At 39.5% G+C, this 66,847-nt stretch overlaps 2 protein-coding genes across 3 annotated transcripts; one reads left to right on the forward strand and one right to left on the reverse strand.

The window, feature by feature from the left end:
- The first annotated feature begins 26,166 nt into the window (after positions 1 to 26,166).
- Positions 26,167 to 30,051, forward strand: SCOC (short coiled-coil protein). Of its 2 annotated transcripts, none has more exons than XM_082482706.1 (4): positions 26,167 to 26,226; positions 26,806 to 26,877; positions 26,976 to 27,059; positions 27,668 to 30,051. In XM_082482706.1, exons 2-4 carry the CDS (start codon positions 26,856 to 26,858, stop codon positions 27,808 to 27,810), a joined length of 249 nt encoding a protein of 82 aa, XP_082338832.1. In that variant the 5' UTR covers positions 26,167 to 26,226; positions 26,806 to 26,855; the 3' UTR covers positions 27,811 to 30,051. The 2 variants fall into 2 exon arrangements, with proteins under 2 accessions (XP_082338832.1, XP_082338833.1); XM_082482707.1 differs by having other exon boundaries at positions 26,201 to 26,226; positions 26,803 to 26,877.
- A 2,564-nt stretch (positions 30,052 to 32,615) lies between these two features.
- Positions 32,616 to 60,393, reverse strand: CLGN (calmegin; the record flags this gene model as incomplete). The annotated part of the gene is made up of 15 exons (XM_082482225.1): positions 32,616 to 32,938; positions 34,643 to 34,752; positions 37,966 to 38,043; positions 39,285 to 39,429; positions 39,611 to 39,730; positions 42,047 to 42,262; positions 43,231 to 43,387; positions 44,031 to 44,144; positions 44,810 to 44,999; positions 46,872 to 47,064; positions 49,813 to 49,894; positions 50,691 to 50,832; positions 53,898 to 53,956; positions 59,267 to 59,337; positions 60,232 to 60,393. The coding sequence occupies 15 exons, from the start codon at positions 60,391 to 60,393 to the stop codon at positions 32,858 to 32,860; spliced, it is 1,920 nt and encodes a 639-aa protein (XP_082338351.1). The 3' UTR covers positions 32,616 to 32,857.
- Positions 60,394 to 66,847: the final 6,454 nt, after the last annotated feature.

The following is a 66,847-nucleotide window of genomic DNA, read 5'->3' on the forward strand; positions in this document are numbered from 1 at the left end:
TTTTAAAACATTTTTTCTTTTTTTTTTTTTTTTAAATCACAAGTCACTATTGACCATGAAAAAGAAGTCCTTTTCAATGGGCTAAACGTCGTTCAGTGCAAGAGATTGTTCATCTCTGTAAACAGATTTTGAGCTGGCCTGTCATCTCAGAAAGGGGAAAGGAGTTATTTTGTAATCAAACTGTACCTTTAGAGCACTGACCAGGCAGTGGAAGGGAGACTTCTGAACCTGTTTTGACACTTCCTGGCAAAAGAAACAAATACTATAGACATGAGAAAGAATAATTAAGTTCAGACTGGATTTTCTCAAGTGCTCAACATCGGTCCAACCTATATTTTCACTCACCAACCTTACTATATAGTCAGTAGCTACAACCACGCTTGTACTATATTTCTGCAGGCAAATAATTGTGCTGCAGCAATATACATGAAGCATTTTAACTGGCAATAAACCAGTACATATTTACAAGATACGTGTGGTAAAGTTTTGAATTTCTTTAGGTAAAAGAAGAACAGCTCTCTGGTAATGAATAACAAACGGCAAATCCTTGTTCCTGAGGTAGACGCCTGTTGCAGTAACTTCACAAAGGGGAAGCTGTAATTCAAGTACATTTGTAACGGCTATTCCTATTGAAATTTTTATTGAAATATTAGACCCAGGTATAAAATGACCAAGATAACATAAGAGTTAAATGTTATTCAAGTCTCTCAAGGAGTGTTGGAACTATGGGTGAAATTAATGTGCCACTCAAGAAGCAATGCATTATATTAACCAAACAAACATTATTTCACCTGATAAATGTTTAATTTTTTTTTCCTTCCATAAGCTACCTAGGCAAAGTATAGGATCCTGAGATTCTGGAAGATAATTCAGAATAGCACATTCTTCTGCTGTAAAATAATTGACAGGAAAGGAATTCTAATTTCTGTAATGATTGCAGAAGACCTTGTCTGCCTCCTTGGATTGTGAAATCTTAACCAGATAGCGTTAACAGAAAAGAGGTATTATGTCATCTATAACCTTGCACGGCAGGTTAGATGATTTTTGAGCATGCTATAGAGAGGAAGAGTTAAAAACCTTTAAGCAGGACACCACGTTATTTCAGCACATATGAATTTTAAAAGCCAAGAAGTGTTCTGCAGACAGTGACTGAGTAGGCCTTCCAGGGCAGAGTCTTTCCTCGCATGAAATCACATGAGTTATGGCTTTCCCTGACTGCCATGAACAACAGAAAACTTAACATGATGCAAAAGACCATTTGTCCCTACTGCTCTGGGAACAAGAGAATCAAAAACACCATTACTTTTACTCCATTTAGTCAGCCTGGATGACTTGCGTCTATCTCCTTCGAGAATTATCCATCCAAATTTGGGGAGCAATGTGTATATACAGGACTCCTCATAAAGGCAGCACAACAGTGAGAAAATGTCTTTAACTTTCATGAAGCATTCATGGGCATTTATTAGAGTTAGTTTTCAAGACGTGTGCTCTTTAGTTCCTTAAGCTAATTTGTGTTAGCAGCAGATGCTGGAAATTATAACAGCCAGAAAAAATGAACATGTCCTGGAAAAAATTGAAAATTTCCTATAAAAGGACACAGGACTACTAGTCTCCGTGATATGCCCAGTTGTCAAACTGTTTCCTGGAAAAAGGATTGTAAGATGCTAGGTGTAATACCAGCATTCCAAAGAAGTTAGAAACAACAGCGGGTATCTCACTGTTCGGAAAACATCACAGCTGAAAGACTGTGCTGAAGTAAATAACCCAGACAGAAATAGCTCACAGCAGAACACAACTGACATCACTGTTTTCCACCCCTAACTCCTTTATGTCTCCCCATGCAGCTCTCTGTGTACTCCTTCCTCTCCTTACATCACCTAGTGCTCTTCAAAAACAGAAGGAGCCACACATTTATTCAGAACCGTAAGTCTTGCTTTCCTGTGCACAACATTTGCCACTTTCTTCTTTTTTTTTTTTTTTTTTTTAAAGTAGCTAAGTCACTCTGCCCAAAAGGTTCCCATGTCTTGGCATTGTTTTCTTGTATTTCTAAAACCTCACTACATGCAACTGCAACTTTTGTGAATTAAGGACTTATTTTCAGCACTCCACCAAATAAAAGGAGTCGCTATCAAAACATTGTCTTGTTTGGAGCAGCAAGCATCCTTCCCTCACATTAACTCTCAGCAAGATTTCATGGGGGAAGTAGTCCAAGAAAGTTCTCTTGAGCTATAAGCTAGCCTTCACATGAACTAACATTTTATTCCATAGGAAAGATTCTTTGGGGAACATATGAGAGAGATCCCTAATAACAGAACATGGTAATGACTCAGCTAGGGTTTAATTTTTTTATCTGTGAATAATACTGAGACAGAATTATGTATCTTTTTAACCATATAACTTAATTTACAATAAAGCTTTATTCCAGGGATGGAATATCAGAAGAAGAAAAGGTCCAATTGTTACCCCTTAGAATTTTCAGAGAGTAGCCAAGTCTGTGGTCACTTGTTTGCCAGATTCTGTCCGTAGTCTTAACTCTAATGAACAAACTGGTTTACTGGCACACGAATTGGGAGAAAACTATGAACTTGTTACTCCAATGGCATCTTTCAGCATGTAACACTTAAAGACCCAAACATCGTTATCAAGTAAGGAAGAAGAATCCAGCCAAACTAGACTAGTAAGCAGTTACTATCTGTGCAACATAGGGCTGGCGAAAACCCATAAATCAGTAAACAGGGCTTGGTTAATAATTTAAGCCCAGTCAGCTGCTCTGCTGGTGTTTGAGATAGCGGTGTGTTTATTGAGTGTGTTTCAGTTTAGCTTATGAAAATCATCACCTGTAAGGGTGGGGACACAGTACTTATGCAAGGTTACAATACCAAGGCTGCTGATTTGAGAAGCATTGAAACTGTGAAGAAAAAGACCAACTTTGACCTTATAATCAGATTTCTTGCAGACAGACTCTGGCTACAGTATGATGCCATATGAAAGCAGTACTTTGAAAAACCTTATTACAGTTTACTTCTTTCCCCTGTCTTTTCACCCTTCCTCCCACTTCCTCTCAAATGAACAGTTTGATAAGTGTTTTAATAAACACCTGGTTGAGACATATGACCTGTACTTTCCATTAGAAGTTAACGGAAGCACAGACTACCTGTGTATCTTGTACATTCTTGCTGTACAACATAACTAAGCCATGACTTTTCTTATCCATCCACACAGCTGAAACTCTGATTCTCATCTTGATTACCACAACATCCTTCTCTTTGGCCTTGACAGATGCAATCTTGTCTGTCTTATTTCATTCAAAACACTACTGCAAAGATGATTTCTCTTATTTCATTCTTTTGACCGGGCCACCTCTCTCCTTGCAGTTTTCAAATAGCAGCTGCTTCTCTACTACGAACTCAACTCACTCATTTTGATTTCTAAGGCTTCTCAGTTCTCTTCCTCCCTCATCTTCTTGTGCCGTACGGAGATGCACCATTGTGATCACACTGCAATGCAAGCTTGCATGCCTAATCATTACATGCCCGAGCTTTCTGCCATGCTTCCCCTGGTGATTAGGAGATCCCTGAAGATAGTTGCAACATATTGGCAATATTGCCCTATTATCTTTCTCCACAATTCCCTTCAGACCCCTCTTTTACCTTGATGCCCTAGAGAAAAGCTTTGACAATAGTCAGACTGTCAGTCTGGTGAAGATACTGCCTGGCATATTGCCAACATTATCCCACTGTTTCCTCCTCTTTCTAGCTTGTCTTAATTGTAACCTTTTTGGAGAAGTGATCTTTTTGTTCCATATTTGTACAGCATCAAACACAATGAAATCCCCATCTGTAGCTAAGGATCAGGTACACAACATAAATACAAACAATAATGAAACTAAAGAGGTTCACAGTTTCTTTGAGAAAATAACTGCAGGGTAGAGCCTGAGGAGCTGCCAGTAAGCTCAAGTTATGTAAACTATGCTGGTACACTTTCTCATATCTAAAGGACGTCATCATAGTTCTATGTAGCATTTCTGGCAAAATGTTCTTTAAAATTATATTTTGGCAGAGTTAAAAATTAGGAAAAAGCCTTTTTTCAGGGCTGTTGGCACAGTTGTAAGCAAGAACCTCACAAATTACTGCACCCTAGATTAAATCCAGGGGTAAGTTTTATTATGAAGGCAACTATGGTACAGGGCATTACAAACCTTTTTTTCTCCTCTGTGTCTCATGAGTTCAGGTATCTGAGGTAAGCATCTCACCTGTCTATCTGCAGAGCTTTTCTTTACTCTTTGTTCCACATGAATGAATTTAATACAGCCAGTTACACAACCCGGTCCAGCTCTCCTCAAAAGCACATTTCCAATTATTTTATCCAGCCCGGTTCTCAGAATTTCTGGTGACTGAGCAGGTTTGCAAACTTATTATAACCTGACTACAGTTGTTCTGTAGTCAAAACAGCCTGATCTGGATGAAATTTTACCCCTTTAAATTTCATCCCTTTACTTCTAGCATACCACTCCATATAGCTGTCCTCCATCCTTGCTACTTACCTAGTCCAAATATCCAGAGGCTTTGCTAAGGTAAAGACATAAAATTCCTTTAATCTCTCCTCATAAATAGTATTTCTTCTGAGGATGTGTTTCATAATGGCTCTAGTACTGACTATAACATGGGAAACTAATGGTAAGTTCCCAGTTCTGCTGCCAGACTTCAACTTAAGGAGACATTCTCTATATCCCTTTCTGTTAAACAGGGATCACAGTATCACCTTGTTTTGTAAAGCATCTCATACAAAATGATTAAATCTGAATAAAACCAGTAGAGTTGGAGGTATGGGAGATCATCAGTGATATTGATACAGCTTCTCTTTTTTGTGATTTTTAACTACCTAGTTTGGGCACATTTAGAAAAACATCAAAATAAAGGCTATAGATAAAATGTCCAAAGTTGTTTTTAAACTTTCATTTGCTTCTTATAATAATAATAATTATATTAATAATTAATAATAATAATTTCCACAATTCTATTCAAAAGCCCACTCTGGAAAGAGCTCTTTTGTACAAAGAGAATTGACGATTGTCTCTTGACTATTTATGCTTGACATGCTCAAAAGAAGGCATGCTGAATGACTACACCTTCTTGCATGTTTCCAATGTTCTTTAAAGTTTATGCAAATTTTAAATATCATCAGTGTTCTTTATTAATCAGTTTTATCTTTGGCTACAAGAAGAAACCAGCCAGCTACTAAGCGTATCCCTTTGTCCATGACTTCACATCTTATCTACTAAATTTTATCTACTAAGGTGTATTAGTTCAGGAATCCATTCAAAAGCAACTGAAACATTTCTCAATAAGCTTTGGAAGACCTACAAATCAAATGTCTCCCATCACAGAAATTGTTGCAAAGTTCTATAAATCCATGAGTTCTTTTCAAATCCCTTGATAACTTCAGAATTCTTCTTTCTTTTCTCATATGAAATGCTGCGTGGCTTTCCAAAACATATCGTGACTGTTCTCCCTAGCTCTCACTAGTCTTCCCTTGCCATGGCCTATTCTCATATGATAGAGAACAAGCAGAAGTGTCCGGTGTTCTTCAGCCTGCCTTTCTCTTACTGAGCTACTGTGCCAAGTTTGAAAGGGTGACTCTCTAACATAATCAGTCAGGTTACTGAGGTTCTAAACACACTCTTACCAGATATAATATTAACTTTATCATACTACTGCTTTTCCAGAAAAGGAAGAAAACTGTAAGAAGCACCCTTTTAACTATACTGTCCAAAATTACTTAAGACTCCGAATATCACTTAAACTATTTCTAAAAGAGAAGTGCTATTGCCATATTACATGTAATAGCTAGTTAGTGAATCTCCATACAGTATAACTGTCAGCATATAGAGAGGTCACAGGAAAACTATGTTAACATCATGGCATTTAAGAGATTTGTACTTTATTTATCCCTACATTTAACAAATGGCCACATGCTTGAGCTACTGGAAAATAACTGGAAGATTGCCTCAAGCCTGCACCACAGCGAGAGTCCTATACGTAGTGATCTGGTACAACCAAACAGTGATGACCTATGTGCAACTGTAACAGTCTTACAATGAGCATGGATATAAAGACAAAGAGTTGTTGGATGTTCAATGCTTTGCCTCAGTATACACGTTGAGACAGAAAGAGGGAGAAAGTGTGTGCATCTCCACTAAATTACCTCTTGTGAGTAATCCATGCTCTCGATGTGACTCAGTGACCCTAGTGCACTACAGCAAGTAAATGACCAGGGCGTTACACACAAACTTGGCTTTTTGTGTCCTACCATCATAAGAGTAACACCTTCTTAGTTGCTATACTTATTGCTTAGCCACCAGAATAGCTTGAATTCCTATTATTTAGTCATCTATCCCAAGGCCTAACTTCTCAAAGATGTGTGCACAGATGACAATTGCATTGTTTACTTGAGCCTCATCACACAAAAATGATTTAAATTAGGGATGTGTCGATATTAGACTCTCAGCATAAGAGTGCTAAAATTAGGGGTGAACAACAAACAAAAGCAGAAGTAGAAATGCTGGCACTCCGAGAATCGAGCAAACATTCCCTCCAAACCCAGGAGCTTTTATAGATTTGTTTAGTTCCACTTTCTATTCTACTCAGAAATGTGTTTTGTAAAAATAAAAATAAAAAATTAATAGTACTTTCCAAACTAGTCTGTAGTAACTGATCATAGATGCATTCCTAGTATGCCACAACTACGTTGCAGAACATGTTAGCTTAACTCACCTTTGTGAACTGCTCTGTGAGCATATGAAAATACTCATTGCCTCATCCATAATTTAAAAGCAGTGACACTATATCAGGGCAATGATTTAGTAAAATTAATTTCTCCATTAGCTGCTGGTAATTGGAAGTTGACCGTGCTCTCTGCTGACCCACGCAACAACTGTCACAGCAACTTCAATTAAAAAAATAAGTTGAAAAGTCTCAGACTTCTTTTTCAAACAAACTGAAAGAAATGCTTCCCTTCAAAAAGAAGAAAACAGTGCCCTCCTTTGGATCAGACATCAACATTCTTCAGTTCAGCATATAGCAGAAAAAGAGTGAAGTCTGGTATCACATCCTTTGGCCTATTCCTCTGTAAGGTCCATCGTGGAATAGACCTTGCAAATCACAGGCCACATTTGGTTCTAAAATACCAGAGTACAATTGTACTGTAGTTTAAAGCAAAAGGTGAGAGAGCCTGCTGGATTGCTTGTGTAAGAGACATAACCATTTTAATAATTTTTACAAAGTTGTAGACATACCTGAAAAGTAAGTGGCACAGAAAAACAGAATTTTTGCCTGCTATTTCTAGGTAGAAGTAAATACAGCTTATGTAAGATCATTAAAAATCAGGTGAAAGATAGAAGCTAGATAATCCACAATTAACCAAATTAGAAATCAGAGCAAATATCAGCAATCAAATTATAGCAGAAAAAAAAACCAATCTTTGTTTAAAATCTTGTCTAAAAGATAGCACCCTCAAAACCCACACATCTCATGCAATGTTTGCTGTGGACCAGGAGATGGGAATATCTATGAAATTTAACACTTTATGCAGTAGTCCCTGGAACCAGCTCCAATCTGAATGACAATGGGCACACTTCTAGACACTTATTTAGGGACATTACAAAATGGCTTGGCAATGTCTTCCTACTTTGCATACAAAGCAACAGATTTTAGGAAACATAGGTAGCACTCTCACCTAATAGAACAAAATAGCTGTAGAGATCTGGTTTCCATACACATGCACAGTATATAACACACAGAGCATGAATAATCAGCATTAATGAATGTCAAACTCATCACTGAAAACTGGCTGTTGATTCAGAACACTGTGGAGTGTGGAACTACCGCTAATACAAGGCAAGGAACTAAAGTCAAAGATGAAGGGGACGTTCTGTGCAGAGAACACATTTCTTTTTCCCTTTCTAAGGCAAATACACCCTCTGACAGTTTGATCTGATTAATGAGAAAAGTACTGTTGAGAGTCCCATTCTGAGAGGTTGCTTAGGTGTTTTTTTGGTTGGTTTTTTAACCACCGTTCTTCCTCAGAGTTTGTCAAAAGGAAAAATTGAGTAGGCATCTTAGGATCTGGCTCTTCGTACACTAGCTGGATGTGGAGAACTAATAAGTCTTTTTTTTACAGAGAATCCATGGAGCTTCGGAGAGTTGTTTATCTATTAATTTCTTGTGCATGCAGACTCAATCTTCGCTTTCTGTCTGAAATTGTTCCACTGGATGCCAACTCTGAAGTTCCTGCACTTCATTCCCAAAGGACAAAACTCATGATAATATAATTAATAAAGCAATTCCTCATTTTCTACTATGAAGGCATCATTCCATGCTAAGTTGTTCGTTATAATTTTCCTAAAAGTAAGGCCAGATTTTCCCCCCATTCTCCCTCCCCCCCAAACAGGTTCTAGAATTTTGCCTTCTCTTTATGATCAAAGAGTAGGGAGCTGTGAACCACAGCCCAGAGGTGAGCTACCGCCCATCAAATAGTAATAATTTGCCCCTGTGAGAGGCAGCCTACTGTACTGGGCCTGCCAGAACTCAGCAGGAATCAGGACTTGCACTAAGTGACTTATGATAGAAACAAGGTCAAGTAAAGAGTGCTGAGAAGGCAAGAAAAGGTCAAGGGACACAGGGATGGAGCAGGAGCAGCGCTGGGGAGGAAGCATGAAGCTGGGATACTGAGGAGAAAAGTGTGCAGTAGAATGAGGCAAGGAGGGGAAAAACAGATGTCACAGCTTTGCTTTAGTCTGCTCTTCCCTAAGACACATAAAACTAGGAGCATTCAGGGCTGCCTTGTATTTGGGTAGGTACAAAGCTCTTCTGTGATTAATCCTGCAAAACTGCATTAAAGATCAGATTCCCCTCAGTGCCTAAAACTGCATCTCCTGCAGTGAAACGGAGGAGACTCAACACCACGGGGAGCTACCAGATGTGTTACTGCCATTGTCCCTGGCTTTTCGCTATGAGAGAACAGCTTTCAGGTCCATCCCACGTTATACAGAAACTTCAACTGGGGCACAGATGGAGGAAGACTTCTTGCTGCTGGTTCACCTGGTCCATTTTTGGCCCACACCAGATAATTCCATCATTAGACTTGCCATGTTTGAGAGCAACTTTTCTGTTTCTTGGCTTTGGGTCAATTTTTTTGATAACAGGCATTCACATACAGTATGTACTGTTACTATCGCATGGGCCTTGCAGCTGGTTCTCACTAAATGAGATATCATTACAATTCTTGCAATTTTATCCTAGACTGTGTTAACATAATGGTGTATTTTTTCCAGCCTCAGCTCTTGAGCTGTTATACTTTCATAACATCTTAGTTTTGATGCTCTCTGAAAAAAAAAAAAAATTGCTTGGGCCTGAAGAGTTGTTAGAAGCATTAATGCTCATGGCTAAAGAATGCAAAGGCTAATAAAAGAATTCCAATATTTATTATTTTTTAAGGCTGAACCATTTACAGAGTAGCAGTTTTGAATCTTTGGGTTTGGCATTACTGTCACAGCTTCATTCTTTCCTTCTTAAATAGTTTACTTGGCTTGGAAATTGTGTTTGTTCACTACACACTTACTGTTTTCTCTTTTCCCCTTCTACTTTCAGCTTTCCCAAATCAAAACTGGAAACCTTCACTCCAATGTGACACGATTCCCACCCAGGAAAGTTGGCAAGGGAAGCCACTCAAACACAAATGTAAGAGATAATACCTTGTAACAACCACTTCCACAGTCTAAAAAACAATTTTAAGCTCCTAAATAAAAAAAAAAACACCTTGATAAAATATTTTTATAAAGTGAGATATGGGAATAAAGTAAGTCCTCCACCATTTAAGTGTTGTGATTCGAGGAATAAGATTTAAAGTAATAGAATTTTTCCTTAATACATTCAGATACTTCTCATTTGTGTTCAGCTTCTGCCAGGGCTCACAGGTATTGTTCTTTTAAACTTTCATTCCTTATCTCAAGTCTTGCATTTAAAAAACAATAATAAAAAAAAAAAGATTCTCACATAATTTCAGATTTTTTTTTAAGGAAACACCAACTATGGTAAGACACATGATAAAACTAAGATCTGGGCACAATTCTATTATAGTCAGTGGGAAATAGCCCACTTTAGATGGACAAAAATGTGCCCTTCCTCCTCCAGAAACTATTTTTTCATACATGAGGTCTCTCTCAACTGAGATTTCTCTGCTATTATATTATTAGTATAAGCATTATTGATCATCAAGTCCTTTAAAAGCATTAGTCACCTTAAATAATTCATTTCTCCAGACTAGCTTTGGCCACAGATGCCATCAGCAACAACCGTCCAGACTTGTACTAAAGAAAAGCCAGCATAGCTGCAGCTTAAATAGACAATGTCCAAGAATAAGCAAGACAAAAATGATTGAGCAAACACATCACATGTTTACATTCCATTGGGGATTTCTGTGAGTAGCATATAATAATCTCAGAGTTCTAGAAACCAGGTATGTGACCACAGGAAATGTGCAATTTTCAAATGGGGCATCCATATGCAAATGTCAATAATTTTTTTTTCAAAGTCCCATACTTTAACAAACAAAACCAAAACCATGTATAGACTTTGTCTTTCTCATTGTCAGCCTTTTAGTATGTGACCACTGACTGACTGACACCTTATTCTGCAGAGCACTCCACCGGCAGCTCAGCAGGCGAAGTGCAGCAGCCTGTTTAGGTGCTTTGGGGAGCGTTTCAGATAAGTTACAGACCATGAGGCAGGCAGCAGCAGAGAAACTGACTAATGCCAAATTTGTTTTAGCGAATACATCACTGAGGTTCTGGAATTCTGCCTGGTACTGTAGACCCAGTCCTCTTCACCAGTTGCATATTACAGAGCCATGAACAAGCCAAAATACCCTGTGAAAGAAAAACTCTCTTGGTGCACAAAGTACACAAGACCAGCATATGCAGTTACGCATGATGTTCTTTCAGAGCCTACAGCAACAGCAGGCATCCCAGTCAGAGTACCTGCAATAAAGCTGATCAACCCCAAGGCAGGCAGAACTCGGGCCATGAAGAGATCACACCTGATTTTTCAAAAAAGGTTTGAAATGGCAAAATACTTTAAAATATCTTCTCCATTTTTTTTCCCCGTTAAGTGCTAAGAGAGAGGATACAGAAGAGCCGGTGGGCTGACACACTGTTGGACTGCGTACCAGTGCCTGCCTTGCCGCTGCAGCACAGGGCTCATGAAAGCCAACTTACTCCGCTCCTGAAGCGAGCAATAATTCTGAAGCCAGCACTGAAATCTGTGTTGCTAGAGCTAGACCACTTAAGTACTCAAACTAGCTATCTCAGCACCTGAACGGCCATGCAGGAAGTTTCTATGGCTGCACTGACATCCACCCATTTTTGCAATCCTCTTGCAAAATAAAATCTATTAGTATTGCATGAATTTAATTGTTGGCTGATCAACAAACTTTGATTGGATTAAATCTCCCCCATCCACTTAACAATGACAATTTTAATGACTACACATTTAAAATCTGAAGTGTTTTGCATTTAACTGCACTGTGGAACAGAAGAAACACCCAGGTTAGCTGGTTACACACCTGGGGGGCTCTAGGAAGGACCAAGAAAGAGAAGTTCCTATGTTCTGACTGGTCACACTCACTTTAGAAGGATGCTAGTGGTCAGACACATTAGAGAACACTGTCAAAAGCATAAGGAACTCATACCCCGTGACAGCGTACGCACTGCCCAACTCCCTGCATCTCTGTATTACAATGAGCTGGAGGAAATATTTAGTATGACCAGAGGGTAATGAAAGAAAAAACAGTGTCTTGCCAATTTCTACACTGGTACTGTCCAGTGAGCTAACCAATAATTTCCTAGTATCGTTAATGAACACAATGAAAAATTATTAGAGATGTAGAAGTGACTTGAGCCAACGCTGTTCCTGAATTACTGCCATCTCTAGAATTATAGATCAATGGAGTGAAGCAGAATGGGCTTTCATTCAAAGGGAAAGAGCAGATTGATCATTCCGAAGTCCAGTGAAGAGTCCTGTTCTGCTGCATGCTGCACATGCCGAGTCACCTCGTTAAGAATTATGAGAGGATGTATCAGGTAAAGAAAAAGGAGCAAGAAATGGAAGAGGACACACTAGTAAAATACAGATAGGCTCACCCATTGCCCAGTCACTGTCTGGTTTTACAGGAATCTTAATAGAATTAAACTTTAAAGAGTATTTGAAGTAATCTGAAGCAGTAGATTTTATTTTTTTTAATTTAGCGGGCAAATGTGCTCCAAGTCTAGACAGATGCATGACAGGAAATCTGAGAGTAGAACGGACAAGTGTGAAGGAAAGTAGGTCTATTTTAAGACATACATACCAGATGTTATGAACAAGTCACTCATTTTCAGACAGCAGATCCAAATAAAAAAAAAAAAAAACACTCATGCAGAAAAGAACAACATGTATGCACTTATCAAAATTAAATGTAATAAGTGAGTGGCTATGAATACAAGTGGGCAGTTGTTGTGGATGGTTTCCAGGTGGTTGATTTTGCATGCGGCTTTAGAAGCAGCATTTGCAAATAATGATGCTCATTTGCATAACATGCCCTCAAAGCGTACCTCAAAATTTGCAAGACTATCTCAGCCACAACATGGTTTGTAAGTATCTTAAACTGGTAAGTGGTGAGTGAGGAAGCAGGAGGAGTGGAGAGGGAATATACACCTAGGAGACTTACTGACAAGTATAAATATACCTCAGTTTACAGGTTAAATCTGCGAATGACACATTTAATACACTTCTGTCACCACCTTAGTAAACTGTTGTTCTGCAAGTAGGTTACTGTCATACAATGTCAGTCAGAGTAGCTTTGAACATCCTGTGAATTTACCATTACGCTTACTGCTTTATTACCATGCCCTAAACACGCGCCTCAGTTCCTTTCTGACAAAGTTCATTAAAACAGAAATGCACTGGCAGCTATCATTTCCTAACATGGCACATATCTTTAAAATACTGTGTTTTATATACATTGTGAAACTGACACATTGGATGCATTTTTATAATGTTTTGTGTAAGAAATAATTCCAAACACTTTGTCGTGTGCTAGAAAGTACTGACAAATTTAGACAAATGTATATTACCCAATTGTACAGTCAGAGATGGATTCTACTCTTTACTCAGAGCTTATTGTCTTACTTGGAAAAAATACAAATAAAAAGGAATATTTTTGTTTTTTTTGTTAAATACGCTGACTAAAAGTAGGATACAATATCTTCTAAGAACACAAAACAGTTTCCCTATTTCAGAATCCTTTAGTGGCTTACTTAATATACTGCTTTGCTTACATCATATACATCTACATTTGCAAAACCTGTCTTCAAATTGGACTCTTCATCAAACCGCTGTATAACAAAAGCAGATTAATGCATTAAGATTGTACAATGCAACCTGATGGAAGATCAGCCATTACACCTGTGTTACAACACGGATCTAACCTACCTAGAGCACTCTGACTCTGTCCCAGTATTCTCTGAGATCAAAAGAAACCTTTTACTTCAGTATCTTTCTGACTTTTAAAAAAATCTTTTCTATTATCGATACTCGGAAAGTATCAGAGCAACAGCAAGTATCTCTATACAATTACACCTTTTGAACAAGGGGTCAGTGAGGTTTTGCCAGGTGGTACAGACAGCAAAAATGTCTCTCAACTGACTAACCTCCTGTCTCCAACCCCACTCTTCCCCCTTGCCTTTCCAAATTAGAAAAATATTTGAAATTGAGCCACTGAAAAGTGTTTCCAAAAGGTACCGCAGCTGTGGGCTCCCAGAGATAACAAATTAGCACTGTAACAGGAAACAAGGGAAGCAGGTGAAAAGGGCTGTTGAATGTTTTGATGTTGTAGCTCAGTTCATAAGTGCAAGGCTGAACCCTGCAAAAATTAAATGGTATTGAAGTCTGCCTCAACCCTGCTGTAAGCACTGTTACACTGTTAGTATAAATAGGAGTCACAGCACACGCTGTGGTTTAGCTAAAACGTTCCATACATCTGTACTTAACTCTGAGCCAACTTCCTTTTCAGATCACCATTAAATCATTTTAATTAGGAAATAGTTACGTGGTACTTACAGTAATAAAAATGTGAACTTACTACCAGGCAGGTTTAGCTACGGTGTTTTAAATCTAAAGACTTAAACCTTCCTGTAATTGTGTACTTGACACAAAGTTGCCCAACAAACTACAAAATCCTGAGCTTGGAGAATCATTTCAGCACCAAAACTGAAGACATTCTTGGGTATTTATCTACTGGTTTCATGACCATCATATCCAGGCAGTGATCTGCTAATATGCTTGTTATCAAAACTGGGCTAGCACACGGCTACATCAACTGATGCTATTGCTATAACATCAAACAAGAGGCTAAGAGGAGTGGCTGTGTAGGAGAGACTGTCCCCACACTTCCCCTACCCTCAGCCTCCTCTGACAGTTTATGCCACCTATTTTAAAAGGCAGCCAGGTACTCCACAACCTCCAGTCAACTTAGCAATGAAACCCTTAGAAAGATGAACTGATATTTTATAACCAAATTAACTTTTACATTAATGTCCATTACCCCAGTGAAAATAATTCACACATGGAAACAGCTAAACTCATTGTGCTCTGACAGTTAATTCCATTACACAGCTTTCTTTTAAGCTGGTCAGACTTCCTCTGTCTGCTGCTGCTCCTTTATGTTCTTCCTTATAAATGACACATGGTAACAGCAAGAAATGGGTATTTCTGCTTTATATTTAAATGGAATCTCCTATTTCATATATCAAGCCACCACCAAAGAAAATGTTTCTCACCATAGCACTCACAAAAACAAGCAAGCTACAGATATAATGCTACAGTGCCTTTAAAATTATAGAACACAGATGTACGTTTAAATATGAAAAATCTTTTGGGCAAGAAAGAAGCAAGATGATGTCTGTAAAGTCCTCTGAGCTAAACCCCCTCACTCTCTGTTGGTAAATGAGTCTCTATTTCCATGAACAAGCTGTGTAGGTCTCCCACAAACTTAATTGATTCCCAGGTCCTTATGAAAGGCAAAGGCCTTCTGTAACACAGTGCAGCTCCAGAGTCCCACTTTGGTCTTTGTTTATATACACATGCATACAACTAGATACGTGCACCGGAACACATGTATCTATACTTTGTGCTCTCTCCTTCAGAGGTAGAGGCACTGATTGAGAAAACAAAGCAAGCAATCTGTCCAAAAGCCTTTCTTTCAAAGGGAGCTTTAACGAGCTTTGAAACACTTGCAGAGCAGCCTTATTTTTGAGACTTGAAGCCTTGGCTCTGTAGGGCAGGAAGAATAGCTCCTCGGGTAACCTGCTTCTTAGTGCCACACAGAGCGGAATGCACTTGGCACAAAGGCAAGAGCCTGACTCCAGAAGTTGCAGAGATCAGTACATCTCACATGAGGCAGCCAAACTCCTCCCTGAATCATATTCTCCTTCACCCTGAGGAGTCTTTCTTACTGGCTCTTATTAAAATACAGCTTTTACTCTGCATCACTTTCACTAATGGCTTTGATCTAGACATGAATAACAACTGCACAACATCCATATTCACTAGGCTACTGTGAGAGTCTGTCTAAAACCAGCTAATACTTTACATGGAAATCATATCTACCAGAGGGAGCCCGTATGGCCACTATAAGAGAACAATATTGACACAGGCAAGAAAAGTTAATTAAAGCTTTTAAATGAGTGCTACACAGTTCAGAAAGATAAAACCCTTCGTTCCACAGGCATACGATTTTACAAAATTCAGATTATATAATTGCATATGTTTTAGGATCTGCCCTTCCAAACTGTTGTTGAAATGGTTCTATTGTACATAACATGTCTGAGAACAACAAAAGACATAATAAGGACAAAAGATGAAAATGTTTTCTAACTTTCTCTCAACATGAGAGCGATGAAGCATGCTGCTGCATCACTGAAAGAAGAAAGAAAACCCAACTGATCCAGACTCCCCCTTGTGATACTCGAGGATTTGGAATGAAACCAGTAGGTCTCTTTGCACAGACTACTCAAGACCGTAAGGTAAATTTTGAACTGGTTCTGATCAATGTGAAGCAAAAATGAGTAACCCTCAACACAACTCCGAAAACACAGGATGTGTTTGGTTTTCAGTAATCTCTGAAGGCAGCTGTCAGTAACTTCACTGAAAACAGAAAAGCTCAAATAAAAACTAAGCAGTTAAAGGATCAGAAGAAAAAAATAGATAGCAGCATTACATTTATCATTTCTGTAAGCTGCACCAATTCCAATGCTTAGTGTCTTAGGCCCTTTGTCCTGCAAAGTTATATACATTTACCTTTGCACACAGACGCCATCTCAGGAGTCCAAATCAAGATTATGTCCAAAAGGGTGAAAGGCAAACTGTACATTCTGAGAACTATCTCATTCCACAGTCAGACAGTGCTTCGCAAAACTGATTCAATTTTTAGTGAGACTTCAGAGAGGTTCTTAATTACAATTAAGAAAAAAAATATTTGTTAACATCCCAAACTTACAGCCTTTTTCTGAATACAAATTAAAAAATTAAAAGATGGGTAGATTCTGAACTTGCAACCCCCTGAAAACTAAGTGGTTCCACTACTCCCTCTCTTTAATCAAAACCAGGGCCATTTACACTTTTAAATTATTGCAAGAAAACATTCTATTCCAGGAGTACAAAAGAAAGCTGTTTCTAAAAAGGTAGGTAGTTTGATGTGAATTTCTAGTTTATACATTCAAACTATGTCCAATTTTCTTTAAGAAGCAAAACAAGAAGACTAAACTGGGGTTTTCTTTGAACTCAATTTCTCTTCCTTCCGCCTGTCTGCTATCACAGAATGTCACACACTGAAGTATATAGCTTCACTTGTTCACGTTACCTGATTGGTTTTGATGCAACTGTTCATGTAAGTAAAATTACTCACATTCCTAAATATTTGAAGATTACATGTTAAGTTTGCTGCTCCCAAATCTGTCCATTTCATTTGCTTGGACTGTAAGTAACATTTTTTAAACACTTCAAGTTACTTTCCCTCTTTATCAAAAAAATCCTCCAACAGAAAAACATACACAGCCCTAGAGAAAATCAAGAACAACAACAATTACAAAACAACTAGGGTGAATACACAGTTCTTCTACAGAAAGAGCCTGCAATAACAGTATTTGCTCAGCACGCATTTGACAAAGCAGTTAGAACTCAGAAACCTTTTTGCTTAACAACTTCCGGAAAAGAGCTCAAGGTTCAGATGAGATACCACACAGAGTAAGACGCGTGTAGTTGCCAACAGTATCCGATAACACCTGTGTGTTGGATTCATTAAAGATTTAACCAGAGAAGTCACGTGCACACTGAAAAATGGCTGACGACTGCCATGCTTAATGCATGTCTCAAAATCTTTGAAAAAAGGAAGCAAAATGGAGTTACCTCTGGATGAGGAGGATGGCACTTTCACCAACATTTCTTTGGCAGATGATTCAGGTAAGAAACTACAGTAATCTACTGATACAATACTAATTCCGTGGGCTGAATAATAGTACCGGGTGAGCACACAAATCTGTAGAACCTAATTACCAGGTATAATGTATTTTTAGCGAATGCCCTCGAGTAAACTTTTCTAGTGGTGTAGTTGAATAAGCCTTGTGATTAGTTACAAATCCAGGTTTTGGAGGTATGGAGGCTACCACAGTTTTCACATAACAGCATATGGTAATATACATTTGTCATCTGAGCACACATAGCCTTTCACTGTTTAGAAAGAAAAAGTTACAGAAATGTTAACTCAGTAGTTACTACGAGCAACAAAAATACAGATAGCACTGGCCTTTCCTCCTGAATATGGAACAATAATCTCTTTGACATATTCTAGTGAGAGCTCACAAGAAGTGATGCAAATTAGTTGCTAATGGAAATAAGCTGATCCATTTAAATCCCCACTATTAAGCATTTAATTGTTTTAAAAGAAACTACAAAAGCAAAAACTGCCTTGCCTCCCGTCCCCCCCCCGGCTGTTCTAGCTTATGGAATAAATATCATTTGGAGTGGGAAGTAGGATAGTTCTACGTACTGGAAAAATGAAGTGAGTTAACATGAATTGATACTAAATTATTTAGAAAGGCATGGCCAGAGTACCAACTGGATCATGGCAGCATGGCTGCCATAGAGCTGTGCTAATTTACAGTAGCTAGGAATCTGGATTGCTTATTAATGAGTAATACAAGTCCTATTCTCCCCACACCCCCCCTTTTTTTTTTTTTTAGCATCAGGAGTGTTACTGTACGTGCTATCTTTACCTCCTATATAATAAAAAAAACACTTGGAGTTGATCTTATTTTTAGAACACAATTTTCTAGCAATTTCATAGTAGTGTGATGGTGCTGAACTGGAAGTTTGAATGCATTTTGTTTATAGAGTGTACAGCCCAATGACATCTAGATGTGGTTGACCTGAACTACTTACAACAAGATAAATTGGCAGACCTTGGTCCAAGTTGTACAGTAACAGGGGGTTCTCCTGACCGTGAATCTCACTCTTTCCCTGTAGCAAGGTGCAGAACAGTACAGAAAAGGTATCCTATGACCCTGTTTCATGCCTTGCTGCACAGCTGATAACATGGCAAGAACAGATGAGGTGAAGCATACAGTGAATAGAACACAGCATACATTGGCTATTCTTTGCAATGCATCCAGAAGTATCTGATTTAGGGATGACTCCACAATACTGGATAGGTCGTTTTGCCATATTACACAGAATCACAGAATCACAGAATTATCAGAGTTAGAAGGGACCTCTAGAGATCATCTAGTCCAACTCCCCTGCTAGAGCAGGATTGCCCAGAGCACATTACTCAGGACTGCATCCAGGCGGGTCTTGAAAATCTCCAGAGAAGGGGACTCCACAACCTCCCTGGGCAGCCTGTGCCAGTGCTCTGTCACCCTCACCGTAAAGAAGTGTTTCCGTGTATTTGAACGGAACTTCCTGTGTTCTAACTAATATTCTAATATTCTAATATTGCTCTCTTAGTCTTTTGGAAGACATCAAGTTACTTTCTTTACAAGGCAAACACCCACTAGCCTCCTCTAATACTCTAACCTCAGCACCCTGGCAGCTTGGAAAATGTTAATACATGTGAGAAAACAAGCATAAAGTTAAAACCTCTCACATTCAAGCACCAACTGACACAAGACACCAAAGTATACTCACTAGTGCCAAGCCCTGACAGATGTCACTGACATAAAAGTAACTGCTCAGCAACAGTGCAAATAAGACTCTACTGCACCTTAGAAACTGAGCACTTCACATTTACTAGACTCTTGACTGCAGTAACACATCCAAGGTCAGAGAAAGCTCACGTTCGCAACACAAAGAAGACCATAAACAAGGCTTCTTTATACAAGGTGTGCAACTACGATCAGAGCTTTTCCCCTAGTGGTGAAGAAGTGGGGATAGTCACTCAGAAGTAGAGAGAAATTCAGAGTAACTGAAAATAAGTGACATTTTCAAGCAAGCTTTTAGCTTGAAGGCAAAGAGGGAGAATACAGTAAGATTCATGGTGAACATGATAACCCTGGTCCATTTCTTCTGCCAGATGGTAACAGCTGGAGGCTAAAGAGAAATGTATAAGAAAATTCCTAAACTATAATAGGAAGAGACTATCTATACGTCAGAGGAAATAGTCTTCCTTATATCTCCCAGTTGAAGTTAAGACTAATTACAGTAACACAAGCACAGAAGCTAACAAACAGAATGAGCCTTACAGCTGTAACTGTAAGGCTGGAGAAGAACATTAATTCCAGAAGAGCAGGGAGGATAACAGAAAAGTTTTAGATGTTGAGAGAGAAAAAGATTCCTTAGGATGGACAACAGCAAGCTCAAGCAAGGAATAAGGAAACTAGACAGAGCATAAGTGGACTTTGCCTGAGGATGACCTGATGTTTTAGAAACAAGTGTCCCATAACTAAATTTTAAGTAGGATCACAAAAATGCACTGGTTTTAATGAACTCTAGTATGTTTGTAATTGCATAAGGCTTTCCCCCGGTTTCTTAAAACATACTGGAAAAGATACTAAACAGACAAGTAGAACAACATGCTATATGTATGTACAATCTGAAGCATAATCAGAACACAGGCTTCATATCAAAGTTTCTTTAGTACAGTGAAAAGCCATTGTGGTAAAGCAACAGGGGTTACTGAGCCTGATTAACCAAGTGCCATGCAGGAATATTTAATAGCTATTGCTCTTTCAAAACAGCAGCATTTCTCTATTTGTTAAGTACACAGGTATTAAAAATAAATCACTTCTATGTAAATCAAGATGAACAAAAAATGGTAGCAAGATAGAAACTTCTTGATAAGTATTCTAATAACAATATCAAAAGTGTGTGAAATCAAGAAAAGCATTCATTAACTGCATTTATGAAAATATTTGCACTTTTAATGAAAGAAATACCTTTTCATTTAGAAACTTATAGCACTTGATAAAGTTCCCTCCAAAAAATTACCTATTCAAACAAAAATACAGAGGAAATTAAACCAAAAATTAAACAAAACAGTGAGATGATGCCCAACAGCCGCAAAAATTTCTGTATTGTTCTTCTCATTAATGCTCTGTAAGTAAATCAAGGCTCTCTTTCTTCATTGTAAAGAACCTAGAAATTCTTTTACTCTTCTTTCAAATATGCTTTCCAGAAAGCCAACATTAAGGACTACATTTCTTATGTAGACCCCCTCCTTTTAAAAAGCAGACACAAACCTCTAAATGTTTAGACCTAACTTACAGAAGGGCAAAAGAGTTTTTCATCTCATTAAGTTAGCAGTAGAGTTTTATGGAATCTCGCTAAGAAGTCCTTCCATAAAATTTGGTGGCAAACCTACAGCTGATGATTAAAAGGACGATCAGACTGTTAACAGGCCAACATTATGTCATAGATGTTTGTATTCACAGCCTAAAGCTGCAAAGAGTTCAGTTGCTCAGTCTATTTAAAAATGTGATTTTGTGGAGTCAGAGTAGAAATTAGAACATTTGCACTCCTGCACAATCTTGCAAAAGATAGGATGCAGTTACATTAGAAGGCAGGCCTCTTTAGGGTTAAAGAGAAAATATGACTTTCTAAGACTTTCTTTTTGTAGACTTTCTAAAGTGACTGGATTTTTTTTCCCCAACTGTATGCTCACAGGTTATGTCATCTGATGACTTAAGGCACCAAAACACGCACAATAAGTAAGGACTCAAACAATTGTTAGACCACTATAAGCCAGAATAACTGCTCATTTAATATAGTTTGGTTTGGTTGGAAAAAGTGCAAACTAAGAACTACTCAAATTCTGCATTTGACAGAGATCTGTTATTGTAAATTTGCACAAGGATGTGCACGAGGCTACAAATGCCTTTTGAGGTTACCCAATAAGAGTAACAAGAATTGCAAAGAATTCTGGTGTAATGCAACATTACTTGAAAAAACATCTTCTCAGAGTCTGTCAGTCATTTCCACAGAGAAACAAAATGATGAAGATTTGATATAAAGGGTCTTGCGAGTTAGTATTGCAAGGAAAAAGAATTAAGCTATTTGTATTCCTTTTTGTCTTTTTCTTTGTGGCAATAATTAGTTAAAGGAGAAAACAGTACAGTTCAAACAGCAAACTCATCTCAGAAATATGTACAATATCTTCTTCTGTTAGTGAAAAGGAGAATACATTTCTATTCTAGTGGTGAACAGTGAAGCCTCTGTCATCAGTCAGCTTACGCAGGCGCCTCTAGCGCCTGTAACGTTGCCAAAAAGGAAGTGAAAGGCTTTTTGGTTTGTACTGTGTACCATGGAAAAAACAGGATGTACACCAGAGTCTGAGAAATAAAACATCTGAAAACACTTGTCATTAGCAGCAATGACTTAGAATCTAAGTCCAGAGTAATAAAATTATCTCCTATACTTTTGTAACTGTACACATATATGCATTTAGGTAAACTATTAATGATGCTTTATATCCTAGGGAGATTGTTGCTATTTTAAGCAAAAATGCTCTTTCAGTGAAACTGAATCAATTAATTCCTTTTGTCAGCAACATCAGCTAGTTTTAGGAAAGCTTATTTGGAACTCAGGATACAAGCAAGTATAGATAATTGCATTTGTAAAGTGAAACTTGTTCCTATAAATTTAATATACATGAAAATATTATGAATGCCTCCCCTGCTTTAACCAAATGCCTTAGAAAATATAAAATGAATTAGTAAGAAAGGAAGGGATTAGCAGCTGTTCTTAGTTACATCCTAGTCAGTTTTGACTTCAGGAGCTCTGACATACTGCTAAAAATTACAAGTTCTGTTTGTAACTCTTCAGTCAGAAAATCCACTTACCTGAAGTGAGTGATCTAGTGTGTAGTGTAAAAACAGTTTAAGAAACCAAACAGTGGAACATTACTCAGGGCAGTGTCCGAGTATTTCTAGTAATAAAGAGAATCCTCTGATTTCTTCTTTTAAACTGCAGAGTTGTTATGCTGCTCCACAGCATAAAACAATTAACTTCCAGCATTTGTGAATATTATTTAATTTTCTTGAGAAGTTATATGTTTTCTAAAGTAGGGAGCAATAGGTTTGTAAACAAAACTAAAAAAATAAAGCTCTGTGAACAGAGATTGTGCCCAGTCTCTCAGCCTTGTGCTGCATATTCCAAAGACTCAAAGTAAACAGCTACATAGTGAACTTGACCGATTTGCTCACGCTTACATGTAAGTAGTATTTACCCCATTAATTTTGCTCCTCCCAGTGAGTGGGGAAACCACAGAGAAGCAAATGCTGCCAGAAGCCTGCGGAAGGATTGTTTCAGGTTCTCCCGAGAACAGTTCCCAGACAAGACTTGCCCTGCTAACAATTTAAAGAATAAAGAAATGACACTTTTTAACACAAGAGTTAACAAAATACTACAGGCTGATAAAAGCAAGACTGCTATACAAGGGTTTGAATTGGCCTCCTCCAGTCAAAGGGCACACTAAGCACACCATTAAAATACAAGGTACTATTTGGTTCCTCTACACACATGCGTAGGTATGCCTTCCTTGGGACACAGTCTGCAATTATAAAAGGAATCTTATAGTTTGGCATATACTCTAAATCCCTAAAGCTTCAAATTTAAAGTGCACAACCAATTTCATTGATGATATATTACCCAACGCAAGACAGGTGAGGTTAGGAATTTGAAAAACAAATAAGAAAGTCAGGTGAGATTCTAAGCTTCTGTTGGTTTGGTTGATTTCTCACGAAAAATACTTTGGGCTGTGGGTTTTTTTCCGTGGTGTGCTGGGTTTGGGTTTTTTGTTTGTTGAAATCTGGTAATGCATCAGATATTTAGAATCCTGGGGTTGACCTCTTTGCACTGGAAAACAGAGGGAGGATTAGGACAGCAAACCTTTTTAAGGGAAAGCAAGATGAGCTAGGTGTTCTTTCTGTGGAATTTGCACCCAGCAGCATCAGTCCAGCAGTCTTGGTCCCAGGTTGCTCCCTGCTGGCTCAGCACTTACATGTACTTCCCTTGGAAATCAGGGGATGAAGGACAGGGAAAGAAGAAAAGTAACATGCATGGATCTTGCTGTGACAAGGAATTGGGACATAGCCAGGTCACACAGAAACAGTTTCTAACGGGGGCCCAGGAGCACGGGCCAGCTGCACAATCTCAGATAGTAGGGTAAAGGGATTCATATTAAGCACTGAGTAGAAAGATGCATTGTGTGAAGTCCAGTATGTCTGAGTGTACTGCGGTACAAACCTAACGAAGCATCTGTGCAACTCTTTAACCTAGTAACACACAGCACTACGTAGACTAAAGACGCCATCTGTTCTCTGCTGACAGCCCCTCTGCCATGCTAACAGTGGAGACTCAGATAAAGACATTTTTCTCTAAAGGAAAACCAAAAAACCTCTCACACAGCTTAACTTCGGAAAAGGAGTTTCAGCCCGGTGCTCAATCTTAAACGTCAGAATCAAAAAAAAATACTACAGTAGGAAACCACAACTATGCAAAGTAGAATACTCAACAGTGTATGTACGAAAACTGGAAACAATCGGTAAACCAGAAACTCTTGGAATTACTACTCTGGTTTGGCTAGGACGGCACAGAAGCCAAAATACCTGGTTTCCATTCTATCCCATAATTTAATGTCAAGGTCCTTCCCACTTTGCTCATTTTGGGACAGTTTAGACAATAAACTGCAAGTGTAATGCAGCAAGCAAATTGAAATTTCTGCAGCAGAGAGGTGCATTTCCCCCAAATTAGCCTGCAATATTTCCTCCCACCCCCCTTAAAGTATAAAAAGACAGCAAGTTCTTCACCAGGTATGCAAGCTCTCCATCCATCTCTGGCCATATTTTTTCCTTGTTAACCAAAGCACTGGAGACTGTCTTGCTCGAAAGAATTATAACAACCTGTTGATTGTCAGGCTTGCCACACAGCAAATGCAGCCATCAAGATCGTAACAGGGTGAGAAGAACCTGTCATTTTAAAAATAGCAATCTAGGAGAGTTATTAACGAGCTCCTAAAGCCCAGCTACCACCTCAGAGGACTGCTTGCAGGGATTAAAGAGGATTACTGGGTTAAAAATGCCTTTTGTAGAGAAGGTGATATACTTTTAAGTAAACCAGCTAATAGAACTGAAATCAACAGACTCATTTTCCAGTACAAACAGACTGCAGGACTCTAATTAAAATATGTTTTCATAACTTGAACAGCATTCAGTCTAATCTGAATTTATCTGATTGGGAGGTTAAAAAAGTTAATAACACAATGTTAATAATATTGTCGAGGCACCCAGAAGATATAGATATTAGAAATACATACTTTCTGAAGTGTATTAAAAAATACAGTAGAGGGCACACTTCCCAAATGCCTTTATCTTCTTGAACATCTCGGCAGCTCCAAATTATTTATTTATATCTGAATATATTCCTGCAACATAAAGATATGTTATAATTCACTACAACGTATGGTTCAAGCAACATAGTACCTCTGAAGATGCTAAAGGTTATGCAGTGCAGGCATTTCAGCGAAAATTAGCTCGTGTCCTGCCCGTTGTCTTTACTGTGGCTCAGAGAGCGTCCTAGGAGGACCAAAGGGAGCAAGCACCCTGTGCAGCATGTTCCACAAGGGGTTACTCCCTCCAGGGAAAGAACAAAGAGGAGTGGTGTTCTGGAGCTACCGCGCTACTAGATGGCAGCAACTCTGCAAAGTTACTTAGGTTTCTGTATGACGTGATCTGCAATGCCGTAAGAGCAAGGAGCTACATCACAGGTTTCTTAGCCTCGACACTGCTGGTGCAGAAGGCTTATCCATCTGCCAGGGGTGGAAGCAGTGTGGTCAGCTTTGCAGGGCGCTGAACTGGAGCAGGTGAAGCCTGCTGGGCTGTGGTGGGGAGCCCCCTCCGAGAGCTCCACACACCTAAGGGTTACCTGCAGCCACAGGCACCCTCGGTCTTCTCTGAGGTTAGAATCACCTAGGTTGGAAGGGGCCTTGAGGATCGAGTCCAACCATCAACCAAAGACTGCCAAAAGCCACCACTAAACCACATCCCTCAGCACAACTACACATCTTTTAAAACACCTCCAGGGATGGTGACTCCACCGTTTCCCTGGGCAGCCTGTTCCACAGCTCGACAACCCTTTCTGTGAAGAAAGAGGTTCCTCAGGCTTCCCCAACCTACCTAAATACGAAGGAGGCACGCGCTGGAGAACACCTGCCTCTTCTTAACTTCTCTCCTGAGCAGGACACAGCGCCGCCACGAGCGGGCTGAGGGACACCGCCCCAGCCCGCGAGCGCAAAGTTAATTAAACGGGAAAACGTTGATATTCATCTAGCCGCGTACTTACTGGTTACTTCCATTATTTTTATTTGCAACTCAGTGGGATTTAACGGCAAAGGACCGCGTACGGTTAAAAAACACCCTTGAAGCGGGAGGCGGGCGCGTTATGTGTGACCGCTCCTCCCGCCCGCCCTCAGCGCCCTCTCAGCCGCGCGCCGGGGCCACGCCCCCCCCTCCCGGCCCGCCCATTGGCTAGCGCAGCCCGGTGCGCGCGCGCAGGGCGGCGGCGCGGCGCAGGCGCAGAGCGGGCCGGGGCCGGGGCCGGGGCCGGGGCCGGGGCGCAGCCCGCAGGGAGGCGGTGGCGGCGGCAGGTGAGGTGGCGGGGCGGGCCTTGGCGGCCGCTGGGAAGGATGCTGTAAGGCCGCGGAGCGGGCCCGGCCCCCGGCGGTTGCGCGGGGAGGGCGGCGGGGCTGCCGGAGGGTCCTGCGCGGAAGCCCTCTGCGGCGCTGCCGTTAACCGTTCCTGCGGCGGGGGAGGCGGAGCGGGGGAACGGACGCGCGGTGAGGTGCGAGGGAGCCGAAGCAAACGGGCCCGGCCCTGCAGGCCCGGTGGCCCTGACAGCAGCGAAGGGGAGGGAGTGGGCAGTGGGGGGGGGCCTTTAACAGCCAATTCCAGAAAGATCGGTGCCGAAAAGGCGGCAGTTATTATTTTATTAATGCATTATTTTATGCATTAGGGAGTACTCTACAGCAGTCGTCTTTGTAAATTGACTTGAAGAGTCATATTTACATGCCAACAATTGATGAACGTTAAAAAAATGTTGTGGCTCAAGCTTTTCAACACCAGTTAGAAAAACGCACCTAAAAATCCAAATATAAAGGCAGTCATGTTAACAGTTGCTTTGATGTTCTTTTTTTTTTTTTTTTTTTTCCTCCTTCCTCCTTAAGCAGAGCATCTCTCAGGAATACTCTCTTCAAAAGTGGAAAGAGCCCATTCTGCAATGATGAATGCCGACATGGACGGTATAAGTTTTTAACGTTCTTGTTTTTTATTGTCATTTTTTCTACTTAATTTCCAGCTGTTACAGAGGTTGCACTAAAACTCATGTGGTTTATTGCAGCTGTTGAGGCTGAGAATCAGGTGGAATTAGAAGAGAAAACACGGCTTATTAATCAAGTTTTGGAACTGCAGCATACACTTGAAGGTTAGCAGTTTGACACATCAGATTTTTTTTTACAAGTGGAGTCATACGCAAAAGAAGAGAACCTTACTGTTCTGCCCTACCTTAGTCAAAGTGTCCAAAGCGTGTCACATATGCAGTTGAAGGTACATAAGCAAGGTCTCAGAACTACTATTTTTTTTCCTCTTTATGCAACATAATGTTTGCTCGACCCTCATAATACAGGTCGAACAGAAGGGGTGATACAGCTAACTTTGCCAGGCTCATTAGTTGACATATATCTTTGAGTCTGCTCATCACTGAACTTTTGTTTCCAAATAGTTTAGTTCTCAATAGCCCAAGTCAAAAACAAAACAAAACAAAACAAAAACCCCACAACAATATAAGAATAAAGACACAGACTAACAGTAAGGTCGTGCAACAAGTGTGTCAAAATACTATACTACAAAATAATACAGGAAAAAATGGGCTTTTGATAAAACTTGTGAGTAGCATAGTGTTTTGTAAGATAACACCTTATGGCAGTGTTTCCCCACATTAAAAGTGTGAATAGTTTGTTGTAGGCACATAGAACATATTCATTATTGTATGCAATAGTGTCTAATATTTTTCTTATACTATCACCTTCGCAGATCTCTCAGCACGAGTAGATGCTGTTAAGGAAGAAAACTTGAAACTGAAATCAGAAAACCAAGTTCTTGGACAGTATATAGAAAATCTGATGTCAGCCTCTAGTGTTTTCCAAACAACCGACACAAAAAGCAAAAGGAAGTAAGGGTTGACTCACAGATGATGTCATTGTATTGCTGCTGTCTTTTTTTTTTTCTTTAATTGGCATAGGCTACATGAGCTAAAATACCTTAGTTTGTGGCTGTACTGGATACCTGAAGAGCATAAACTTTGGTGATAAACAGAATTAAGAACATTGTCATGAACAGGAGACATAAGTTTGTGTATTGTTAAGATTAAGCAATGTGCAAATGTAGTGTAGAGACTTACTAAACTTTCATACTTGGTTTAAAAATGAGCATATCTTGTTAAAAATTGGATTCAGTTTGTCAGGTTAAACAAAGGTCTGTTGGTGCTCTTTGAGGTCTTAGGGTAGCATATTTGACTAGCAAAATACTACAGTTATAATATTGTGTTGAAACCTCATTTGATAAAAATATTCAAAGTCTAATTGTGTCACTTTTTCACCTCAAATATATTTAGATTACTGTATAGCTTTGTCCATAGCGCTGTAAAGCAACTTTAAACAAAAACCTATAAACGAGTTAAGAATTTCTATGAAGTAGTAACAGAATGACATTGTTTGCAGGGCTTGTGTACAGAAAAACATTTAAGATTTACTGGGAAGGAGGAGGGTAAGGGAAGAGGAACAAGGATAAGCAACTTACATCAGGGAAATATCAAATCGATGCAGTATCAGAGTGTTTGTAGTTTGTAAGATGTACACTTCAGACCATTTTCACTTTCCAGTTTCCTCAGAGCATGATCAGGCACAGCATCATGATGTACGATCTTCCTGAAGTTTTTCAGTTGTGTGATGAGGAGTTTTAATTTATAAAAACCTGAGTAATAAGCTTTACAGAAACAGGTGGTCAAGAATGTTCCTCATGCTCATTGTGAGCAATCTGCAGTGAGGAACTGAGAACAAGTCTTTCCTCACCACCTTTTATTTTCCTCTCGAAGTGCCAAACTTGTCTTTGCTTCAGGCCTTAGAGCAACTGTTTCCCTGCCCCAGAGCCTGAGCTTGTGAAGTCCCTGCTGGGGCACTGCACAGAAACATCTAAGGCAGAAGACTGCAGTGGAACAAAGGTGGCTTTTGCCTCTCAAGTATGTGCTGCTCTGAGCAATGCCTAGTGTCAGGGTGCCCTGTTTTTTTACTGGCTTGGCTGTTAGCAGGTTTTGTAAAGGAGTCAGCCCAGATTATGGGTCCAAGCAGTCCCCATAGAGGCAGCATGTCTAGCATAATCAGTATTAGGGGAGAGCAGAAGCTGAAATGCAAACTAAGTTTTAGCAGTACTCAGTTGCACGTTTCATCTTGCCATACAGCAGCATTGTAGACTTATTTATGGATGTTACCTAGAACAGAGTTCTGTCTCTTCAGTAATGAAGCCATTGTACTTTACCTTTTAACAAAAAGAAACCGCTAGTTCAAGAATCTCTTTCAACCTTGCTATGATGAATTCTACAAAATAAAGCTGCCAGAACTGAATGAGTGGATGTAATAGTAGAATAAATCCCTCTCAAACTTCAAGTTTCTTGGCAGCTAAGCGCTGCTCTGTCTCAAGCGTAAGCCGGCATTGTGAGGTTCCCCCCCTCCTAAAGGCAAGGTCTCCCATTTCTCCCCATTTAAGATGGCTGTACATTGCTCACTGGAGCATCAGCAAAGTCAAATGATTGCAAACAAAGCACTAATACTTTGGTCTCAAGGTCTATTTACAAGTCTAAGTCAAGAAACCTGATGATGTAAAAAGTTCTACCCAACAAGGCACAAATGGCTGATACCATTTGTGTCACAGGGTGCTGTAAACATCCAAATTTATTTTCTATGAAGCACTCTCTCACTTCACTGCCTATCTGGAACTCTAAACTCATCCAAGAATTGCTAGCAGGTAGAGTAGATCACATGGTTAGTGCAGGGTTTGAGCATTACAAAAAAAAAGAACAATCACACTAAGCACTTGACTTCTAAAGATTGCATTGCATTACAGCCATTCCAGCTTTAAAGCCACGTCACTGCACATCTCCATCTGCACTGTAGGAGATCAAGTGGTAACAGAGCATGCGCTTGTTAGACTTCAGCAATTCCCCGAGATCAAGTAATCTTAAAATCATGGTTTTGTATTGTAAGATTGGATAGTGATATTTTATCCATGGTGTGTATATAGTAGTCATTTCATCGATATACCATTTTACATCCCACTACTGTGGCCTTCATTTAACTTATGAACATTTTAAAGATGATGTATTTCTGACTTTACACTAAATAAAAACTTTTGATTTGTCTCAATTAGTTTGGTTTAACATTTGTAAACCCTAAAACTTCTCATGACTATCTGTAGTCAAAAGGTGGAAAAGTAGTAGGGTTTGCCATCATCTTAATTGTTTCTACATAGCTGAAGTGTCTGAAAGACTAGATGTAATTAGCAAGTATTAAGATTAAACCTGGGTTAATTAAATCTATTTTCAGCAAGCTTCCAGTTCCTGACTCACTTGGTATTTTCACCCATTAATCTTACAATTCTGTATACTTTTCTGGCTCAAGGAAAAAGGAAAAGGAGTGGTAAACTGCATTGAGTATTGTCAAAGCTGAAACTCGCACTTCTTTACAAAGGAGAATATTCCCTGAATACTGAAAATTCTCAGTCCGGGATTTGGCATCCTCAGTAAGACCACTTTTACTAAGCTACGATGTAGAGCTGGTGGGAGTGCAGGCTGCAGAGATCTGATGCTCATGGAGTTCCAAAGATGACTGACAGTCTTAATAGGAAGGCGTCCTGGAACTGGACTGCCATTAGTTTGTTAATGTCAAAGCACTTTCAAGCAGCCATGATAGCAAGATCAAGTATTTTTCCTGCCATACCTGTTCAGATATAAATGGACTACGTACAGGAACTGGAGGTTACAATTGTCAATGGAAGGGGGTTCCCCTGTCACCTGGCTTTCTAGATCCAAGAGTCTCAAATCCCCAAAAGCACTGATATTTGTCCCCTAATTACTAGCATAAGACTAGATCCAGGTAAACTGATGTGCAGAAGGATGTCTTCTATCTCCGGGTTCCAGGTAATTGGAGTCATTAAGTCAGTATTAAAGTGCGATAGGCCTTGCAGAGTCAGTATTAATGCAAACAGCAGCACCCTTGAGTCATGGCCTCGCATTACCATTTTACCCATAATAAATGGCTCCTTGTTTACTGAGGTACAAGCAAAGATGTTGATGGGGCATTAAGACTTAACGGGAACCTTAAGTTCAAAACCCTAAGGGAAGACTAGCGTCCCCTGGGGGGTGACTAATTCCTGGAATAACTGTATCACAACAAACAAACAACAAACCACTCCAACAATAAGCAACCCCAAACACACCCCCAAATGCTGTTAACAACTCTAAAGGACTGTTACCAGGCTCAGACAAGCTTCATTCAAAAGGAGTGCCAAAATGCTCCCTGACAGCTCACAGTAGCAGTTACTAGCAGGAATACTGCATTGGTAACAACTTCTATCTATTGCTCAAAAGTCACAGGCAGGAGAAGGAATCTGGAGTCTTCACTTCTCACCTTTTGCGTGTACACCCTAAATAAAGAAGAGCGAACTTGCATTTATCTTAAAAAAAAAAAAAAAAACAAAAAAAAAACAAAAAAACACAAAACCAAAAAAAAAAAAACCAAACAAACCAAAGCCCGCACAACTGTGAAGCAAAATTCTTTTGCTAAATTACTTATTACACAACCAACCAAAAAAAGAGGCCTTTCCGTGTAGTTCACACAAAATAGAGTCCAATATAATGAACTTCTGAACAAGCACTCGAAGGCACTGCCTTCTTCATTAGTGTTAATTAAGCATTCATTTGTTAGAGACTTCCATGGAATCTTCGGTGACTTGATTTGCTGTGGAAATACTTCTTTTTTAAGTGAACTAACTTCTTGCCAGGCATAAGGAAATCTGTTAGGCCCTTTATGAATTAATGTCTTTCTACTTGTTTTAGGTACCTTATGAATTAACGTATTTCTACTTGGTTTAATGTATGCCTGCTTTTGCTAGCCTTTTACATCCTACTAGTGTTATAGGCAGCTGCCAAGCAGCAAGAGGTTTCTGGTGACTGCAGTTTTATTGTTTGTTTTAATATACAGCTGAACTTTAACAAAACAAAGTTTCTTTTACAATATGCAGTTTATTTAAACTATATTATGAGAATGCCCATTTACTCACATCTGTAAAAAACTTAATCCATCAAAAAATTCTTATCTATATTAATAAATTTCATGTTAAGCAAGAATTATTAAATATTTTTAGGAGGCAATGTACACTTAGCAAGTATTCTATAAACAGAGGTTATACCACTCTGGCTTAGAACATGAGAACTATAAAAGTTTGAAAAAGTCATCTGTATATCACTTCCGCAGATTTGATATCTGCATTCAAAAGTAAGACAAGTCACACCAATTACCACTTGTTCTATGAGTATTCTATTTTAAAATACCTCTTAAAAATAAATTACTGTAACCAATGTCTAAAGTGAACAGGTGACCACCCATGTAACAAGATCAACGAAAATAAATAATTTACAATAAAAATTGTTGCTAGCACTAAAATCATCTTACAAAAACAATTATTGCATTTAGCTCTGCACAGAAAAAAATACCTTCTCATAGCAATATGAGCTGCTATAGATGCTACATCTATACTATCATCCTCTTTTAGCTGAAAATTGTAAACTTTTGCAGCTAGAGCTGCAAAATTATTATAATTTATTCATGTTTTTTTAAAAATATGTAGAGTAAGTTTATCTCCAACTAATACTAATTTCTAAGAATCTTCAAATCATAAGAATCCTCACCTTAAAAATCAGTTGGCCAACTTGTAATTTCACTTTTGTTCCAAATTCAGAACATCAGCTAACTCCTCACAGATAGTATTTCTCCTTAAAAAAGGGAATCAAGGAAGTCTGGGAAGGTTAAAAGGTTAGAGAATTAAAATAGGAGGTTAAAGGAGCAACACGTTCCCCATTTTCCTTCAAATCTCAGGAACTTGCATGCTGTCAGGCCCACTGAAGTGGCATACCAAGAGTTATTATCTAGACCTACAAATACTAGCTCAAACTCAGTCCTTTCGTACTCTTCTTTTGCGCACTGATTTCACTGCACTGTCTCCAGAACCTGTGCTTTCATCAGCTTCTTTCATCTGAAAAAGATAAAAAATAATTCAGCATTAAAATTTTAAACCAGTTTTAATTTAATTATTGAAGCTGGCATGTTACTTTACTCCTTCTCCTGATTCCCCCCAATCATATTATCGCTAAATGCAACGGTTAAGTGATAGGACTTTTTTTCCCACAATACTAATGTAACGATAAATAAAGTGGGTAGACAACTTCTCCTTTCTATATTCAGAAGAAAGAGAACAGTACATCTAAACTGATGTCAGAAATTTGGTTTTGCCCATAACTCACTGTCTTAAAAGTGGTGACTTCTAAAGAATTCAGCAACTTCCTTAAAGTGCATCTTATGCTAATTCCACTTCTTAAGCAAGAAGCATGTAAAACATTCTAACTGCCACCTTTGGAGAGCTACAAATAGAACAGACTGTTCTTAAATCAGAGGTGGTGTTCTCAAGTTTAAAAGCTATTAGCTTAGGGGCACATGCGGAGCCCTTCCAACATGAACTCCATTTCTCAGACAATGCATTACTTCCTCACTTTCAGCATCACCTAATGGCAAGAACCTCATTCAGAAGGAACAGCTCACAGAACGCGGCACAACCTGAGTGAGAACATGGTGTGCATGCCATCTCCCAAGTAGGTCACTAGCTAACTCACGACAGAAACTTGTACACCCTGGAAATACCCAGAGAAGAACAAGCCATAACCTCACTGTGATACTGTGTAATGGCATACACACATTCAGATATTGTTATTACATTCACAGAGTCATATACATCTTAATAGGGTTCAACAGATACTGCATTTCTAGGTAAATGTATGAGGAAAAAAAAAATTCTTACAGGAAGAAGAGGAAGTACTGAATAAGGGGTAATTAATGAAGAATTTCAGAGCTGTAACAACGCAGCCTCATGCAAGGCACAGTTTCCTAGAGGAGTTTTATATGACAATGAGTTAACACTACATTAAACAACTCCCCTAATCTGGGAAGGGACTCATTTAGGGAGTGACAAGCACAAGAGAACCAACGGGAATACTGTGGGTGGATCTAAAGTGTTTCAGACATACCAGAGTTTCTAAATGAAAGGATAACGAGTAGTTGATGAGCAAGAAAAGCACACACAAATTCCATTCTACAATGTTATTTTCTGAAAAACATTTTATAGATTATCTGGTGACTGGATTAATCTGCACAAGAAAAATGAAACTGCAGGTACTGAATTCAAAACCAGTATGGTCATTTTGCTTTAAACCTTATTTTGGAATAAAAAAAAAAGATAACTGAAATCTTAAGGTTTTTCTAGGTCTTACTGAAAAGCTATTCAGTTAGAAGCACATGTTCCATCAATTAAGTAGCACAATGAAAAAAGATTGACATCTACTGCACCATCCAAATTTTCAAGACTTGCAATTCATTTAATAACCTGTTAAAAACTATACTCCTGAAAAAAACATTTCATGTTTAGAGACCTGTATGATAATTTGTAAACTATACCTGTATTTTACAACAAAAATTACCTCCTAGCCAAATTACATAGGAAGAGACATGTTTCACAAACCTATACTGAGTTTGACACCTTAAATGCTCTAATAAAACACATCCTCACTTCGTGATTTGTTTTATGGCTCAACTGAAGAAAAATTCTTGTTGTAGGTAACCGGGGTTAGTTAGAAGTGTGATGTTGGACAAGGGCAAGGAGAAAATAGGGGAAAAAACCCAATCTTACCTCATCTTCTGAACCAGATTTATTGGACTTATCACCTTCTCCTTGACTTTCATCTGCAACTTCATTTTCTTCTTCATCATCAATATCTTCACCACCTTCACCCTCATCTTCTGTAAAAGAAACTAATTTTACTTTGTAAACAGAGCTATATTAAAAATGTACTAGTAAGGTAAAGAAGCCAATTTCAGTCTCAGGATGAGCTGCTTGTTTACAGTAACCCATAAAACCAAAAAATCTCTGTGAGAGAGTAAAATACTTATGAATTAGTAGAAGTTGAGCACTGTTGGATTTAATAACCAATTTTAAGTTTCAGCCTAGCTTCTTTTCACAAAAGCACATACTCTCTTCAAACTTCAAAAAGTTCAAAAGCGACTGACTAAAATGACAACCTTAAGTCGGTTTCCTTTAGGGAAGTCCATAAATCCAAGTATTATATTAGTTTTGAAATCAGAGTCCAAAATAGGGCAACTCAGGTATCCCAAATCTACTATCCAAGTCACAATTTAGTCAAAGTACAATATTGCACTTATCAGTGATCCATCATGGGGGACGCCTACATGCTAAGGGAACTCCCCTTTTCAACAGGGAATTATTCTGGCATACTGTTTTGGTTGAGGGATAAGCAGCTCAGTGCTTACCCCTTTCTCATGCATTATCGCAACGAAGAAACTAGTCAGAAAACCATTGTACTCCCCTTGGCTCACTTGAAGTATGTCCAGCTTCCACTACCCTAGGATAAAACTATTAACAAAAATCAGTAAGCTTTCTATGAGACCTGGTGTCAGACCTTTGACCTGTCCGGGACTGGAGAGGAAAAAAGTAGAAAGAGAAGAGAGAAATAAAAAAAATAAAATACCTTTGAACTGTCCAGAATTCCCTGGACAAACTATAGGCTAAGCAACACAAAGGCGGTTTCTACTTTCTTACTGAAGCTACATCACCGCACTAAAGAGCGGTGCGTGCACCAAGTATTGTGAATTCTAGGCTGCGCTCTGATCAGCGCATAGGTTGCCCTTCTAGGGTAACCAACTCTCTATATTCTGCATATTTTATGAAGGAGGCCAGGCACCCAGCTGTTTAGATTTCCACTCTGGGCTTCAGTATTTACAAACTGGCACTCCCATGCCTGCATTTTAGGTCATGGTTCAGCTGGGATAGAGTTGACTTTCCCATCAGCAGCTGGTATAGTGCTATGTTTTGTATTTGGGATAAGAATGGTGTTGATAGCGCACTGGTGTTTTCAGTTGTTGCTAAGCTCTCAAGGCCTTTTCTGCTCCTCACACCACCTCATCAGTGAGCAGGATGGGAGCGAACAAGAATTTGGCAGGAGACGCAGCCGGGACAGCTGTCCCCAACTGACCTAAGGGATATTCCATACCATATGGCATCATGATCAGTATATGAAGCTATGGGAAGAAGGAGGAAGGGGGCAGATGTTCAGAGTTATGGTGTTTGGTCTTCCCAAGTAACCATTATGCATGATGGTGCCCTGCTTTCCTGGAGATGGCCAAACACCTGACTGCTGATGGGAAGCAGTAAATGAATTCCTTGCTTTGTCTTCCTTGCGTGTGCCGCTTTTGCTTTACTTTAATAAACTGTCTTTACTTCAACCCACGAGTTTTTCCCACTTTTACTCTTTTGATTCTCTCCCCCATCCCACCAGGGACAGGGACTGAGCGAGCAGCTGCGTGGTCCTAGTTGCCCGCTGGGGTTAAACCACAACAGCTCCTTATGAGAGCTAAACCTCAGCAACCACAGCATTAGTCCAAGAAAAGTTACTAGGGCTTGGCAAGTCTCTTTCTTTACTTCAAACTGAGGTCCTGAAGTGAGAATTTCTAGAAATTGAGTATGCTTGGCAATACTTAATATCAAGAAATCATATCTAAATCTCATAGAAAGGATCTAAGATGGCATTCTACAACTGCGGCTGCCAGCGGCTCAGTTAAAAGCCATAATGAAGCAGTGCTCAATTCTATCCTTGTCAGGTCATGCCTACATGTTATAAGCACTATTTCAGTGTTAAAAAAAACAAACAAACAAACCAAACCCCAACAAAAAGCCAACACCTACCCCCAACCCCCAATTCTTACTGTTTCAGCTTGGTGAAACTGAAACAAAAGTAACCATATAAATTCATATGGCAGTCACATATAAGATGTGACTCTCCTGAGTCTTGCTGACAAAAATCTAGAAAACCCAAATTTATTAAAATATTTGAGACTTCTGTAGGAGTACCAAAACACTTCGCCTGCAGTATAGCTATAAATTGAGCCAAACAGTTCGTAATAATTAGTGAAGTTCAAAGAAATTCGTTTTCCCACCTGAAAATATACCTGATAAATGTCTACAATAATATCTCTACTATTGTTATCAAAAGGAGAAATATGACCAAAAAAATGGAAACCATAGTTTAAGATAGACGTAGACAAAAATTTCTGTTCTAAAAACAAGCCATTAACAGAAGAGCTCAGCAAAGCTCTTCTAATGAAGAGATTAGAAATTTTAAATTATTCAAATCCCAAAAGTAAAAATTTTAATAGAGAGGAAAAAACAAAACAAACCAAAAATCTTCAGACATCAGAAGTAGTAAAGGCCAGAGCTGAAAAACTATGTTATTTAAAATTATTAATTTTAATTTAGGCTAATATAAATTTAAGCATTATTTCATATAAATAAATTTATAGCTTCACAAACAAGGTTCTGACTGTGCCCCTGAAATTCCATTTCTTGGCAACATTCTTTTACTTCCTGGAATATTTTCTTGAGGGCAAGGAAAGCAAGGAGACAAAGCAGATGAGTGGACAAGTCAAGAACACATCATCATTTACCAACTCCACAAAAAGTAACACAGAACAAAATCAAACACTAAATCCCATGGACAATGCCCTCCAAGCAGCACTCTTCCAGCAACTCATTCTCACTGGAGCCAAAGAAATCTACAAGTGTTTCTGAAATTTGCTATTGCACCACACTTTTTCTTTTCCTCTTTCTTTTTTTAACTGCCCCATGATAAAATGTGGATCTCAAAGTCATTCAGTATTCCACAGCTCAAACCCCGTTACCTTCAACTCCAGAAAACAAAGAAGCAGAAAATGACTAGAAAGGAATTGTAAAAATTATTAAGATCCAAAGAGACTATTAGAAAATATTTATGACTACAGATACCACACTGAGAAATCTCAGAGCAAATTCACATCTGTATCTGATGAAAACTGACATCCACCAGCTTGATGTTCTACCACCGACAAAGAAACAGAGGGTAAAACACAGAAAGGAGAGACCATTTTCAAGTCGTGGCCTAAATTACTTCCTTTTCCCAGTACCTGAAAGAGCAGCCTCCCTTCCCATCTTCTTTGTATCCTTTATAAGCTCTATTTTTGTCTCCTCCATTTCTCTTATCTCTATAGCAAAAAGAATCAGCAGAGGGAGGCAGAAGACAACTTCCCTAACACTTTCAGATACAAAGATGCAAAAGAATGATAAGAAGAAACAGGGAAGATTTCAACCTGCAAGTGTAAGAGGTGGCAGGAAGCTAAGGAAAGCCAAACAATTCTTAAAGAGAGAAAAACCAGGAAGTCATAGGACAGCAAAGTGTAATCCTTCCCTCTGAAGCCTAGAATTTACTTGAAAACCTTGGAACAGTGCAGAGACAGACAAAACCCAAAGTTTCAGTCAGTAATACAAACTAATGTCAGTGCTAAGAAAAAAAAACAAAAAGCACCCCATGAATGTCTGCTAGGTTTCTAACTCTCCATGCCAGTCACTTTTCACTTTCTTTGTTCCTACTGAGGACGAGTGAAGTAAGAGGCAGAATCTTGCCAAAGTCCGAGGCTAAGGATTTTCTTGTGGAAGTCAAGATAATGCACTGTAAGTTAGGTGATTTGCTTTTTATTCATTACCATAGACTAAGGGAAATGCTAACAGAACATGACAGCCATAGTTGAATAGTACCAGTTATCTTTGATACAGTAACACAAGATGATTTTGTCCTTGGATGCCAAAGTAGAGCTCAACCTACTAAATCATTGATTCCTCCCTCGGGGCAGCAGGACAGCCCTGTGCAGGTATGCAACGCTTTGCTAGAAAGCGACACAAAAGCAGCAGCAGGCTTCAGCATTTTGTCAAGTCTACCGTATTTTCAGGCTTTAACAAGAGTTACTAAAATCAGTGACCAACAGAATAGTTCAAGGTACAACCCTCCCACAGAGGAGTAAGCAGAAAGACTTAAAGCTGGTTTAAAGATACATTTTAAAGACGACAACCTGATTTTAATCACTTTAGGTAGATATATCTGAACCATTCAAATGTGTTCAATACATGAAGCCTTTAGAAGGCAGAAAATATGCATCACTGTCTACAAGCATAAAAAGGACTGTTGGAAGCACATTAATTTCTTGAAAGTGAAACATGAAAGTGAAAAATAGCGAGGAGAGTCTTACTTTCTGCTTGTATTCATCAAAGAGCTATTAGCCATGGAATGCCACGTGCTGGAGGTTGTCAAAGAGAAAAAGATGACTCAGAGCAAGGCAGGTTTTGCATATTCTAAGATAACTGGTTGTAATTATTGGCAATGTAATCCATGAACTAGTCCTATTTATGTCTTTATATTTAATCAAACTGCAAGCTGGCTTGCTCATCTTACCATCTTCAGCAGTATCTTCATTTTCTTTTTCTTCTTCTAATTCTATTTCATCATCTTCTAACTCCTCTCTCTCTTGTTTTAGTTCTCCCTTCGTAATTGGCTTAGATATATCAGGTTTTTTGAAGTCAATATCTTCGTCTGTTTTCTGCAACAAATTAAAAATCAATTTACATTTAAACTCAAATTAAGAATTAAACACAACAGCCACTGTAAGCTAAGTAATATCAATCACGCAATAAAAGTGCCTATTGTTGCACAGATGCTAAGAGTTTTCAAATAAAGCATTAAGAATAAAACCAAATAAAAGTATAGGAAATTTCTCTAACCTTCGCTGGCCAGCAGAACAACACACCTAGACCAACAGGGAGAGCTAACGTCAAGACGTAAAGAACCCAGAGCCATGGGTGATCTTCTGCAGCAGTCACCAGTTGACTAAACATACCGGGCTGTATTAAAAACAATTAAAAAAAAAAAAAAGATTTTGCATTTACATCCTTATCAACATATCATTAAGTTTAAAAAGTGTACTGTATATATTTTAAGCTTTGTGTTGCCCAAAGAAACCCCTTCTTTACCTTTACTTTTTAATGATTAAAACAACATTGGATTTCAATACTAGCAGAGTAAAAACTTGACAGACTGCAGGGGCTAAGTAAGAAGGAACAAGCCTGGTACTCCAAACATACTAGACTGGCCAATACTCAATTCTGTAAAGTAACATCTGGAGTCTTGGCAGCCTCACATTTTACAACCCTTCTGTTGAGATTTAGTCTGGGCACTAAACAAATGACAGATGTTTACTTCAACCCTCTCCCCTCCCAGAAGGGGAAGGTAGAGAGGATAAGGCAGAGACTTATGGGTTTAAGAAAAAAAAAAAACAACACACCACCAACCTAAGCCAACTTTAATGAAATAGTAACAAAAAAAAAAAAAGATAATACTATTAATAAGAAAAAAAATGAAGTGTATGCAAATTATACAAAACCAATATCGAGCTCCCAGGATGACAATCACGTCACCAGCCAGCACAAGGACTGGACTCAGCAGCAGATGGGAACCGAATTCAAGAACTGCATTCGGGAACACAGGGGTCAGGATCAAAGGAATAGAGAGAGTTCTCCTCGGACTCCGGCCATTGAAGAAAAAAGGCTGACCCTTTGATCCCTCAGCTTTTACACTGAGCATGATGCAGATGGGATGGAATACCCTGCTAGTCAAGTTTGGGTTCGCTCGTCCTGTCCACTTCTTCCCGCAGGTGCAACCCCTTTACACTCTTCCACTTCTGACCTTCCAACTTGGCAAATAACAAAGTTAGCTGGCCTTGGTTGTTACAGTAACAAGTATAAGAGCCTCTCTGCATATCATTCCTTAGTATTAACTATAAACATCAGACCTTATCACTGCCAGAAGCAGACATTGTCTGAAAAACATACCGCTGATTTCAGAGAGTACGGTCAGTTAGAAGAGACTTAACTGAACAGTAAAATTACTGAAAAGAAAATTGGTTTTGTTCTACGTCAAACCAGGACACCTTCTCAGCTACTACATTTTTTCCCCATGCTGTGCTAGCTCAGCTGAAAGCTCCTCAGAGCTCCTCAAGAACCTCAGAGCAACAGCCAACCTCCTGAAAAGCAGTGTTTTGCTCCATCTGTACTACCATGTTCTCTTCTTTGACAGGCAATTATTCAGGGAGTAAATTGTCTTTCTAGCCCAGTTCTGACTTACACAGTAGAGGTATGTAGGCAACTGGCTCACCCAGTCAGACCTCTGGAAACGGTACATCAGCAACTAAGGTGAGAATTTTCAGGGGAACAGTGCAGTGAGGGGACTCAAGGGAATATTTGCTATTGTGTGTACAGGTACAGATGCAGGTCCAAACAAACCCAAGCATTTCAGAAAAGGGCAAGGTTGTAGAAGGTGGCGGCTTTCCTAATTGCATGGGGAGACATGCTGTTGCTACTTGCTCATCCTGGGACAAACAGCAGCTGTCAGGAACTGGCCGAATTTGCCACCAACCCATCGTTTCTTTCCCACAACTGCAGGCCTGCACTTGCCACACAAAAGCAAATATAGGACTATTAGAAAGAAACTGTCCTCAGTAAAGGCAGCCACTAGAGGGGCTCACAATCCCGTACGTCAGGGCAAGTTCATCCTACAGCATAGGAAACAGAACTAGAAAAAACCGTGGCAGCTGGCCAAGTGCAGTATACAAACAAAATGTGGATGCACAGGTAGAAACAGAAGAACAGGTGCAGCTCCGTAAACATGCGTGCACTATTTTCAGAGCTGCATAACATATGTCTAAGCAGCCAAAGGCCTAAAATTATTAAACAGGAAAAACACATGACTGCTTATCCTTTCCTTGTGGGAGGGAAACATCTAAAGAACATATATAATGGACTTAGCCCCAAGCAAAAAGAAAAGAAAAAAAAAAAAAAGGTGGTCTTTGAGTGTAAGTAACTCGGCTTCCATTTCCTGACAGGTACTGAATTTCTATTATCACTGTGAACAGCAGACGACTAACTATAATGAAGCCAATTTCTCACTAGGTGTTTAAGTAAAATGTTGTACCCTTTTAATTTCAAGAGGTTATTGATCTGGGAAAGGTAAAACTAGAACTACGAGAAAAAGCCTATCATAGTTACTCAGCAAGATTATTTATTGCAGACAAATTAATATTCTGTCAGCACTGACAGCAAATTCTTTCAGCAGCACATCTTCCTCACTACTTTTGGCTATCGAGAACATAGTAAAGTTTGTACCTCATTAGCACTTGCCACTAGTTTCTTCAAGCCCCAGCCATCTGCTGCCCAACGATCTGCTACTTCTTTTTCTGAACATATAATGAAGTTATCGAAGTAGATATCAGATGTCATAGACCAGAGCTCTAAACCAATCGCACTGACAGTGGTCATCTTGAACGGGTGAAGATCTTCAAAATAGTCTGGGTTTGGTATTTTCCGAGGGCTCCAGATTCCCTTTTAAGGAAAAAAAGGGAATCACATTACCTACACCTCACTAAAAAACAAACTGTGAAACAAATTTTAAAATAATTAGAACTTCCCGACTATTTTAAGTGCATTATTTAAAGACAAGCAGTAGGGTTTAACCTATATAAAACCAGATCTGGAAATAGCCTATAGGATTTTGCCAGATGGGTCTCAGTTTTTTGGCTTAGGGCAGACCTCTTAAAATTATTTCTGTTGTCCATACAGGGTTACAATAACAACTGACTGTACAAAGTATCCCTGTTCTTCCTGGTACTGGTGATTCCAAGCACAGTCTTTGTAAACTTCCTAGACTTAGTATAGGAAACAAATTTCCTAATACTGCAGGAAAATAAGACATTGGTATTACTTCTTCCGCTAGTCTCTCCTTATATAAATATTCAGTTTTGGCTTTTGTTCATCAATATAGCATTTACATTTTTGTAAGGGCACTGGTCAATATTTTGTGGCCAGTGCTGGAATCTTCTGAGATAAGCATCTATTGTCTGGTGGCCTAAGACTGCAGGGGAACTGGATCCTGTGATCCGCATGGTCCCTTCCACTGTGTGTGTGTCTATATGTATGTAGAAAAAATTGTTCATTTAAAAGACCCACACTTAAAACCCCAACAAAAAAGAAATATTTCATCAAATGATAACATAATTCAGAATACAATTCTACAGGGCGTATTAAATAAGTACAAGTGCAAATTGTTGCAAAAGCAACTTTTAACAGAGAAATTGTTTTAATACAGGAAGCCTTTCTATTTTCCAGTATACTTAAAGAAAAAAAAAAAAAAAGGCAAATTAAATACAAAAAAGCTCAAAGTGTTTAGTGAGGGTACTCAGACTCATTCTAAGATATAAATATACTGTAAAAAAGCCTAAATAAATATACTACTGTGACTTGCCCACTCTGTTGAACTCTGTACCTTTTAACATCTACAATATTACTATTACCTGATAGTTAGGATTATCTATCATAGGTGCTTTCCACTTTCCTTTATATTTTGGGTTATTCTTCATGGGACGCATCCAGTGTCCACAACCTGGTGCAGTCTCACACTTGGGATTAGGGATCTGAGGGGCTTCCCACTCCCCATCCATTTCCTCATCCCTACAGAAAAAGAAAGTTACAAATAACTGATCTGAGATTAGACCAGTCTGAACACTATCGGTCAGTCTGAAGTTACCGTCCATGCACGTTTTGCTGTAACAACCTCACAGTTTTGAGCTGCTCACAAAACTTCACCCAAAAGTATACACACTTTTTTTTTTTTTTAAGGAGTGCTACAGATGTTCATAACAACCACAGCATGACTGAATGCAATTATACTCCTGCATCTGCAGACAGCTTGAAACACCTCTCCACAAGATGCTCAAGAGATCCCTTTAAGACTATTATATGATGATTTCAAGTTATGGACTTAAACTGTTTCATGGTTTAACATTGTAGCAAATTCTTTCAAAGGGGTCCTTCACGTTCTGTTGTGGTGTTGTTTTTTTTTTGTTTGTTTGTTTTGGTTTTTTTTAATACCTTCAGAAAACAAAAGGCAATTGACATGTTCATGTTTTTCTAAAAGCAACCCCCCAAAAACAACTAGTATTTTGGCTGTACCTTACACGTTCCAACTTACTACCTCAAAAGACAATGAGATTTGGATTGACTTCTGATCCACAACTCCTAATTTGCTCCAGAGAACAGGCCAGCTTATCTACCAGACACGTTAACAACCTGCGCTTATTGACAGAGTTCTTACCAGTCCTTTGGTTTTTTTGCATCAGGGTCTGGAACGTACTGCGGTTCATCATCAAGCCATCCCTCAGGCTTAACAGCATCAGGATCTTCTATTTTAGAAGGCTCATCTTCATCCCTTCAATCACAGACTTATGTTAGAAAATACAGCAGCCTGACATAGAACCAGTGTTTTGCTCAGAAGACTGTAACTGCCACGAAAGGAATGGTTTTCAAAGGTACAACACAATTAGACATGCTAATCATGAGAATCAGACATTCTATTAGCTGTTTATAAATATCTGAATTATATTTACATTGTTTCAAAGTACTACTTAGCCCAGAAATTGCTGCCATCAACTGGCAAGTGTCAGTCAGGTCTTACCATTAAGTTTTTCCCTCCTCTTCCTGAGCTGCCACATGAACAGTAGTTCACACAGAAGGAAGCAGAAATCATTGAATATAAATTAACACTATATGGTGGGAAAAAAAAACCAAACACCAAAACCCTTCTTCCTAATCTTTCAGGTTAATCTTAGTTATTGATTGCAATCACAGAAGGTACAAATCAGCAACAAGCACAATTATTTCTTTCCTAGAAGATGACCAGATCCTTGAACCCACCTCAATTAGGTTTACAAACTTTCGTGCCTTTAGTAGCGAAACACATTGGAAAGTGAAACATAGTGAAACAAATAGTGAAACTATTGTCATTAGCAAAAAACCAAAATAAAACCAGTCAAATCTTTCAAATGAATAACCTGCATGTAAAAGGTATCATACAGATACAGATGTTCTCCTTACCAGTCATCTGGTTTAACAGCATTTGGATCAGGTATTTTTGGTCTCTCATCCCAATCATCAGGCTTCTTCTCACTAGGATCCTCTATTTCTTTGGGAGGGTTTACTGGAGGAACCATGTCCTCAAGAAGACTTCCTTTACTGACAACCGATTGGTCAATTAACATTTCAAATGTATCATCTGGTTTCAGCACTAAATTCAAGAAATTTGTGTTAAAGAAATAAAGGAAACATTAATTTTACAAATATCTTTAACCGAAATCTATGTAATAAGCACAGACTTAGACAAATAACAGCAAACAGGATCCTCACGAGCAGAGCAGGAGACAGACTCCCCACCCAGGTACTGGATCTGGACACAAAACATTGAAGTTGCTACTGTGGGGATGTATGACCCATATCAGCCCCCCAAAAATGAAACCTCTAGCAAATTCAATTGCTGAAACACATCCAAGCACTTTCTAAGATTCCTCCCCCCGCGCCCCCCCAAAACCTGCCACTTGGCCAGAATTCTGCTTTATTTAGTTGAAAATACAGATAATGAAAGACAAACCTCCGCCCCAAATGGCATCTCTGCTACCAAGTTACAATTTCACACCGGAAGGCACAGAAACACAAGAGCTGTGTCAGTAACACAGCTGAAAGATCAAAGCAATATTTTCTCTGATTCAAATCTGACAGCCTTTTCCCTCAAATACTAGACCGCGACTACAGAAAGTTATCTTCAAATGTTTAAGTATTTTAGCAAGCGTGAGTAACTGAGAAGCCAGGGTCACAGAACAGAGCAGTGTCAGACTCGGTGACAGACGTTGTATCCAGATCCATTTCTAATAACCAGTGAGCACATCTGTAAGCGCTTAATGAGTATATCCAAAAGCCCATTCAACACAACAAAGATTATTAAATTCAAAGTAAATACTATGACAGCTTTATAAAAGTGGGTGAGAAAAACCAGACTAAGTCTTACCCTGACAGTTTGATAATACCTAATGAAGCTCTTGCAACCTAAGTTTTCAACAGTGTTAAAATATCCATAAATGCCAAAATTAAACACCTGTATCACTTTAGATACAATACAAATAACTGATTTTTAAACTCGTCAGCCACATAATGCATTAGAATCACACAGCTCTATGGAGTCTATTAGAACAATTATAAATAGAATAAATGCAATACAAGTTTAAGTATCTTTAATCATAATTTCTAATGAACAGATCAAATACAGGAACACATGCATTCCTTTATCACAAGAACAGCATTTTGTTTCACTTATTCCTACTATCTAAAAGTGAAAGTTTGCTATGGCACACTACTGTAATTTCCTTTAAAGACCAGTAAGTTTGCCCATAGCACAGCTGTCGAATGCGCCTTCCATTATTATTCAATGGAAGTTCAAAAGTGCAGTCAATTTTGCTGGATTTGCAGCATGCCACAGATTAGCCCGTTCTTCTCTGATTATTTATTCTTCCCCAGAAATTAGAAAAAGGGGGAAAAAGAACTAAGAAACTAAACTTTCATCTCTGCTACTATTCACTGGTATGGAAAGAGATGTCACATGAATTAAAAGCAGCCCATATTCATTTATCTTCAGAGAGTGCGGTAACATCTGTTCACACACACTGCTGCAGATGCAGATGTTAGTGAGAACTCAACACGTGGAGGAAAGTTGTGTGCGGCATGCTGCAGATTTAACTGAATTCCTGTGAACTCTGACACCTTCCTAGAATATCGGACTATTGTAGGGTTTTTAATGTCTTTCTTAACAAAAGAAAGTTTTATCATAAGTACCGAAAGTATTAGTGAATTCTCCATGCTAAAGGCTGGCCAGGGCTGATATGTTTTTTCCTGTAATTGAATATTAAACAGCAGCATTTCAAAGCCACTTACATCCTGCAATTAAGCTCAGTAATTAAATCATTTAAGCCCAAATCATTAAGCAACCATCCCTCGGATTTAACAGACTATTACAAACAAAAAAAGCAAACTCCAATACAAAGCTTCAGTGGACAGAAACACATTTTTAATCTCTCCTTTCTAATTTAAACTTATAAGAATTAAACAATACCAAGAGTATATAGATGCGTCTTCTTGTCCAAGTAGAATTTTTTTAGGTCTACATCAGGACGTTTTGCATGTTTTTCATCATATTCTCCAGTTTTAGGATTCTTATGTCTGAAGATAAAGTGTAGTTTGTAATCTTCTCCACATTTATCTGGTCCAAACATAATAGTATAAGGTGTTTTGTCAAAAAAGTATTCCTGTAGAAGCAAGAAAGCTGAGCATGTGTTATACCGTACATTTCATGAAGTCATTTCCAGTACTTCTTTTTCCTTGATGCTGTGGCATACAGCACAGTTACCTTTTTCTAAAAAGGTGTGCTGCAAACTGGTAGGGTAAATCATAAAAGGAATTGAACAGTTCTCTTGAGTTACTCTCCCTCAAAGTATGTTGCAGTAAGCTGTTTAGGAATGTCAATATTTTTCAGCTATTTATATGATTTTTGTATTTGGAATAGGCAGTAACATGCTGCCTTATGTTCTTAAACAATTGCTTAAAGAAAGAAGAATGCTCTATTCCAAGAAGTTTTCTTCTTGAAAGATATATTCTGACATAAATGGATTGTTTGAAATGAGTCTGTATCTTAATTTTTTGAATGCAAAGTAAAACTACAGAAGTGCATGTATTTTAAGTTTGACTGCTTTTAAAGTCTTAGGAAAATGTCTCTGCTAAGAATTAACAGTAATTAACTGACTATTCTAATAGCAGAAACCATATACATATTAATATACAGCACTGAGACATGTCCAATCATAAAGTTAAAAAAACAAGGAAGAGAGAACATTGACTGGTTTAAGTTACCTCATCAACAGTACAGGATGAATTGTGAGCCAGGCCATAAACAGGCAGACTTGGCATTTGCTGTCTTCTGCTTTATCTTCTAGTAGGACAACAGATACTGGAGAATTACAGTTTCATGTGTAATTGAGCTGAATATCTCGGTCTCACACCTTCCTTAAAAGGTTAACCTTTTCAGTTACACATCTTACAGTTTACACATCTTTCCATTATGAAAGATGCCATGCCGCTACTCGCTCTCCTGCGGTCTGTATTTTTAATGCTTATCTATTAGTACTCAAGTTACTTGAGCATAAAACACGCACCGGCATATAAACTTTAGGAAAAAAGAACAGCCCTAGGAAGTTGCACTAAAGCTCGCATTAATACATCTTAGAAATGCTTACAAGCAACTGCTTACATGTGTCGCTATCTCCTACTCTTTCAAAGGTACATATTATCCTTTACATCTCATGAAGAGTCCCACTGTTAAGTGGCTCTTCCTGACCGCTGCTTTGCGGGTCAGGTCAAGCAGTGTCTTGAGCCTGTTCTGACCAATCTCCTCTTCATTTTGCACATACACAGGGCACCACACTTCACTGCTGTGCTCCTCAGTACTTGAAAGTCAAGGGAGCAGCAGCAGGCACAGACACCTCAGTGATAAAAGCACAGATGAAAAATCTTACCCAGAGAGGGAAGGATGAGTTCTGCCCACTTTCCTGTTACAAGTTTGTTTTTTTTTTTTCTAGACTGTTCCCTACTGTTTTTTCCATGAGCTTGCCTTTTTAGCTTACCAAATCTTGGTGAGCAAATGATATAGCCTGACGCATCTCAAACCCAACAAATTCTATAGTAGGTAGTAACTGCAATTGCCTCGCAAAAGTCTGTCACTATACTACTGAATGTGCGCTCAACACCACCGATTAGCCACAGGCTTGTAGCAGTTAGAGTAATCAGCCTTTAAGTGGCCACAGCAACATGCTTCAGGATTGGAAGTAACCTTACCACTTCATGTTTGTACTGCTGAGTCAGTGCAAGTCCCTCCTAGTTCATGATGTAACATTTCTGAATCCACAATGGCCCATTCTAAGACTGTCCAAATGCATAACCCTGTTCTCCAACTGCTGCAAAGGAGCAAAAGCACCAGCTCCCACACAAGCAGCTGCAGCAACTGTTGTACTCATCAGCCATCTCTATCAACACAACATTTGCATTGCACAAGCTCCTAGGCCGCAATTCACTGCCAGTTCTGAACGTAAAAAAAAAAAAAAAAACAACAAAAAAAAAACAGTTGCTAAAATATCCTCCATCACAGGCTAGACAGCTTATATCTACAAGCCAGTGTGGTGGCAGATATATTAAAAGCATAAACAACCAGATCATGTGCCAGAAATGAGACTTGGCTAGAACAGGCAGCATTTCAGATGAGAAATACCCGATTGCGTTGGCATAGTAATAAAGAGTTTTGCAGACAAGTTTGGAAAGGGCAGGCAAGTTCACATCAACATACTGAGAAACAATCTACAAAATGGTCCAACATACTAAGGCACTTATTAATTTTTCACACCTAATCATTCAGACCTTTTCCTGGGAACAGAGACTCTCCAACACTTTCAGTTTCTAAATCTAAGTCACAGCCCTTTCTAAGATACCATGTCGTAAAAAAACAACAAAAAAAAATTCCACGAATTACAAGTTGAGATTCTATGGCTTCTATTATTGCAGAAAGTCAGACTAAACCGATACAGAAGTCCTTTGTCCTGGACATAAGACATCACTCATGCAGAACTAAGAGGAGTATGTTAATCACAACAAACTGTTCACTCTAACCTTCTGAAATACACATTTCGAGATTTATTGTGTTAATATAGATCTTAATAGCTTACCTGAAGCTTTAGACTACCTATAAGTTTCATTAAAAGAAATGGAAATTATAACAAGAATAACGTTATCAAATACTCCACCAGTACAAAATGCACAATTCCAAAGGTTTTGTGTATATGTAATTAATTATATGTGTATTATCTTGCCCAGTCTTCTACTTAAACATTCGGGAAGCTTTTAAGAATTTAGGATGCGTTAGGAATTAATTTCTTATTGACATTTCACAAGAACAATTATGCATTCCTCAAACGAACAACTGATATAAATTGTCAAGTAAGAGGACATACCAGATTCAAGTCGTCACTACTGGAGAGAAGTTTAATATACGCACCACCACAGTCAATACCTTCTTGAAAATTCACTTCGTATCTGGACAAAGAGCAAGTTAAAAAATACATTCCAAGTATCAGACAAATACAAATTACCTTCTAATCTGCAGTTCTAATGATGACTACATTAAGCCTCTGTATTAGTCACTCCTGTCAAAACACTTCTACATGACCAAGAGATTTTAATTTCCACACAAGCTAATGCAGCAGTGATGTAAGTCAAAAAACACCATGGTAGTAATTGCTAGTAGTATCCACTAACACGCAAACATCAAAGTGAAGTAGAAATGGACAAGAGTTCTGGAAAGATTGTGCCATCTTTGAAACTGCCTATATGACAGACTGAATTTAGCCAAAGGAGTTATCTGGATATGTCTGCAAGTACAACAAAGCAAGGCTGATTATCAGAAAGAAGTAGTCATACTGCCATAGCGCTGATCATCACTGATAGCGCTATAATGCGTTCCAGATTCAAGTTGCTTTTATGGAGCTACACAGAATTATTCTGCAAGTGGAAAAACACTGTACTTAAAACTACATATGATTTAGATCTTTAGAGTAAGACTGAAAATTCATTAGCTTTTTCAGCAATCTTGTAAAATACTAGATTTCTGTTCAAAAATATTTCAAAAGATTTTAAATATCACTTCTTAACATTTGTACTACAATCTTACTTGATTACTAGATCATTCATACTTATAGTGTTGATAGCTCTGGATACGATAGGTCAATGCTATATGGAAGTCAGTATTTTCTACAGGGATTCACATTACTGTCCTGACTTAAATATTGGAATAATAATAAATATTAGATTTTATATTTAAGGGATTACTTACTGAACAATCAAAGGTTTATTATCGAAAATAAATGCCTTTGTTAGCATAGCTGATATAGCATGATGCTTTGCCACCGATTTTAACACTAATCCTCTGTCTCCAGGCACTGTGTTTTCTTTCAGCTCTTCTACTTCCCATCTTCCTAAAACACACACACACACAGAGCCTTTGAAACGAACGTATGCTGAAGAAAAGAAATCATAGCCTTGTTAAAAGCAAAGAGTTAACAGCAAATAAAGACTAGTTGCCAAAGTAGGGAAGAAATCTTGACACCTGATGTCAAAGAAGATAAACAATAATCATCCAAGTCACTACTGTAGATGCAAAACATGACTCAAGTCCAACTTACACTTCCCCAAACTAACTGCTCTACAGCACTTAAATACAAAAAAAAGTTATAATAATTCATGGCATGCAAATTAGCTGCTCACATCTTTCTATCAAATAAGTGACAATGTTTTAACCAGCACTTTTCAATAATTAGAAACCACTGGAATTCCAGCTCCACAGTTAGATGATAAAATAATGATCCACCTAACCCAGTGTTCTGGCTCAGTCAGCAAGAAGGAACGAAACCTTAGGGAAAAAGAGTGCAAGTAGTTGTAACAACAAGAAGTGACAAGCTTTTTATTTTTTCTTTCCCCAAGTAGCTGTTTCTACAGCAGTAGAAAACCTCAGTTGCATAACTGTTATAACTAAAAGAAAGAAAATTATGTGTAAAACAGAATTTTCCAACTAAAAAGAAAAAAGACAGCCACAGACTCTAAAGTGGAAGAGAACCCAATCCTTACTGTAACCCACCCTAAACCAATGAAATTGAATAGGAAAACATATACATTTAACAAAAAATCTTTTTACATCACAAAATTTAATTAAGTTTAGTCATATATGCTGCAGGTTTGTGCACTATCCACCGGATTTCTGTTTTATCGCAATATTGTATGAAAGAATCAATACATTTTAGATATGTCATTTTATTCAAGCCTAATGCTTGTATTGCTAATATGGAGACAGTTTCAAAGCTCTGGTTCATATTTAATGAGTTTTATTGTAAAAATCTAATTCAGCTGTAAGAAATTGGCAGATAGTTAGAGAGATGCCTACACTTTGGGTACGCATAGATCTACACAAAAAAGCCCACTCCTGCATTTCACCAAAAAGGTATTAATTCTAGCCAATTAAGATAATGCTATCTTTCAATATTTGAAAGATAGCACACGGGTAAAGTACACATTATTCCTTGCTCTTCTCCGATTTACAAAAATCTACAAGAAAACTTTAATATTGTAGATCTGTATCTTTAGATTGTGGTATCCCACAGTGCCTAGAAGAACGTAAAATATTCCTCCAGACTTTAGATTTGTTCCTACCATTATCACAGAAAAAGCATTAGTCACAAGGCACTGTGTAAGATAGATACCTGCATGGTTCTTCCTTCCCCTCCTGCTTAGATAGAACAAGAATCTTTCGGGTCAAATGGAATCACATGGGAGATGAACCTTCCCCCCGCCCCTCCCGAAGTCTTTACAAGAATTATCAGATTTGATCTTAAGACAAACAAACAAACCTACAGCTTTTAAAGATTATATAATTATAAATTCTCCAAGTTTGGGAAAAACAGAGTTGATTACACATGCAGGCAATACCCAAAGAACAAGATTTCTAAAAAGGCAGTTAAATTTTCTCAGAGATTAGCAGCACAAGACTCACTGATTTATTTTTTTTTTCCCCCAGAAATGAACACGGCACAAAAGACTACTCTTAAAAATTCACTGTAATCTTGAAAAAACCCGTGTCAATGTAAACAAAAGGAAGAAAACATAATGAGTTCTTCAGCATGTGTTTTAGAGAAGATTCATAATCATTCAAGTGAATGTAATCATTCATTCACATTTCATGTGAAATCCAAGCGAAAGAGCTATTTACTTTTATTCAACTGAACTGCGATTTGTGAAAGGTCATTAAGAAAGGGCAGACATGTATGTCAACAACAAATCCCTAGTTTCTTCTAGCCTGCCAAACAGGAGGGAGGAAAATTCCCTCCTCTTCAATAGCGTTCCTTCCTGGAAACTAAGAACAAGCAATAAGGCCAGGCAAAACAAGACGACAAAAAAAAAAAAAATTAAATTGGAAAATAATTCAAAAAAGTCTTTTTCACTTGATTAATGTTGAATTGTCTGGGTGACTTTAGGCAAATATGACTGTTTTGACATTAGAGACAATTTCTACCTAATACGAGGCCAAGTAATCAAGAGACACATCGGTTCTCAGCTTCTCATCTGTATGGATATCTCCTCTGCAACTTCTTTACTTTTACCAGTTATTTCTGGTAACTGCTAAACCTAACACCATCTGTTCTGTACTGTTTTGCACACCGGTTACATTCGCTTACCACTTTCTGTTAACATTAATTGATTTAATTTGACATAAGAGCAGTAGCAAATACTTTTCTTTTGCAGAATAAACATTTTCTATTCTCCCCGCTTTCTCTTGAATGAAATAAATTCAGGTTACAAAATTATTGCCTCAGATCACACATCCGTCAACAATTTAAAATTGCAATTCTAGCCTAGGAACTTATAAGTCAAGTGCAAACCCCAATGATGAAAACCATCAAAACAACTTTTCCATTATTACTTTCCAAATTCTTTTTTAGAATACTGAAGAATAAACTGTACAAGAACCACTGGAGATCCCTACATTCAAGCACAGAAAATCTGAAAAAGTATTTTAAAGAAACTCATCATTCAGTTTAGCTTTTTTGTTTCAGAGGCTAGACTGGGAGATCAATCCATGGGTCAGTAGATTCATCAGCAGATGCAGCAACACGCGGCTTTAGAAACACGTTTAACAACTGAAATTGAAGTGGTAAATCTTTCTGACACAACCGCAGACAAGGTAGTTCTCAAGAAGCACTATTCAATAAGCAATCAACACTGAATATTCAGATGCCAGAGGGTATTCTAGTATCATTCATTGCAAAAGATTATTGGGATGACAAAAAAAAAAAATCTTCACGCTAAGTAACCCAATGAGCAACATTTCACACCTTAGTTTCAGGTTAACAGTCATAATACAAACTAAGAAATTTTTGACCTATGTCATCTAGGTTTTCAAAGTTCAGTTAAGTGGAAGGGGTAGCCATTTCTCAAAGAGCAACAGAACATCAGAAACTATAGAGTGGAAGTAAACATTAAAACTGCTTACCATCATATTTAGCAATGTTATCATCCGTGTCTTCTTTCTTGGTTTTAGACAACACCCACCTAAAACAAGAAGTGCACTAGTCATTTAACTATCTGTGCAAAGCTGTATTATTTAACAACCAGAGGAAAACCAGCTTTTGCTTCTCGGCTGTGAACCTATGACAATGACTTTGACAGTCATGGAACTTTGTGTAGTTCAAAGAACATAAAATAAAAATTAAAATAGGTTAGTCTAATACAGGATTTCAAAATACTCCCTAAAGAATGCAAATGAAAATACAATTACAACCTTAAAGTTATTCAAATATCATAGAATGGTTTAGGTTGGAAAGGACCTTGAAGATCATCGAGTTCCAACCCCCCTGCCATAGGCAGGGACACCTCCCACTAGACCAGGTTGCCCAAGGCCACGTCCAGCCTGGCCTTGAACACCGCCAGGGATGGGGCATCCACAGCTTCTCTGGGCAACCTGTGCCAGTGCCTCACCACCCTCACAGTGAAAAACTTCTTCCTAATGCTTAATCTGAACCTGCCCTCTTCCAGTTTAAAGCCATTCCCCCTCGTCCTATCGCTATGTGCCCGAGTAAAAAGTCCTTCCCCAGCTCTCCTGTAGGCCCCCTTTAGGTACTGGAAGGCCACAATAAGATGTCCCTGGAGCCTTCTCTTCTCCAGGCTGAACAGCCCCAACTCTTTCAGCCTCTCCTCATAGGAGATGTGCTCCAGCCCTCAGATCATCCTCGGGGCTCTCCTCTGGATGCGCTCCAGCGGGTCCATGTCCTTCTTATGTTGGGGACTCCAGAGCTGGATGCAGTACTCCAGGTGGGGTCTCACAAGAGTGGAGTAGAGGGGCAGAATCACCTCCTTTGACCTGCTGGCCACGCTTATTTTGATGCAGCCCAGGATACAGTTGGCCTTCTGGGCTGCGATCACACACTGCTGGCTCATGTTGAGCTTCTCATCAATCAGCACCTATAGGTCCTTCTCCTCAGGGCTGCTCTCCAGCCATTCCCCACCGAGCCTTTATTTGTGCTTGGGATTGCCCCGACCCAGATGTATGACCTTGCATTTGGCCTTGTTGAACTGCATGAGGTTGGCTTGGGCCCACCTGTCCCAGTCCCTCTGGATGGCATCCCTCCCCTCCAGCGTGTCTGCCTCGCCAAACAGCTTGGTATCAGCGGCAAACTTGCTGAGGGTGCACTCGACCCCACTGTCCACGTCGCCGACAAAGATGTTGAACAGTACAGGCCGCAGTACTGACCCCTGAGGAACGCCACTCGTCACTGGTCTCCACTTGGACATCAAGCCGTTGACTGCAACTCTTTGAGTGCGACCTTCCAGCCAGTTCTTTATCCACCAGGTGGCCCACTTGTCGAATCCACATCTCTTCAATTTAGAGACCAGGATATCGTGTGGGACAGTGTCAAACACTTTGCACAAGTCCAAGTAGATGACATCAGTTGGTCTTTCCTTCTCCACTGCTGCTGTAACCCCTTGGTAGAAGGCCACCAAATTTGTCAGGCATGACTTGCCCTTGGTGAAGCCATGCTGGCTGTCACCAATCACCTCCTTGTTTTCTACGTGCCTCAGCAGAGTTTCCAGGAGGATCTGCTCCATGATCTTGCCAGGCACAGAGGTGAGACTGACTGGCCTGTAGTTCCCTGGGTCTTCCTCGTTTCCCTTTTTGAAAATAGGGGTTATATTTCCCCTTTTCCAGTTGGCAGGAACCTCGCCAGACCACCACAACTTCTCAAATATGATGGCTAGTGGCTTAGCGACCTCATCTGCTAGTTCCCTCAGGACATGCGGATTTATCTCATCAGGTCCCATGGACTTGCGCACCTTCAGATTCCTCAGGTGGTCTCGCACTTGATATTCACCTACAGTGGGCAGTTGTCCATTTTCCCAAACCTCTCCTTTGCATTCTGTGTCATGGGCAGCGTGGCTGCAGTCCTCGCCAGTGAAGACTGTGGCAAAAAAGTCATCGAGTACCCCAGCTCTGTCTCTGACCCGGGTAACCAGTTCTCACGTTTCCTTCCAGAAAGGGCCCACAGTTTCCCTAGTCTTTCTTTTCTCGCTGACATACTTAAAGAAGGATTTTTTGTTTGCCTTATGTCCCTGGCCAGATTTAATTCTATCTGGGCTTTAGCTTGTCTAACCCGATCCCTGGCTGCTTGAACAATTCCTCTGCATACCTCCCAGGCTACCTGCCTCTGTTTCCACTCCCTATAGGCCTCCTTTTTCCTTTTGGTCATGTCCAGGAGCTCCTTGTTCATCCATGCAGGCCTCCTGGCTTTTCTGCCTGCCTTCCTCTTTGTAGGGATGCATCGGTCCTGAGCTTGGAGGACATAGTCCTTGAATATTAACCAACTTTCTTGGACCCCCCTTCCCTCCAGCACTTCATCCCATGGCACCATACCAAGCAGATTTTTCAAGAGGCCAAAGTCAGCTCTCCCAAAGTCAAGGGTGGTCAGCCTGCCGCACGCCTTCCTCTATTCTGAATAAACTTCAGTTTTATATACAACCTGAGTTTGGCAGAATGTTAGAATATTACATAAGCATATAATGTCAAAGATACATGGAAAATGGTAAGGGTCAAGTGTAAAACCTTCAATATGATAAAGAAAAGAAAAAAAAAATCACCCAAAGAAACCTTAACACTCTCTGACAGCAACAGTACACGTGGATAGCAGATGACAAAGGGAAGAGGTACAAGTGTCCAAATGACAAATGCAATCATGCACCGAACAAAGCGTATTGCATATAGGGGATCCCAACAGGCCATCAAGCTCCTGATCTCCTTGATACTATATGAACAAGGCAAACTCAGCTTATCAAACTGAGGTTACCAAAAAGATATGCACATACACTACAGACAAAGTGTTCATTTGAGGGAGGAAAAAAAAAAAAAGGACAAAAAGGGCAGTCCACCCTCATCTGGTTGTACAGTGGTTCTATCCTGAGCCATGCACAGGAATATCTTAAGCCAACAGGGTCACTGAACTCTTCATTGTATCAACTACAATACTACATTCTCACAATTAATTCTGTAAAGAACTATTTTCGTTCATTCTGAACAATCCTCTGCATGGAGTATTTCAGGGATGAATACCTTATCTTTTCTGCTTGAATTTCAGCCAGATTTGTTCACTGTTAACAGAGATGCTGGAAGAGCTTCATGGTACAAATGGCAAACTAGATCCTTCATTTACAAGGAGAAAGACCACTGAGGAAATAACATCTCTGCATGTCACACACAAGATTTTTAAGGTCCATTCTCAAAAAAGCAACTCTATTCTGGTGATTTACCTAGTCAATTTCAATTTTTCTAGTACCCTTTTCTCCACTTTTAGGGAAGAAAGGCAACATGCTGCTTACTGTCTCACACATCTTAGTTCCACACTTGTTATTCGTATGTAAATTATATACAGCTAGATCAAAAAGATCCCAAGCATTGTAGCTAAAACTTTGAATATCGGATTTAATAGGAAGACAAACTAATCTTTGATCAGATCTCACAAAGCTAGAAATGGGGATGAATATCATTCAAGCACCCCAGTGACGTTTTTGCATTTGTTAATCAAGGTTTTCAGTTGTGTTTTGTATTTTTTGCTTTTTATTTTTAAACAGCCATTATCACCTCTTTATCATTTTTCCTGTCATCATTGTTACTGCTTTTGTATTGCACTTCTTAATGATATGTCACTTCTAAATGTTAAGACAAGCGATACACTCAAGAGTGGAGCTTGTTAACTTATTTTCCTTCTACATTTGGTCTAAATACGTAACAAAAATAAGAAAACATGAAAGAACATAATGCGAGTAATGACAGACTAATGTTCAGTGGCCTGAAGTTCCCTGTAACTCTACAGAAGAGCACGTTTCAGAAACAATCAGAAAAAGGGAGTAAGATTCAATCTCACAAAAGTTACTGGTGCCTGCCACCATGTTATTTTGTTTACAGTTTAAATTATGCATCCTCAACAGACATACATGTCTTATGATGGTATAACCGCACTCCTACAGTAGTTGGATCTCAGTCCTCTCACAGGAAATAAAAAAAAATTTAAGCAGCTTTAAATTCTACCATAACGAACATATCATATTACATCTCCTTTCACCTCTCTGTCTGGCTTTTCAGGGGAGTTACATTTTGTTCCATCAATTTTAGTAACATATGAAAATACCTTTTTTCATAATCCTTCACAAATCAAGAGATAGCTCTTTTGTTCAACAGCATTTTGTTCAAAATGTACAGGAAAAAATATACCAAGACCTGATTTGTCATTAAAAACCAGACTTAGCTTCATATTTTAAAAGCTTTTCTCAAAGCAAGAAAGTAGCCTAACAACTCATCACACCAGCTCTTACTAAAGAGATCCCTGCTGCATTCACAGATTCTACCTGGATGCACGCTTACTTATCTTGAGCCAGTGACAGTATGCTAACCTGGCTTGATCCAAAAAAGAAAAGTCAGTGATCAGACAGACCACGTTTACATGGTACTCATTTGTTTTCCTTGGTATTCTACATCCTTTATATCTGAGCTAGGAAGAAGAATGAAAACCAAGTTGTTTTCCAACTAAAAGTAAGTCTATTCCAGAAATAGAAAGTAATATATTATATTCACTCTTATTGACAGTGCATTGGTGGCAACTGACTATAGCTCACAATACACAGCTTTTCATTGAGCAACACAAGTCACCCAGTAGCGGTTACACCTTACATCGCCATACTGTTGCAAGAAAACTTACAAGATACAGACAAGACAAAGATTTCTGGCTTAGGAATTGTTGAGATAAACCTGAAGATTTTTCTAAAAATCTCAATGCAGTAAGGTCAAACTACCCGGGAACACTTTAGCAGTCTCATAAATAACTAATTCTTATTGAGTGTGGGAAGCGATACAAGAAATCAATAAAAATCTGCTAAAAAAAAAAAAAAAGGTCTTCCCCAATAGAGGTTTTATCTATAATGCTGAAGGCGCTGCCTTCTTACACATACCTTAAGTGCACATGAAGAGGAAGAAAGAGTTTGCTACTGCAACGTAATGGCCATGCACTTCACCTTGCAGCTAGTTAAACTCAACTGGCTAAATCTTTAAATTATATTATTTTTCTTGACGCCCATAAACCCAGAGTTTATTAAGAACTTCCTTAAAACACAAAAAATAGCAACATATCTGAAGTGTTAACTGTCCAGCTTAACATTACGATGTATTTGGAGCAAGCATTACCAGCCTTCCCAATTCTAGCCCCTGTAAAAATTAATTTTTATAAAGATACTAGCAGAAAAATGAATACAGAATAAGTCCTGCCACGACAAGTTAAACTGCTGAAAGTAAAAGTTTATAATTTTAAGGCATAAACTTACCCAGCCAATACTCCATCAAAGGTTTCTGTAAAATATACTTCCCCAGTTGGCTTTGGAGTCTGGTACACAACCTAGAAGACACGTACAGATACACCCTCTAACACAAATTACAATTTTTCATTTGAAATACACTATCATACCTCCAAGAAGTAGTCCAGACAGACAGATGACAAGATTTTGTTCATTAGAAATATCTAGCAGCATAAACCAGCTCTCCCCACTCCCCCACGCCCATCATTTCTACAATCTGAGCACATCCCTCCAACAGTGAGCAATTTCACATCTGTGAATTTTAAAAACTGCTTCCTGTGTTCAAAGCTCATAACTAAAGTACTGCTACACGTCTTATGTGAAACAAAAACCCAGGAAATGTATTGAACTTGCACCAACTCTCTGCTTCCTCCCTACTTCTTTCTATACATGTTTTCCATTCTTCTGTGTTCCTATCTACTTGGCATGTTACAGTTCCTATCTACTTGGCAGTAAGAAGAAAAAGCTGAAAAAACAATCTATGAGCATTGCCCACCTCTATTATGAAGTACAGCATCACAAACGCAAAAAGATTTTCTGGGAATAAAGACAGCCTCAAAAGGCAGCTGTGACTGATGAAATCAAGAAACTGCTCTAAAGTCAAAATCTCAGTAAGACCAAGATGTTTTCTGCTTTCTTCTCTAGAAATGGCACGTTAGGACTTACAACAAAAGGGTTTGTATGTAGACTGATGCACAGAGTAGCAAAACTTCCGTCATGACTATCCACTACAGGTAGGAGACCTGATTTTACACTTTGGCATAGCAGAATCATTCATAAAGCTTATCCTACATGTCACAGAGCAACTGAAAAACTCACTGGTGGGTTTGACACCCATACAGCTGTCAACTTCCTCTTTTTTTAAATGCATATGTCCACCAATTGCTCTACTAGTTATAACTACTAGCTTTAACTAAAGACTTCTATAATCTTACCTCTAAGGAAGATTTATCTCTGTCAACCTCAGCTTCTTGAGACTGCTTGTCAAAATCTTCCACTTCAACATCTGCATCCAGAGTTTCTTCATTTTCAATTTCTGCAGTCACTGAGTTAATTATCAGGACACCCAAGCACAGCCAGTCCCACTGGAAGTGCATCCTGGTTATCTGAAAAACTGAAAGTTTTAAACATTGTTGCAAGAATATTATCAATACTATTTCAATTTTACCCCATACTTTATATACAAGAGAATAAACACGTTAAAATAATAAGAAATAAAGACCAAAAAGTATTGTTACTATAGTATTTTAGTGAAGTGCTGCATCTTAATTTGAAAAATTTCTTACTACACAGCCCTGACTCAAACTCTTTTCCCCTTCCTGTTGGCCCTATGGAAGTGCTTGTAACCTGTTCCCTTATCCTGCCAGGTCACAAATCGAGCAAGAATTTGAATGCAGTATATATGCATTTTTTAAGAACTAAGTAAGACTGCTTTTATTTTTCTCATTCCTTAACAGTCCGAACAACTAATCAAACTGAATCAGTCTCTACAGTGTAACAAAAAGTAACATCCCTTTCATTAGGGAAAACAACATTGATAGATTTAGGCCTTATTATTATCCACTGCACATTACTCATTTGTATTTGGCTCTTCTTTCACTGCCTACGTTTAGATGAGTGCAGAGTTTATATCAGCTCCAGCTGTAAGTGCCCAAAGAAAGTATAAGATTGTTTCAAAATTATCCAATAAGCACAAAAGTTTAAGCTTAAATGCAAATATCTTTCTAACTTCAGGGAAACTTGAAAATCTTTAATCTGTATAAGTATACATATCAACAGCAGACAACTACCCCAGCCTCTCAATCTAATTTGCTGCAAAAAAAGATATTGTTGCCCAGGACTTTCTGCTTCACACCTGTAACACATACAAATGCAATTTTATATCAAGAGTATCCAGTGGTTTGGAGCAGTGTAGTATCAAGCACATGCCTATGCCTGTTTCCTCAACTGTATTGCCAAAACTGCTTCTTTCTGAATTTGTTTTTGTCTGAATTTGGAAACAGAAGGAAGACAGATTCTAGATACCACTGCACAGGTATTCTTATTAATTTCTATCCACAGTAAGTTGAAAGAGAAAGACAAATCTTGGTATTTAGTTTGTTATTGTAAGACGTTTTCAAACCTTGTATTACTTTTAGCCACTACTAGCATACTAAATATTCTGCTACTGAGGTGCCTTCTGTGCTGAGACAGCAGTCACCCTCTTAGTTATATCATTGCTCTTCACGGATTAAATTGTTTACCGCTACAACCCTAAATATCCCAGCAATTCAAGATAATACCTTATACTGGAAGTGTAAGTCTCTTTCTCCCTCACTTTTTCAGATTTGCTAAGCAACTAAAATATTAGAATTGCACCAGTAATTATTTATCATTGAATTTACAATACCTGCAAGTTTTATCAACCAACACATATAGAGATCAAGCAGTATCAGGGTTAAAAAAAAAAAAAAAAAAAAAAACAAACACACCCCAGCATGACTATACTACAAATGTCCATAAACAAAACTAATTATTTTTTCCTTACTCCTTTTAAGATCTATTAGTTTAATATTGACTGCACTGATTATATTTAGAGCCAAAGCCCAGTAGTAACAAAGGGAAGTGTTTCACACACTAGTACTACGTCAATATTAAGAAGTCATGTCATCAAGAGCCTCCCTTCCCAGGACAAACACCTATTTTCCACATAACTACATTAATTATGTTACCAATTTTTTCTCCCCCACAGTCCATGCCATTCTTTGCAGGACTTTTCACCCTGCTATGCATTTTGCACGAGGATGGCAAGTCTATCATTCCCTCTTTTCTCAGTTATTAACTCAGTGATACATCTCAAAAAAGTTATCTGCAAATTTTACTAGGCTTTTTGTCTTTTTTTTTTTTTTTTTTTATTTTAGTTAAAAACTACAGATATTGTTAACTCATAGACCTCCTTGGCCAATTCTAGACCTTAAAATAATCTTGCCCTGAAGATTCAAAGTGATTCAGTTTATCATACTGTCATGGTTTAGGCTGGCTGGCCACTAAAAGAATGACAGATGTTTTCTGTTAACCCTCTCCCTCCCCAAAAGGGGAAAGGGGAGAAGATAAGGCAGAGACTTATGGGTTTAAGAAAACAGCAACCTAAAACAGCTTTAATGAAATAGTAACAATAATAATAATAAAAAAATATTAAGAAAAAAAATGAAATGTATGCAAATACATACAAAACCAATATCAAGCTCCCAGGATGACGATCACGTCACCAGCCAGCACAGGGACTGGACTCAGCAGCAGATGGGAACCAGATTCAAGAACTACAGTCAGGAACAGAGGGGTCAGCATCAAAGGCAGACAAACAGACAGAGTCCTCCTCGGACTCTGGCCATTGAAGAAAGAGGGCTGACCCCTTTGATCCCTCAGCTTTTACACTGAGCACGATGCAGATGGGATGGAATACCCTGTTGGTCAGTTTGAGGTCCTCCCCGCAGGTTCCACTTCTGACCTTCCAACTTGGCAAATAACAAAGTTAGCTGGCCTTGGTTGTTACAGTAACAAGTATAAGAGCCCCTCTGCATATCATTCCTTAGTATTAACTATAAACATCAGACCTTATCACTGCCAGAAGCAGACATTGTCTGAAAAACATACCGCTGATTTCAGAGAGTACGGTCAGTTAGAAGAGACTTAACTGTACAGTAAAATTACTGAGAAGAAAATTGGTTTTGTTATACCTCAAACCAGAACACATACGCAAACATTCAATCTTACGGTGTTTGAACATCTTTGGCTGGAGGCTACTACCTCAGTTTTATCATCCCATGCTCTTAATCAATGCATTAGCACAAACAGTTGAAGAATTTCATAACAATACCTTCCGGGACTCCTTAGCTCTTAGCTAAAGTGGCATATATTAATCAGGTATCAGACTTGCATTTTTTAGCATAAAACTTGCCTACCTTACTTTAGCTAGTTTGTCATGCAGGTGGTCTCCTCCTCTTCTCCTAAAGCAGATGAAGAGATACATCTTTCTTTGTCAACACATTTCAGGTGTGTTTTGTGTATGATCCAAAATGTCTTTCACTTACATAGCTGTAATTTTACTGTATTTTACCCCATCCACTTTTGTTCCATACACAGACTAGCAAGGGCATCCGAGAAATCAAACTAGTACTCACCTTTCCACACAGCTCCCTTCTAAAACTCCTGATGCTTTCAACATGTTAAGCTTTTTCCCTTCATTCGTGCCGAGTCTTGTCACTACTCCCCAATCCTAGCCTAGGACATTCCTAATTTCATTCAGTCTTCAATTATATCTCTTACTTTTCCCTTCAAGGAGGGAAGACACGATTTTCTGACCTTTTGACACACTTTTAAAATAATGCCAGAAACACTGAAATATGTTACCAAGAACAATTACAGTTAATGCTCAATTGCCAGGCAAAGACGGATTTAAACAAGACCATTACATCCTTTACTTTTCTGAACCTGCCAGCACTACAGTCTTAGAATGTAAAATAAATCTTTCAACTAAGTCAAAGAGGTTTTGGTCTCAAAATAGAACTTCCCACTACACATTTAATTGTCTTTAAAACCTACTGAACTTTCCTAATTAACACATGAAGACCTATGAAAAACTTTTCTTATTCTTTCCTCAAGGTGACCCGTAAAATAAGGCCAAAAGGATTCCCACTGTTAAGAGTTCCTCAGCAGAACAAAACAAGTTATCCCAGTCTATGGAACTCACACAAATATTGAACACATTTAGTAGCTGTCTTGGCCTAAACACCGAAGACCAGTAACTTCCAAACCATCTTTCAGGGAGCTACAGCAAATAGGCAATTCTAAAACCATACACCTTGACAGCAGCTTTAATTAGGAAGGAGATATTGCTATAGTATGACCCATGAGAGAACTGGAGAGCCGTTCTATGATTACAGCTTTTTAAACTGAAGAAGTTGAGTCACAGAAATTAATCCAATAATAATTACACCTCCAAAATGGGATTCCCAATCGGTCCTTTTGGGTTGGGCAGCTTATATTCTGCTTTCTCTGGATAAACATATTGACAATTCTGTCAATACGTATAACTTCAGACCTGTAATTTTAAACTGAATTTTTGCATAGCTTGGTCACGCTTTACCATGGGAACACGGGTAACTACAGCACACCTACACATCAGGAGACATTTGAGCCAGCAGAACTATTGTAAAGGATGCTCTTGGGAACAGCAACAGTGCTACAACATCAGCATAATATTGCACCTAAAGTAACGAGCCGCTGTTTCCAAGACGTATATTAGTATTTAGGAAAGACAACAGGCATAAGCTGAAAGAATATTCTGACTGGGTATTAGAATTTTTTCCCCCATGAGGGCTGGCAAGCCATGGTACAGGCTGCCTAGTCTCAGTCCTTGGGGTTTTCCCAAGACCGACCGGATAAAGCTCTGAGCAACCTGATCCGGCCTCAGAGCTGACCCCTGAGCAGCAGGGTGGGGTAGAGACCTCCGGGGATCCCTTCCCACCTCAATGATGCGAGTCCTACAGATGGTTGCACGGTGCAAGCATGTCAGTCTTCAGACCACCGCACCATGGCCTTTAACGTATTCTGCACAAGCCATTAAATTAACAGCATCGTTATTCCATTTGATACAGAACTAAGTAGAGGTCAGGATCTTTTAGATTATTACTAAGTTTTCCTCGGACTTTAAAGAGGGTCACGCCTTTTCCACGAAACTCTCAAGAGTTCCGCGCTCTTAAGCGGAAAGGGAGCGAGCCTTTCTCACTCACAGCTCTAAGGGCTCCTGCATCCAGTGCCAACACACGGGCTTTTCCTGGGGACAAATACGACCGCCACAGAACCGACTCCGGCTGCCCCCGCCTCACAACCACCCGCAGCCGCGGGGGCCGCGCTCCTAGCCCGGCCGGCTCCCCTCAGGCGAGGCGGCTCCCCTCGGACCGGCCGGCTCCCCTCAGGCGAGGCGGCTCCCCTCAGCCGCGGGCCCCTAAACCCACCCCCGCTGCTGCTCACCCCCCCCCCCCCCCGAAACCCACCCCCAGGAGCCCCGCCGCCAGCCGGGAAGAGCTGACCCCCTCCCTCCCGCCACACACACAGCACCAGAGAGAGGACGGGCGCTGCGGGGGGCTGACACGCACTTTCCCGCCACCGCCGCGGGCCTGGGCGACCGCCGCTCCCCCCCGCCTCCCCTCCCGCCCTAGTTATCAAAGACCGTCAAGGCAGAACACAGCCGACAGGCGGCCCCCGCAGCGGCCGGCCCAGCACACTCCCATCCCCGCGGCGGGCGGATTACCGGCGGCGCGATCCCCGCCGCTCCCCGCTAGCCGAACCCGGCCGCTGTTCCCAGGGCATCACCGGCTGCGCATGCGCACCGCCGCTCACCGGGGATGCGGCCGCCGAGGAGCAGGTGCCGTCGCCCCGCCCCAGCCAATCCAGGCGCAGCAGGCACGGCCCTGCCCAATCCGCGGCCGAACCACCACCTCAATGAGCCACCGCCAGCAGGTAGCTCCGCCAATCGAGGGCGCCCTCCGGTGCGGGGTGGGCCAATGGGGGCTCGGGCGGCCGGTGCCAGCCTCCCCGCACGTGGTGCCCGGGCCAATCGCGTGGCAGCCCCTTCCCAGGCTGCCCCTCGGCTTCGCCGCCGCGACGCCATTCGGCGCCCGGGCCCACCCTGGGTTGGGGGGCTGGAGGGGGGACGCCAAAATCTGCCCCCGCCTTGAGGAGAAGCTGCCAGGTGGGACAGCAAACCCAATGGCGTTGCGTTTGATGGGCATTAGTGTGTGCTTCAGCACAGTTTTTGAGTTAGTCTTTGCCAGGGTGGCCACGGCCAGTGGGGCCTTGTTTATACATGGTGGTACTGTTGTGCTCCACTCGCCTGTGGTCAGTGATCAGGATGGGTAAAGACGTGGCGGCTTCTCTATTGCTAATTGGAGCAATTTAGCTCAAATTAATGAGCCCTGTAGTATAATTGGAGACTCGGTCTAGTGACCCAGTGCGCTATTGCACTAATTCCTGACAGATTTTTTGACAGCCTCACCCAGGCCAGCTGAACGCAGCAGGTTACTGCGCTGAGGAGCTTCCTGGCTGGGCTCAAGCTGTATCTTTCCTCTCTGTGCAGTGTACAATTTGTGAGCGTTCGAAAACGTCACCCACAGCGCCGATATTTGAAACATGCAGGAGAGGGCTGAGACAAAAGCATTTCCCTGAGGGGTCACGAGGAACATAGAAGTTGTTCCAGCTGCGCAGCTGCTGACAGAGTGGGTCAGGGTTTGGCACGTTTCCATGTGACACCGCGTCACTGGACGGCTCACATCATCAAAGACTTCCTCCTAGCCAAAGGCTCTTGGGGTTGGCATCTGCATTTCAAGCTCAGCGTTCGTTGTAGACACCAACCATCACACCAGTATTTGTGAGATCAACCACATAACTACAGCCACTGCCTTTGGTTCTTACTGTTGAATCTCTCTGAAGGGTGCATCTGCAGCTCTTCACTGAAGACGCTTTTTGGAAAAAGGACACTCCTAGACAGCCGACGGCACGCATCATTGCAGT

The sequence above is a fragment of the Vanellus vanellus genome, assembly GCF_965231255.1.
Source record: "Vanellus vanellus genome assembly, chromosome: 4".
In the NCBI taxonomy this organism is placed as follows: Eukaryota; Metazoa; Chordata; class Aves; order Charadriiformes; family Charadriidae; genus Vanellus; species Vanellus vanellus.

Coding starts and splice junctions, on each gene's coding strand:
- SCOC (XM_082482706.1), top strand. CDS start 26,856: ATGATGAATGCCGACATGGACG. Junction 26,878..26,975: donor GATGAATGCCGACATGGACG/GTATAAGTTTTT, acceptor GGTTTATTGCAG/CTGTTGAGGCTGAGAATCAG. Junction 27,060..27,667: donor ACTGCAGCATACACTTGAAG/GTTAGCAGTTTG, acceptor TCACCTTCGCAG/ATCTCTCAGCACGAGTAGAT.